This window comes from Anoplophora glabripennis, unplaced genomic scaffold, assembly GCF_000390285.2.
Source record: "Anoplophora glabripennis isolate ALB-LARVAE unplaced genomic scaffold, Agla_2.0 scaffold126, whole genome shotgun sequence".
In the NCBI taxonomy this organism is placed as follows: Eukaryota; Metazoa; Arthropoda; class Insecta; order Coleoptera; family Cerambycidae; genus Anoplophora; species Anoplophora glabripennis.
The window spans coordinates 133,440-205,528 of NW_019416477.1; the positions used below are offsets into that span (position 1 = coordinate 133,440).

Sequence of the window (72,089 nt, forward strand, 5' to 3'; positions counted from 1 at the left end):
ATTTTTTATTCAACCAATCAGCGATTGCATTACCTCGAGTGTAGACGTAATGATTGGTCACTGTAAACAAATCCAGTGGCACTAAAATTTAGGTATTTTTAGTTACAGTACTTGCCGCGCAATGTTGGTTGCCTAAAGGAAAATAAATTGATTACATTAAATGTTATTTCCTGCTCGATAATAATTTGGTTAACATTTAATCCTGTGTTGACAATATTTAGGGTACACTGATGTGATTAAAAAGCGATAAGTTAACTGACATTGAAAAATTTTAATATGTTTAAAAATAATTGATTATTTAAAATATAATTATTTATTCTGATAGATATATTAAGAAATATCACAGGCGATAAATATCTTTTAGGGGCAATTAGGCACAAAAATTCAAAAATCGAATAAATCTGCCATTTGCACATCATTCGTGTCTTCCTCTTCTTCTTCATCTTCAGAGCCTTCTTCTTCTTCTTCCTCTTCTTCCTCCTCCTCTTCGGCTTCTTCCTCCTGTTGCTGTACTTCTTCTTCTTTCGTTTCGGTTGCCTCAAAATCGACCTCTTCCTCTTCCTCATTAATGGAATCGCTGTAATCGTCAGGGAAGAATATCTGACATTCCCGTTTTCCTTCTTGCGCATTTGGAGACATATAAACCGGCCCGAGCTGGGCGAATTCGAAGACACACTCACTCCTTCTTTTAGTAACCTCGAGAACGAACTTCTCCTTGCTACAAAAGAAACGTTTTAGGTTAAGATACAGAAAAAGTCCCATTGAATGTTTTAATAATCAAACTTGGTATAAAAATGTATAAAAAGGTTTTGTTAGGTAGGTACAGTATCATCACGTGAAAATATTAGAGTCATTTATAACTTATTTGTCTTTGAAATGCAATATCTTGTTTTTAGACATAAGTCAGACTCTGATTATGGTTGTTAAGGGACATGGAATATATATATATATATTGAGATGAAATCATAGTATGGAGAGCAATTTAAAAAGTTAAATTAAAATTCTACTTGAATACAACACGGTAAAGAGAAAGGTTGAAATAGTTGTTATAAAACTGAGAAAAATATTTGATTAAAAAAAAAATTGTTAGTATTAAATAGGTATTATGAATCATTAGCAGAGAGTCGGATTACTAGAACAGAATAAATTTCGAAGATTTAAGTATGAAAAATATTATCATTTTGGTCAAATAGAGTACAGGCCAAAGGTGTTATTGGAAAAACATAATTAAAATTAATTAGAAATCGCACGTGACATATATCAAACGAAAGATAAAATGGCAGTCTTTTATTAAATAGTAGTAATAAGTTAGAAAAATAAGTTGCAAGAAATATTAAGGCCTAAAGTAAAATTTATATATCAATAAAATGTAAATGTCAGGTAAATGTCAAAATAAAGTTGGATCCACAAGTCATAAAATATTACATATAAAAGTCAAATACAAATATAGAAGTAAAGAATATTTTGAAACATAATTTAAAATTTTTTTAAAGAAACTAGAATAGGATTGTAAATTTGTAAAGTATAAAGTGAAGTGACGTGAAGTATAGAAAGAAAACGGCATTTAAAAAGAAAAGGCATATATGTGGAAAGGCCCTAACAAAGAAAAAAAAATCAAGAGAGTAGAAAAAAGAGAATTGGAAAAATTATTGATTAGTCACCAGAAGATTTTGTCAGAGAGAGGTGTTAAAGAAGTTAATTGGTAAAAAAAAACAGATTAAATAGAATTAGTTACCGAGAAATTTTGTCAGAGAGTGGTGTTAAAGAAGTTAAGGGGTAAAAACCAGATAAATAGAAATAGTTACCAAAAGTTTTTTTGTCAGAGAAGAATGTTAAAGGAAGTGAATTGGGAAGAACCAGACAAACAGAAATAAGTATATTGGAAAACAGTAAGAAAATTAAAGTTAGACAATCAATAGAAAGAAAGGTTAAAGTTGAGCCACGAAACGGCCTCAAAGAGTCCAGTTGCTTAAAGAGGACCGACCCCAAGAGGATTTCAGCAGCAGGTTCCGGAAATCCATTGAGGGCAGAAAGACGAGGATTCCAGCATCAGGTTCCGGAAATCCAGTGAAAGCAAAAAAGACGAGGATACCATCAGCAGGTTCCTGAAATCCAGTGAGAGCAGAAAGACGAGGATACCATCAGCAGAATCCGGATATTCAGTGAGAGCAGAAAACGAGGATACCTTCCGCAGGTTCCGGAAATCTAGTGAGAGCAGAAAGACGAGGATTCCAGAGCAATATCTAGTCCGAGTACACGTGGGAAGCCAGTCAACCATTGATATATCAACAAGACTTACAGAAAGGTACCTCTTTTGTGCACAAAGTAATCCAAAATCGAATACGAAACCGCTAGCTAGCAAACATAGATTGCAAAATACAATCAAAAAGGTCACAACACAAAATTTTCATATAATTAAATGTTCATATCAAATAAATTTGATTTAACCATTTGAATAATTATCAAAATTGGGCCATTTTAAAATTTAATAGATATTAATATTAGCAATAAGCTCAGTAACACATTGAATAAGAAATTATAAGATCGAAATTTAAATTTTATACTGTAGGCAACCAACAACACATAAAAATAAATCAAATTGAATACACCTAGATAAAATCTTTTTGAAAGTGTTACAAAAGTGTTGTAGGAGAATTCTAAATATTCCTTAATTGTATTTGACATTTCACAGTGGATATTTATTGATATATAAAAAAAATATAATAAATAAATTAATTTCTAAATAACATCTTTTGTTTAGTGTGGTATGTTGTGTGGTTTCTTGTTGAATTTGCACCTTCATTTGAACTCACTACTGAGAAGGGTCGAGAGCTAGCCAAGGAAAAATAGACAACCAACATTACAATATAAACATTTAAACAAACATATTAAGTACATACAAATTACATATCACTACTAATAAAAAGATTGGCGCATATACAATCACATATTCATAACCATAACAATACATATAATTCAAGAACACCCCAACCTCATTGCCTTCTAAAGTTTCACAACTCATTTTAACCAATAATGAATACAGTCAGCCATCATCTATTCGGCAGATATGTGTCACATTAATTAAAGATCTAAGGATCTAGGAAAAACAGAACATCATGTGATAAGCGTTGGAGATTTTATCGCAAGATTGAGGGAATCCAACTTAGATTTAAATGATATCCTAGTTATAGCAGAAGACAATGAGAATTTACTAAGCTTGGCACCAAATGGACCTTCTCCTTTAGGGATCAATTTCATGAACAAATGATACAATGGGTTCATCTTTATCCATAACTACAAGACACTCTTCTGGCTCCATGATATAACAACATAGAATTTATGAACCATATCACTGAGTCTAGACAACAGCTTCACCATAGAGATGGAAGAAAATGGTAGGTACCCTACTTTTCCTATACGTCCTTGTACGTTTACAGAAAGCGAACAAACAAGGAAATACATATCTGAAAGCAACTGACTCTCACTCAGTCTAGAAATAAGGTTAACAGAACGTTTGGTCTAGAAGTTATAGCATTTACAATCTGCTCTTAGAGCAAGGAGATATACAGGGTGATTTATTAACAATGGGAAAGTCGAGAGCTGAAGATACTACACGTGAAATGGTGACTATTGGCGCAAACATGCCTTATCCGAAAGTTGATAGGTTCGGAAATACAGAATGTTGGATGTTAAAATTTTAAATCGTTTTTTTGCGATTATTCTGAAAATATGTAGGTTAGGAACTTGAAAATTTGTGAAACTATATTTTTTTAGATTCAAAACCTGAAAGAGCAATCATTTTTCCATTAATTTTTTTCGAGAAAAATCGATTTAACGAATACTATGTTTTGATAATATGAGATTTAAAAGCGAAACAAACCAAGTGTCTTGTTATTACAACAATTAACAATAAAACAAATAAAATATGTAATTATGATTTAAAGTAATTGTTCGAAGAATCCACCGTTGACATTGATACACTTTACACGTTTTTTGAGAGATTTTCGAGTTTGAATCAACATATTGGGATTGTGTCTGACTTCGTTGGCAGCGATTTGTATTCTTTGCCACAACTCTTCACGCGAGCCAATAGATTCTTTGTAAACTATATCTTTCAATCGAGAGCAAATAGAAAAATCAAGAGGACGGAAGTCCCGACTTTTGGATGGCCAAGCAAAAATGCTTACATGGCCAATCCAGTGATTTGGAAAAACTGCATCTAAATATGCACGCACTGGCCAAGAAAAATGCGGTGGAGCTCTGTTGTGCATGAACTACATGTCTCTTCATAAATAAAGTGGAACTTCTTCAAGGTGTGGAAGCATTTTTACTTGGCCACCCAGAAGTCCGGACTTCAATCCTCTTCATTTTTCTATTTGGAAGAATCTATTGGTTCGTGTGAAGAGTTGTGGCAAAAAATACAAATCGCTGCCAACGAAGTCAAACGCAATCCCAATATGTTGTTTCAAACTCGAAGATCTCTCAGAAAACGTTGTGTAAAGTGTGTAAATGTCAACGGTGGATTCTTCGAACACTGACTTTAAATCATTATTACGAATTTCATTTGCTTTATTGTTAATTGTTGTAATAACACGAAGAAACACTTGGTTTGTTTCGCTTTTAATTTCTCGTATTATCAAATCATAGTGTTCGTTAAATCGATTTTTCTCGAAGACGGATCGAGATACCGAAATGAAACAAGAGTTTCATAATTAATGGAAAAATGATTGCTCCTTCAGGTTTTGAATCGAGTTTCATGTTAGACATAGAGGGTAAAAAGTTATTAACTAAATTTTCGGTAAAATTGGTCGTAAGTGGCGCCCTCTATGAGCAATGTTGAAATTACAACACGCATTTTATTCGTCGCCTAAAAAAATATAGTTTCACAAATTTTCAAGTTCCTAACCTACATATTTTCAGAATAATCGCAAAAAACGATTTAAAATTTTAACTTTCAGCACCCTGTATTTCCGAAACCATCAACTTTCGGATAAGGCATGTTTGCGCCAATGGTGACCATTTCCCGTGTAGTATCTTCAGCTTCCAATTTTCCCATTGTTAATGTATCACCCTGTATATGAGAGAAATATGGAACAAGCTAACAGAAGAATATCAGAACAAGGAAAAGGTGGAATATTTGGTAACCGAACAGACATGCTGCCTCTTAAGAATCCACAAAATTAATACGAGCTACAAAAACGATTTACTACAAAGCTACGGTTTATGTAGCATTCCATGCACATGAAGAAAAGTATATATTGGACAAGCGAGAAGATATGCCGGTACGAGGTGAAAGGAGTAAAAGATGATACAAGTATCACAACGTGCTATTGTGGAGCACAGGGACCTCACATTTATTGCGTTTGTCACTATTTAAATCTCAGTTATAATAAATAGCATCAGTTGGTAAAATTTGGTCTGGGTTTTTAGTGTACGTATTTTGTTTTAATTCAAGATTTTGCTTTGGTTTTAATCTATTTGAGTTTCATGTTATAGAATGACCGGTTAAAACTATTCTTACAGTTACATATGTCCTTATATTAGGAGTGTATTGATATTTTATAACCTGTTTTCACTCACAAAGTCCTGTTTTCGCAATGTTCGAGCCTTCGGGGTGTTTTGGCCACTAATTCAGCCTCCTCAGGCACCTCGCTAGTGAAATATCCGTATCGTAAAATTTCCTCTGGATACTTGTGAGCTATTTGAAGAGCGTTATTAGCTTTGGACATATCGAAGACCACGGCGAAATGATCGGGAACAGGTTCAGGCTCAGGAATGAGATAATCGGCTGTTATTTTATTGAAGAATAGTCTCTGAAATGTGGCTTTTACCAAATCGCTATGTGGCGTCCAGATTCCTAGTACTTCATGTGCTTTCCCATCTTCGTCGTCAATGGTACCTCTAAGAACCTGAGCGGGAGAATCTGGACTACCTGGTGATTTCTTCATCGGACCGTAGACTATGGTAAGAATTACATCGTCCATGTTGGCTACTTCTATTCCATGAGATGTATGTATGAGCAAACCAAGGCTGGGTCTTTCGAGGAGTTCTTTGATGGATGCCTCATCTATGTTATCTATTTCTTGCACAAAATAAAACAATTCATCTAGTATTTCTTCCGTAATGTTTATCTAACAAAAAAAAATGTCTGTTGAGTGTTGATACAATATTGAATAAAATGTGTAAATCACATTTTTGGCTGTTGAACTGGTTATTCAATACTTACTTCATTTTAAAAAACATATAATCAAATAGGAGCTCTTACATTTTTACTGTATTTTAAAGGTATAAAGCTAATTCAAACAAATTAAAAAAAATTTTTCTAAAAATTCTAATCAAATGAAATCAGTATTTTTCGATACAGAAATTTAGGTATGCAAAAGATATTTAACCATTTAGGCATAATTCCTAACTGCTGATTAACATTGAATACCCAGTAAACGAACATTTAAAAAACAACTACTACAAAATACTTAAGTAATTGGAAACAAAAAGATTTCGTTGTGGTGGACGTTTCTTACGTGTTCGTCTTTGACACATATGATGAGAGAACAAAAACAGAAAATACTTTGGTTATTATTAATTAATTTTAGTTTTTCTATTTGTTGTTAGTTGTAATTAAATTTACTGAATAATAATTCTGTTTAATCAATATGTATAAATATTTCTAATTATCTTAAAAAACTGAAAACAACGAAATTTTTTTTTATTACTTTTGCGCTGTGAATGAAGTAAACCTTGGCGACATATACGGGGGTTGGCTTTTATGTTTCGGGAATGGATGATCTTGGTGCTGCCATCTCACAACCGACGTTCCTATAACAAAATTCAACTTTTTGTCGGTATACATACAGATGCTATTTGCCGTAAATATTTCCATGCGATTATTTTTTTGCAATTTTCGACGTGGATTAACTCAACAACAGTGTATCGATGAACTTAATTCAACTTTTGGCGATGAAGCACCATCAATAAACCACTGGACATCGGTGGTACATGGAATTCAATCGTGGTCGTGGTTCACGCATTGACGAATTTCGTGAAGGTCATCCAAAATCGGTTGTTCTTCCAGAAAACGTTGATGATGTGTGTGAACTGATATTGCATGCTCCTCATATGTCTTATCGTAAGATTAAGGCATCCTTGGGCATTAGTGGGACCAGTATACATTCAATATTGCATGAACATTTGGCAATTTGTTCGCGTTGGATCTCACATAATTTGACAAACGCTCAAAAAAGGCTTGTGTCGATTGGTCGAAGGAAATGCTCAAAAAATATGATCGCAGTGCTTCAAAATACGTCTACGACATCGTAACAGGTGACTAATCATGGAACTATGTAGTAAGCAGTAGTAAACAGCAGTCGACTGTATGGGTCTTTCAAGATGAGCCAAATCCAACAGAAGTTGTGTTCTCCACCAGGCCAATGCGATATCTCACACATCGTCTCAAATAGGAGACTTTTGAGAATTGAAAAGTCGAATTGATGCTTCATTCGCCGTATAGTACATTTGGCACCAATTGACTTATTTTTATTCTCGCACATCAAAAATGAATTACGAGGTCAACGGTTTTTGACGCTTGAAGAAGCGGTTGATGTGTTCAAAATGCATGTTCTGGAGGTACTTCAATGGGAATGGAAAAAGTGCTTCGAAAATTGGTTCAAGCGCATTCAAAAGTGTATTGATCTTCATGGAGAATATTTTGAAAAACAATAAAGTCATATACGTCGACTAATTTCTTTTTTTTTTGTTGTTTAATTCCGAAATATAAAAGGCAATCCTCGTAGCTGTTTATTAGGTATTGTCGTGGTGTAATTAAATGCTAGTTGGGGTATATAGCTCACATATAGTACTTGTTTCCCACAATACGACTCTTGTTTGTGGGTTTAGATATGTTTTGCATACCTAGATTTCTGATACCGAAAAACATTGTTTAACTTCACTTGACAAGATATTTTAGAAAACACTTTTTGAATTTGTTTGAATTAGTCTAAAACATTTAAAATAGTTTCAATATTTATCCAGTAGTTTTAGTTACTTGTAACAGATAAAAACTGTCAATAGTTAAAACAAATAAGATTAAGGCCGTTTTCAGCAAATCAAACTCGCTCAGTGATCAAATATTTTATTGGTCAGCCTAGTCAGCTGATAGGAATATTGGGCAGGTTTTAAAATTTCAATACCGAGATACCAATATTGGTGTGCCAAATAATTTTGATGCAAGATCGCAATGACTTCTGATCTGGATAAATAACAAAAATTAATAAAAAAGCATGAAGTCTTTTAGGTTTAGGTTTTAAAACAATAGGAACAAAACAAATATTGAAATTGTGAGCGGGAAAGACTAAGCTGATAAATCTTTGAAAATCTGTTTAGCGAACTGAAGACTTAACCGAAGAAATTCCGACCGAGCAATAGTGTGGATTTAGTTCAACTATTTGGCACGTACGCAGAGGCATCATATTTCAAAATCAATTTCTTAAAGAATATAAGTACGTACCTATTATAAAAATATTATTTATTATTTGAATTATAAAAACAGTTCAAACACTATGAGCTGTATTTGGCATTAGATAATGTACTAATCCAACATACATTTTTAAATATAGACCGTAAAAACTCCTGATGAATAAATAAATGTATCCGAAACGTAATTAAACCGTCACAGGTGACAAGTCAGTGAACGTAGAATTAAAAATATTTCAATAATATACATTGTAAAAGACATTTTATTAAATATGAAAATATTGCTGAAAATACCTCATCAGAAAAAAAAAAAAATCAAAATATCTTGAATAGAAATTCAGAAAAACATTCGATAGGAAATATGACTTGCTGTGCAAAATTATTAAGTATGTATATGTTTCTGAAAACTTTATTTAGTTAATGGTGTTTTGCAAAGAACGACCCAATTTAGAATCCTGTAAACGCAGAAGTACAGGTCTAGAGTCAGTTTTTTAGAAATCTTAGAAAGGAATCTCATATAAAAGAGGTGATTTTTTAAATACATTTTAAAAACATTATTTGCTTGCTTCAAATAACGCTCTATCAATTGGATAGCATATAAATATCTAAATATTAATTATATTATTTCAGATCCAGAGAAATTGTGTGTTATATAAAGAATTAAATTTGGAGCAATAACCAAACTATTGTGCACTTCCTCGTTTAACCAAAAGTGAATCAAATCCTGTTCGAATAAAACGCCTTATAACGCGACACAAATATCATTCCAAACATTTATAGTGAAAATAATTTTATTACAAAAAATAAAGGTCTTTTTGTGTTATATTATTAAATAATTTACGTTTTGAATTAGTTTTATATTGTTTTTAATATAATAGGATATTATGTAACACTTAAAATGAAAGAAAAACATATATTAAAAATTAAATACAAAGCAAAAATAAAATACGTTTTTGTTCATGGCATTTGTATAAAATCAACGTTATTGACATTTCATACTTTGAATTGTTTAAAACTACATTATTTCTAAAAAGACGACGATTTGTAGGACACCTTATTAAAAATCGCAGAATTTAATTTACTTTCGGTTAAGGTATAGATGTAGGACAGCTTAATTACTGTCTTTCCATAGTGTTTATTTAAATGTGTAAAAAGTTAAAAAAATATATTAAAAACATGTATGGAAAGAGATAAGTAGCATTATTCTTATCAAGAAACAATTACAGTTACCAGTCTGATAAACAGTAAGCGAACACAAAAAAAATGTGAATGTACACAGCGCTATGAAAAGGCCATTAGGAGCGTTAAGTGACACACCCTGTATACATATATTTTTTTATAGTAAAGGGAAAATAATGGTATCTTTTTTCCGCAACAAGTCATTTTTCTGCAATTTAGGACTACATTTAATGAAGAGCATTTTCCGAAATAGTATTTTGTTGTACGAATCAAAATATATCTGAATACCATTTCATTTACAACAATTAATAATGAGTGTTCTACTAATCAGTATTAAGTTGAACGTATTAAAATATACCTCAATAACTTTAAATTTGTTTTATTCGCAAGGGCAAAAATTTGAACTAAAGTTTTGGGGTTAAGAGAATTTGACCAAATCAATATTGATCTGAAGGAGGACTGATTAAACAGAGTAGTTTTTGGGGGGAATGAACTATGTAAAGTTTACCACATGCTTTTTATTTTTCATTCAGTATTATGCCATCAAAACTGTTCGTTTGCGAACGAACGCCATTAATCTTTCGAGCCACAAGAAGAGCCAGCCGAAGTCTGAGATTTAAATCGTGCCTTTTTTTGCTCAAGGCCCGTATATTGTCAGAACCAATAAACACATACAGGGTAGTCATTTTTAAAGTGTACACCATTAGTATATCCTGAACTAAAATATTTAAAGGGTTGGTTAAATTACAAGAAAGTTGCCATTTCGGATTATGAAAATAAATTGGACATAACCGTTCCTAAAATAAGCTGAAAAAACTGAAATATTGGCTTTTCTTATTTCTTCCATATCTTTTTTATTGTTGAACATTAGTAATGAAAATCAGTATGCATACATAAGGCGATATGCACTAAAGTGATCACGTTGTAACGTTTATCTTGGTAGATTTTCAAAAGAAATACCACTTTTTTTATTTTAAACTGGTATCAGATAGAATCACCTTAATAACTAGATACCTTTTCCGTGTGTTGAATGGCCAAACTGGCTTCGCTTAGCAAATCAAGAAGTACCTCTTGATATTTATCTCTTGCATGAGGAAAAATCAAAATAACTCCCGTGTTGGGAAGATGGTGCAGTATATTCGTGCATTCTAATGTTTTTCTCTCGAGTAGTTCTTTCGCCTTTTTGGCTTCTTCTTTTTCCTTCGCCGCTCTGGCGATGTTCTCGGCAGCTTCGTGCCGGACCTGTTCCTCTTCTGCTAGGTCAGTGATCTTCATCACTGCAGATCGCTCTTGTTCGCCGTTTGCTGCCAAGGTTTGCAGTTTCAGTTCTTCTATTAGAAGACGCGTCAGTTTTGGAGCATCCGCTCCAAACATGAGATTGACCATCTTTTTATTCTGAAATATTCAAAAATACAAATATTTTCACAAAGGTAAATTCTTTTTACGGTAAATTTGCAATGACGTCACATTTAGTAATTAAGTGTAATCGATTGAAAGCGACTAAAAAGTTATTTTCACAACTAATAAATTTAACAGTGTGTTGCATTGACATGTTACCTTTATCGAGTGATGCTCAAGCAATGGCGGAGTTTTTAATATTTTAATATTTAATATATTTTGAACAGGAACGCGAAATTGGAGGGTCACTCTTGAACTGTGTATTAAATATTATTAACAATATTTAAATTTCATGTCAAAATTGTTAGATAAAATTGTTAGATATAAATAAAATTGTTTGATAAAATGGCGAATCATAATATTCTTTGCTCCGGAGAGTTGCAGAGGTCTTACATCTGAGTGTTTCTACAGTAAATTATGTTGTAGCTAAGCATAAAATAGATGAAACACCTAGAAGACTACAAAAGAAACGTCAACGGTAACAACGAGTTGTAGATGTTGATGATTTTAACAAAATTGCAATTTGGAATGTTATTTATGAAATGTATAGAGGCAGTTAATTATATTATTAATATGAATAATATAGTATTATTTTTATATGAAAGTTGATATTATTTTAGAGAAACATATTTCTTTGAAAACATTGCTAGAAAAACTTCAGGAACGAGATCTCTTCATAACATGGCTATGGAAGATTCAACCGATTTTAAATATCCACGTCGTGGACTAATAGAGCTATCCATCATTGCAATGAAGCATATACATTTTTTTACATCAATTCATTAGATTTAAAAAAGAAGACATATGCCAGTTCGTTTTCCTTGACGAATGGATCTTTAAAGGTGGTACTGTTGGACGTTCCTGGCAAGATTCCAGTTGTATTTTCTAGAAATAATAAAAACACTGGCTGAATTTGCATTTTAACCCCTTGAGCATATTTAGTCATAACTAAAAATTCCTATAGATCACGAGAACTTATTGCAGTAGAAGTGTTGTATTCTTTATTGCAGAATATTATAATCATCTTAGTACCATCGTGGACAAAAAAATGTTTAAGGCTTTACACAACGGCATTAATGAAACTGTTTTATAAATGACAATCGGTAGTTTCAGTTGGTGTATTGATGTTAGTTTCCAGAACAATGAATTAGTGGATATTGTGGAATCGTCGAATTCAAGGCTTCTGCCCTATCACTGCACGGAAAAATATTGAACGAATCAGTAGGGTGGGTAAAAAGGTATCCAAAAACTTGCATGCAATACATATATGTTCTTTATCTAGAACAGGATGTAGGTATAAAACACATTTTATAAAAATATTGTTTTTCTTAATAGAAAATTTAAAGATTTGTTTAGTAAATTTAACAGCGAAAAACATAACTACGCAGTGGTTCCATGCCAACCTTGATTATGTGCAGGATCAGTAAATAAACCAAAATATTGTGCAAGAATCAAAGTAAATATAGGTATGGCAAATAGGTATCACTGTAATAAAAAAAGAGATGAAGAGAAATATAATATACAGGGTGATTCACAGCTTATCCAAAAAAAATTGGGAATAGATGCGTCATGAATAATGGGGCCGATATCGGCCGAAATTTGTGTAAGATCCTTATAGTTTTTGAGAAAAAAATTATTGTAGTATTTTCAACTCTTACATCGCTGGGCTACTGTAGTATCTAGTGTCATTCCCGTTGTACGCTGTACGCAATGCGCTCTCTCTCCACGTGCCTCAGGCGATTCCGAATACTGAACTGAAATCCGATTTTAGTATTAACGGTTTTGCGATAGTGTTTACATTAGTTTTTCAAGTGTCAAAAATGGCTTACGTGTATAGCAACTCGAAGTTGATGGATATAGTTTTAATTTATGGTGAACCAAGACAACATTTGTGTTATGGTAAAGCATTTGTGTTATTGCGAAGCAAGACAACATTTGTGTTAGTTCGTAGACACTGGGTAAGACGGGCTCAAATGTCGGTGGATAAAATTTTGAAAAGTTGTTATAACATCAGATATGTCAAATTATTTTGATAATTAAAACCACAAATTAATTTTGTTAATTAATAATTACAATAGCGGAAAAAGCAGTTGATTTTTTTATTACACTTTGCCGCCGTACCGATCGTCAGTTTCCAGTGCCATGCAGAGGTGCATTTTTAAATCATTTTCGAACTGCCCTTTTTTTTTTACAAAATTTTACTTGTAAGTACATTTAAAAATTTCTTTTTAGATAAGGTGAATCACCCTGTATAGATTTACTAAATTTTTATATCTTTGAAGTGCAACATTCAATTGTCTTTTATGTATTGCTTTAAAATCGCAAGAAAATTTCCTAAAACTTTGGTATTTTCAGACACAAAGACAAACAGTTAAGAATATTCTCTGAATGACCTTGTACTAGAAATAAGTATGAGATTAAAGGAAATGAGTAAAGAAAAATATTACTTTTCCAGTACTACACTGTAATTTATTATTTAGACTAGAAGCTTTGCTTTTTGGGAGCATTGGAAAGGTTGGTTGAAAAGATGGTAAAGACTCGTCTCATAACAACGCGCTTGCTGTATTAGGCGAGCGGTGCACCACTACAAAGACCTACAAAAAAAACGAGTGCCCCATTTTCAATTTATGTTTTCTCGGATTGTACTGGAGCTTTTTTAATTTTTCTAGTTCGAGGTTACTCTCGAAAGTTATATTTTCATGTTATTTATTTTTCATCCCGGCGACTTTTTTTTTGTCAGATATTGAAGAAATATTGAAAGAAAGGTATTTTGCTGATATCAGGAGTAGTAGTTCTGAGATCATTCCACAATATCTGTTTCAAAATACAATGGTGTTCAGCAGCGAACTTTATTGTAACATCCAGTAAACGATGAATAAATTTTACTTTCCGAAAAAGGAATTCGAGCTCGTACTTACAGATATGAACATCCATGTCGGCTCACTTCTGTTTCTGAACCTTTTGAGATCTTCGATGTAGTCACTTTTGGCCTGGAATATAAAAGGTTTTTAAATATTTCAAGCTTGCTTTGAATTGAATTACTGTCGCTAAATGGAGCATGTCTCCACCGATTTCTAGTTTAATTTTTTTCAAATTGGCCGCCATTCCCTGACATGGGCCGCACCACTCCGAGTAAACATCGACAACTGGAAACAAAATAATTGGCACCTTAATGTCAGAACAACAATTAAAAACACATTATTTTATTTTTAATAATTATTATTCGTTCATTTTTTGTAATAAAAATTATTATTGTTGCATTAATATTACGGATACAGGAAACTTAGTTTTATTTAAAACAATAAGTTACTAATTGTTTTAACTACAGATCCTTCATAAATGATTACAAGCCACGTGACTACTAATTGTGTTCGAAAGAGTAATTTTATTGTCTGGCGTTGGTAATTAAATTTCGGTAAAATTAAAAATTATTAAAACAATAAGATCAAGATTACATTAAAACACAACATTCTATTTTATTCAATCAATCAGCGATTGTGTTACCTCCAGTGTAGACGTAACGGTATGTTATTGTTCATTCTAAACAAATCATTAAAATTTAGGGATTTTGCGTTACAAGTACCAGTCTTGCAATGTTGGTTGCTGGGCGATCGTGTGGCTTGTAAACATTTATGAAGGCTCTATATTTTAATATGTAAAAGTAATCTTAATCTTGATTAATTCACAACTGACATTCCTTCTTAATAAAATTCTTATCTAAAATATTCCCCGAAAGATAAATATCTCGTAAATGGAGACATATCCGAGTATGAAAATTGCAAAACGAAATAGCAATTTTTTGAGGATAAGTAAAATAAATGAGGTAAATATATTTTTCTACAAAATCGTTGTCAAATTTCATTTGCTTCTTTAATATTTGGGTGATTACATTGAGGCGCAAGGAGAAAGATTTCAAAAAGATATAACGAAATGAAGCGTCGGTACCAATGTTATTAAAACGAGATTTAGAATTAGACCAGGCGGTATCTGTTTTGGTTTGGGTGAATCGTATATCCACGGAGATTTTTGGCTTTTTGGCTTTCAAATATCACTAGAAATGCAAATTTTTCTATGCGCATAAAAAAAACGTGGGCTTAACTTTTGACGGCACAATATGTTAAAAAAATTGGAAAAATGTCATATTTTTCTTCCTATTTAATTATGTATCTTTTTAAGAGTTGATTTTAGGCGAAAATAGTAGAGGAAAAAAATGTTTGTAATTAAATTTTTTACAATACATGACTGGATACAAATCGAATGAATCATGATTATTATGGTAAAAATCGAAAAAATCACAAAAATGGGGTTAAAAAACAATACTTTTTAGGGAATTTTTTTGGTGTATTTAAATTGGGTGCAGGACCTTTATACTTGGCTCAAGAAAACTTCATGTTATGTTGAATCATTACACCAAATTTCATCAAAATCGGTTCGATAGATTTTGCATAATAATTTTGCAATCCAGATTAAAAAGAAAAATTGCAAATTTTCAAAATTTTGCACAGCAAAAACCAAGGCCCTTAGATACTTGAAAATTTAATCACATATAGAAGGGCTCTCAGGCTTTCAAACTTTTTTTGAAAAATTCGAATCCGTCAATTAGGAGAGCTCTGGCGCTTGTATAAACATTGGTCGAATTTTTATACTTATAAACAATTAGAACTTTGTGAATATTCAATCAAATCAAATTTTTTAAAGCAGGTTTTAAAAGTTCTTGGAAAGACTCTTCTTTTAAAAAAAAACAGATCGATTGATCAATTAGTTACGTAGTTATAGCCGTCATTTACACTAAATGTACTGGGACATCCGGGCTAATTTTTCGAAAAATACCTTTGGTATTCCGAGTATTTACCAGGTCTAAGATTACAATACTTTTCTTCATTGGCAACCTACTTTAAAACATGTTTAAAGTTATTTATGCAAGCGAGAAATTCAATAAAATCGTACGGGTGGTGGTGGTGGTGGGGGAAGCAGAGAGCGCTGCCGCTTCGGCCTGCTCGAAATTGAATCGTCTATAACTACGTAACTAATTGATCAATCGATCTGGTTCAGGACACTTGCATCAAAACCATTTTTCAAAATACATAGTTAAAAAATTACTAAAATCAGTTTTAGAATCATCAATCAATAGAGGCTGTTACAAATTCGCTTCTAACTACAGGGATCTCGGATACGGTTAGAAATACGAAGTAGCTTAAATGGGGGCAAAGTTGCGGAATCAGGAGACCAACATTATGCCTTTAAAAAATCAAGGCTAACATCATTAGTTTTCGAAATATTTGAAAAATTGGAAATCCGTTTTTGTTTAATTTCAGCCTTGTTTGAGGTGATATTGAAAAAAGAAGAGTACTTTTTCATGGCAACTTTTTGCCTTGGCATAATCAATTTTTATATGTAACGTTTGTCATCTCCAGGAACATTATCAACTTCATTTTTTTAAATACGACCCTGCAAATTTTATTACATTTTTTGCAAGCCTTCATGACCCCCAATACTGTACTGCCTCAGCTCGAACCAGATTGTCACGTTTTGTCTCTAAAAATTCATCTTCAATATATTCGTTCCAAATTTATTTATTTTTTTTAGATTTCTATGTTTCTTGAATTATCGTACACTCTAAGTGTCGTTAGACCCTGTGAAATCCACCTAGTTATTTAAACTATTACCATCACACGATACAATAATCCCGTACTCATAGTTATTTCTAGATTTCTCGAGTGCTCAAAATTCAAACAAATTCCTATCTATTTTTTTTCAGGATATTCATACAAATACATCTGACATGCTCTTTCACAGTTGCGGTTACAGGTATAATAAATTAAAATAATTAAAACTCTATTAATGTTTATGTTGAGTGACATTTTTTCATTAAATACAATTGGGAACCAAATGAACTTACGAGATATTTTTGAATTGTTTTTTAAAATAAATCCTGTAATTTGTAAATGAAGCGACTACGGATTAAGCTATATTTAGTACAATTATCATATTTTAGGCTTAAGATTATCAAGGCACCATTTGTACTTTTTCACAAATGCATCCTGTTGAAAGAGAAGTTGAAATATCAAAGAGCAGAATTATATTTTGTGTAGATACTAATCACTTTTATAAAGTTCATTTCATTTTTTCCATAGGTATAAAATTTGTTAAAATTACTTTTTAGCTGTTGTTTTTTTTTTTTCATTTTAACTACTCTACAATTGGCCTTATAGTTACTATTTAAAAGTTGTCACAATTAATTTTGTGATAACCTACCAGGAAAACATTGAAATAACGATATCGAAATTATCAATATAAAAAACATATCTTGTTTTTAGATTCAGAATCACAATGCATGTATTATGTTTATCTGTAAGTATTCCGGAAAATAAGGGGCTAGGCTTCCACCATTAATTAGTGATGATCTCACTTGTATAAATATAGGAGAGTTGGAACAATAGATAAAAATTTACGAATTGTAACAAGTTGCAAGTAGCAACATCTTTATATTGTTTTTTAGTTAAGTAAGGGATTTCCAAATTAATTATTAGTATTTAAATAAACACCAAGTTTTATTCATATTTGTTTATTAGTATAATTTTTTTACAGAAGTATAATACAAAATTTGCAATTTAAGTCACATGTATAAAAATATTGGACTATTAAAAATAAATATTTGATATGTAGGTATTTGTTTATTAACATTACTTTGTGGTTTATTTATTAAAAATATCTGGTATATTTTTCATGGAATACTTTCACATTTTCAGTACTTTACATTTTCAGATTTTTTTCTCTGTATCTGTGACAAATTTTTACTACACTGTCAGTATTTTTCTTAGGAATAAGTACATTATTTTTTGCCGGAACCAGTTATTTCTGTTTGCTATGTACAGTAATTTGTGAATTTGAGCCAACTGACCTCATAAGTTACTTTAATTATATTTTGTTTAATAATCTTATCACGTACACCAGAGTGAGAATTTAAGAATTATTTACCAATTAAAAACTATAAAAAGGATTATACAGGTATTAGGGAAGGTATGAAAATACACGATTTTATACAAAATCAAAAAGAAACTATAAACGCAACCTCATTCAGATTTTAGCTAACAACGATGTTGAATAGAAGAGGTTGGTACATTAAAAAATATTTATTTTAAAATTCCATAATTACAATAAGTTTTTTATGTGGGTAAGTATACAAAATATTTGAAAATACATTTTACTTTTAACATAATTCTTTAAGATTCCTTTAAAATTTAAAGGGCCTTAAAATTTTAAGTGTTGTTAAAATTATGTTCGTATTCTCTTTTTTTTTCTGCTAAAATTTTTTAAAGGATTCCTTTAAAATTTTCCTTTAAAAAGTAATTTTTGAAAGTATGTTCAAAGTTGACATTTAAATTGAAAAATTGCATTTTACAATATTTTTGGTGACATTTAGTTGAGGAAAATGAAGAGAGTTAAAGCATACATTTATTTAAAATTTTATAATTAGGTAATAAATACTTAATTATTTAATTTTAGGGCTCAACTCAGATTACAACAGAAAATTATTAGGGACGTGAATATTCCCTTTCATTTACCTAATAGATTGTTTAAAAGTATTTTCCGCTTTAACAAAGAAGTTGCAAAAATTATAATTGAGTGGTAAGTGAACACATGATTCAAGGGCATAGAAATACTGCTATACCCAGTACATTTAAAAATTCTTGCATATCTAAATTTTTTTGCAAGTTGGAGCTATCAGTTAGGTTGCGGTCAGGGAAAATATTTATAGCGAACATGATTATTAAAATTAATAGGAAATACTTACTTCTTTCCACTGCCTATACTCCGCGGTCAAAATTATAGAGAGTGATTCAGACATAATATAAAAACACTATTACCATAATGCGTATAAAATATAAAATGATTTTTATACGGTTCAATATTATTTATCTTTGTGCCGCTTGCTACGCACATCGATAGAATCTATAATCGTCTATAGACTGAGTTACACTGAACGTCGATCTATATTGTATCTCTGTCTTTTGCACTTGGTAGGGAATAGGGAAATGCTTTTTTAGTGGGTGTAAACGGACTTGATTTACCCGTCCTGAGAAACGTCATAGCATAAGCGTAGACGAGGGGTCTAATTCCATGGCTATAATAAATTTATAAATTAAAAAAACACAACTGGGACGTTTTAAAATGCTGTAATAATTAAAATGGATCAAAGTGCCGGTTATAGCAAACCGTAAAAAATATTAGATGTTATGTTTTATTATATTTTTTCAATATTTTCTATATCTTGTTGCCTTTTACGCGGACACGCCAATGGATTTTCGTTCCCGGCACACTTCATCCCCCTTACTAGTCCAAAAGCTAGCGATGAGTCACTCTCTATAATTTCTACCGCGGAGTATAACTGTTTTCTGGCCCTATTTTATTTAAGTGGGAAGTTAGCATTTTATTTTCTTCTAGAAAATTGTTCATAATTTTTTTGTAGTTCTGGGTGCCCGAGACATTTTAGAACAGTCAGAAATGACAATTATTAGTATTCAACAGTTAACTAAACTAGTAACAATAACTAGTTTTATAGGTTAGGTCAATCTGTATATCAAAATGTCAACAGGTCTGTGGAACTACTGTTAGCGTAGTAGTTCGAATAAACGTTGCCAAATATTTTGGGATAACATTTAAAGGATTCCTTTAAAAATAGTTCATTTTAAAGGGTCTTTATAACATAAGCATACAGAATACATTCCTCAGATTATTTTTAAAGGGCCGTTAAAATCATACCTTTTGAGAGGCCTTTAAATTTTAAAGGAAAATTTAAGAATAGACCCTTATAAATTTTGACCCAGTTGATTATATGTGGATACAGATAACTTATTGTTACATTTGTTTTGAAAATATATGTCAAATTAACAATATACAAGGTGTCCCTGAAAACGAGGGATAACGCTTGACCACAGGTTCCTTGGATGAAAATAAGACTATTTAACCTAACTTACCTATATAAAAAAGTGCACGCCTACTGAGATATAACCTTCTAAATATAGAACAGATAACCTAGTTTTTTTCAATTAATTTGAAAACTGTTTTTATTAGAAACTTCAAATTTCGTACACATATTTTTTATATAAGGGCAATGTAAATATAGAATTTAGTGAGAATTTATATATCTCTTTCTAGTACCTGTCCGCTTTTTTGTGTGTATGCCAGTAACGACAGAATTTATATTTTAAAAAATAAGCACTATTTTAGAATATTTTTTGCCTCTTACAAAATTTTGATATCGTTTATGGATTTCGAGTAAAATTAGCATTCTTTACACATTAAATAATATAAAATCAGTTTAAAATAATTGGATCAGTCTAGTATGGTGTCACATAACAAAGAAACAAATTCATAACAATAATTAAAAGCTTCAGTATCAAGTTAGGTGTCATTTAATTTTGGTTTACTTTGTTTTTTAATATCTTCTTTACTATGGTTGCAATTTATACTTTTGCTGAACAAACTGATAAGTTACTAGATTTGGGTTATTGTGAAGGAAATTAGGAAAGATTTCCTAATCGAAGAATTCCAAATCACTAAACATTTGCTAAAGTGGAGAGACACCTTCGGCAAACATACCGTCTTTTTACCTGTAACATTAAATCGTGGACAACATTCGACTAGAACTATTCAGCTGGAGGAACAAATTTTGGAAAGGGTCGAAAAATTTCTGCAAGGAAGTACAAGACGTTTAGCGGCAGAGGTTGGCTTTCAAAAAGTTCTGTTAATTAATTAAAAGACTCAAGAATCAAGTTCAAGAACTTTTACCTACCAATAGATCCTCCGTCACGTTTTGCTTTCAGTCAAAGTATTCAGGAACTCAGAAATAGAGACGATAATATTCACAAGAAAATCCTATTTACAGACGAAACTGCTTTTACTAGAAGGGGTATTTTTAATTCACATAATAAACTTGTTTGTTGTGATGAAAATCCATATGGAATCAGTAAAAGACGATTTCAACATGAATTAATGATTAACATTTACGCTAGTATTATTGGTAGTACATATTTTAATTGGTCCTGTTATATTACCTGCTACATTGAACCTATCTGTCTGAGGAGTTACCGATAACGCTACGAATGAATACTGTTTTCATGCATGAAGGGGCACTACCCATTTTGCCTTATCGGTAAGGCAATACCTAGATGAGCACTATCCTAACAGGGAAATAATGTCCCTTTAAAATGGCCACCTCGATCCCTGGACCTAAACTCATGTAACTTCCTTTGGGGAGTGTTGAGGACTACAGTTGATAGCGTTTCAGTAAATACAGAAAACGAATTATGGGAAAGAATACAAAATGAAATTAATGTTATGAGAGGTAGGTAATCGATAAAATTAATTTTAATTTCCTAAAAAGAATTAATGCTTGCGTTCAAGAACAAGGAAGTCACTTTGAGCATTTACTATAATATTATTTTAATGTGATTACAAAAATCAATTTAGATTTATTTAAAGTTTTTATGTTGACTTTCTTATATTATTAGTTGATATTGTTTATTTAAAATACTGTCGATTTTTTATTGTATTGATTGATAATACTAAGACTAAAAATGTGTAGTTAATTGTGTTTTTTTAATGTGAAGTTTTTTCATTATTATTCCCTGCTTTGAGGTTGCCAATTTTACTCGAAATCTATAAACGATATCAAACATTTTGTAAGAGGCAAAACATTTTCTAAAATAGTGCTTATTTTTAAAAATACAAATTCTGGCGTCATTGGCATACACACAAAAAAGTTTCGGGATTGCTAGTGGCACACAGGCATTAGAAAGAGAACATCCTGTATTTGTATTCTCACCAAATTTTATATTTACATTGCGCTTATATAAAAAAATATGTGTACCAAATTTGAAGTTACTAAGAAAAACGGTTTTCAAATTATTTGAAAAAAATTAGGTTATCTATTTTATATTTAGAAGGTTATATATCAGTAGGCGTGCACTCTTGTATATAGGTAAGTTAGGCTAAATAGTCTTATTTTCATCCAAGGAACCTGGGGTTGTCCATCCTTTTCAGGGACACCCTGTATATTTGCGTTAAGAGACCAAATTGTCGAAAACTTATGTACAATGTCTTACGTCTTCGAATTTAATAGGGTAAATAATTATTCTCGCATGTATTCTCTAGGTTATTTACAAATCCAAATTAATATTTCTATTTTTAACTCTGTCATTATTAAAAATTAACAGCACAATGTCTTAACAGATTGATGATAATTTTAACCAGACAGTTGTTGACATATGAGGCCAAATACTTTCTGCTTTACACTTTGTACTAAATCTTGTTATAAATAATTAAATAAAATTTTAAATCAACTTACGGATGAGCCCTTCTTTCTGTAAAAGTTTCTCCCATTCATCCTCATTCGTTACTTCAGTCTGCAACTGAACTTGGCCCTTTTTAGCCATTTTGACAGGACATTCAGCTATTCGATAAACTTAAGTTGCTATGTAAACGAATATTGATCCAATAGTCTCCATACTGGAAATTTTAACATTTATTTTTATGTACAACCTAACGTTAGACTATTAAATTTAATTGGCTGCTTTCTTCTTTGTAGAATATTTTAAATGGTAACTCTAGCTTCACTTTTTCTAAGTTGCCTTCTAACAAATGTAAAATATCATCTAGGTAGAGAGCTTCCCTCATTTCTTCCCTCAGTGCGGCGGTTATTTTGATTAATTGATTTACTCGGTTTTCTTCTTCCTGANCTTTGTTTTTCATTTTGTCCTTCATAAATATATAACTATTAATCCATAATGCATAAAGAAATTAATCAATTTATAAACCCCTTAAAACCGTACTACAATGGATCCCTTGACAGGCTATGATTTATTACTTTGCATCGAATGTGATCCTACTATAACTAAATCAGATAAGCCTTAATCGTAAGCAAGCTTTCTATAAAATTCAGAATGGGTGAAAATTCTTGCAATAGTAATTTAAGTTTCTTGAGATTGTCTAAAAACGTATAATTAATCTATATAATTTATATTATACAGGGTGTCTCAATATTCCGTGTACCAGAGTTTCCTGTTGCTTTTTATATATAATTGGATATTTCTGCCATACTGAAAAGAAAACGAATTTTTAAATAAATAATCTCTTACATTGAAAAGGGTTAACGAAAGAATTTGTTTTATATATTTATTTCTGAGTAGCGGAAATATCAAATTAAGCAAAGAAAGTAATAAAAAGTGCCTCAAGTAAATAATTATGGACAATATCTTAATCAAAGGCATAGGATGAGTATTAAAAAATAGGTAACATATTTTTTCTAAATTGCTAATTTGTTGTAAAACCGAGATATTGGTTAATTTTTTGCTTATGTTCATTTGCGGTTATAAGAGTCATCGTAAAAAAATGTATAAAAATACTTCTTTGGAAACCTTTTAAGGAAGCAATTTGGAAGCATACGTGGTCTGTTCATAAAATAACCGAACTTTTTTAACCATGCGTTAATGGAGATATTTAGTGATATGCAGTTGGCAGCATTGCGTTGCGCGTAACCTTCTTTGTAAACACATGTTCTTGGATTGTTGATGTCTCATTTAGTTTTCATGGTATTGTTATTTGAGTGCAACGTGTTTAAGTCTTAGTCACGATTTTTGAAATGTGCTATTTTCTGTAACAACTGTGCAATGTAAAATTTTGCGTGAAACTGGAGAAAACTTTAACGGAAATGTTTCAACTTCTGAACCAAGCTTACGGAGATGATCTTCTGGGTCGTAGGAATGGTTTTCACGATTTAAAAGTAGTAGTCAGTCAGTTGAAGATGATCCTCGACCAAGAAGGCCTTCGACTGCAACTGTTGACTTCCACGTTCAGAAAGTCAAAGATCTGGTGCGTGCAAACCTCCAATTGACTGTTAAAGATATTGCAGAAGAGGTTAGCATCTCAATTGGGTCGTGCATGAAATATTGACTGAAAAATTGAACATGCATCGAGTTGGAACAAAATTTGTTTCTCGTTTGATGGCCGAACAGCAGAAAGAAAATCATTTGGACGTTTGTCGGCAATTGCTTGAACAATCCAATGATGATGAAACATTCATTCAAAGGATCATAACGAGAGACGAAAGCTGGGTTTACGGTCACGACATTGAGACAAAAGTTCAATGGATTGTCAAAGAATCTCCACGCCCCAAGAAAGCATGTTAGTCGCTTATTTTCTCAAAAGACCTCGTATTCGTTTAATTGTTTTGTCCCGATCAGGAGAAGCTGTAATTAAATTTTTTACACCTAATTGTGAGACACCCCGTATAAGAAAATAATCTAAAATGGATGAAAAAAATTCTATAAAATATGAACGCAATAAGAATTAACCTTCGGAGAGTGTTGCATTATAGTTTTTGGCTTTTATCTATGCTCCTCAATTTCTTAATAATTGTATTTTTGTCCCGATCAGGAAAAGCTGTAATTAAATTTTTTACACCTAAGTGTGAGACACCCCGTATAAGAAAATATTCTAAAATGGATGAAAAAAATTCTATAAAATATGAATGCAATAAGAATTAACCTTCGGACAGTGTTGCATGATAGTTTTTGGCTTTTATCTATGCTCCTCAATTTCCAACACTTTATAGTGTTTAATGTCGATGTTTTAAAGGTTGTTGAGTAATTATACCAACAACTGAGGGTTACATTCAATCGTTGAACGTAGCCAGCCCTTAGGAATCCTTTTAGGAAAAAATATTACCATTGTTTTTTTGTTTGTTTTAAGAGGAATCAATCCAAAAAGTTGTCGCAATCACTATTACACCCTGTGTATTTAAAGGCTGTTTCTAGGATTAATCATAATCATTTGTATTGAGAGAGGAATGCATATTACAAATCCCTTTAAACGTTGAAGGATTTCAAAACAAACATGGTTTCCAGGATGAGTTTGCACCATTATTAATTTCTCGAAAATTAGCCCACAATCTATGCTGCTTTATCACATTTGAGGTAAGAGTATTATATCCGAGTATAAATAAAATAGAGCTAAAACAAATAAGTCGGTGTGCATTCAATATATTTCAACGTATTTTAGTTAGAATCGGACTTAATAATGATTACTTGAATCGTTTATACTTAAATTTGTATGCCTGATAAAAGATTTAAAAAGTGACGCACATTTGCATTAAGATTCGGATGAACACTTACCTGAAAGCTTTCTTTGATCTCAGCTGTTTGTAAACGCATTTCCAATGTCTCTTCGCATAAGCTCTGCAGGCTCTTCTGCTCGTCATCGAGGCCAATACTGCTTAAAATGCTGCATCTGTCGGACACATTGGAGTCACTGTTTCCAAAGGGACTCAATTCTCTATTGAAAAAAGTACTTGTAATGCCATTGCTCCGATCGCTAGTTTGTGAATCATTGGCTTTATTAATGTTGTTATCTATGTCAACGATGTCTTCTAGATTACAGCCTATATCGGCCAAAATTAGTTCCATCATCAGAGATAACATGTTTTCCTCGTTCGTAGCATAGTAGTGATGGATGTCTTTCAGTATCTCTTCCTTTATATTTTCCTGTTTGTCTTTAATTAAGTATTTGTAATTAGTGGTTTTAAAGTTGACTGTTTTGAATAATTCCGCAGAGGTCTCTTCTTTGATTAATGATTTATATTTTGCGAAGTATATGATGGACATTAGAGCTTTAGTTTCGATATTGCATGGGTTTATTAATTTTGCTAGTTCCTCTTTCGAAGGTACAGTGAATTGTACATTTTTTAACTCACTGGCTAGCTTCGAATTGTTTTTCTTTATTGGAGGACCCTCAATGTCCATCTTACAATTGATAACGTTCACTATAGGCTCTGTTTTGATATTTACTTGAACGTGTTTCACCACTATTGGTTTTTCTGGTTCCACTATGTCCACAGATTCCATGAAAGCGGCTTCCTTTTGTAACTGGACTAAATGGGATTTCGGGTTGTTCCTTATATTTACTTCCTTGCCATGAGAATGATTTTCATTTACTTCTTTGACGTTTTCATTTACCACAACTTCGTTAAGATTCCATCCGAACTCAGTGTCCCTTTGATTTTCTACAAATGTACCGTCGGTTTTATATATCCGCATTTCGAGTAATCTTCTAGTCTGCGTGGGCCTTATGCACACTCGGGATGTCGGTGTATAATTGATTTAAGTGGGATTAGGGATAATCTGTCGAAGAATCCCCTTGAACACACTTTACCAAGTTTCACTTGAGAATGCCTATAAACAAAACGAGCAATGTAATTTGACATGATATCTTTATCTTTATTTATCTATTAAGTCTTTAGATTGATAAATGCCGTCGTAGGCTATTTTGTTTGTATTTGATAAAAATTCATGTGATACGCTATATCACCACCCATTTTATAATTTTATTGAGAAACAATAAATCAAAAATTTGTATAATGCTGAGTAGTCCCGCAATAAAACTTGTGTAATGTTATAAACATTGTACTCATAGTTACAAAATTTGAACGAAATATAATTAAAATAATTATAAAATAGACTTAATTATATTTGCTAGGTAAATGATTTTACCTTAAAGAAACATTAGGTATACTTTAATATCGTTAATTGAGTACTACGTGATAGAAACTTGGTTTATGTGACATAATTGGATGGCACAGATAAATTAAAAACTGTCAATATTATCAGTAACAGCACAGCGATAAATTATACAGGGTGCCCGGAAGTGAATGACCTATACTTCAAAATTTAATTTGGATTAAGTTATCTACATTTTTTATTTTTTACCTTCTAAAAAAAGTTACAAGATCTCATTCTTCTATTTCGTAATTTTTAGAAAATCCACTTTTTAAGATATTTCGAGACTAGCAAACGGTACATGAAGTGAGATTAACGCGTGTGACTAGCGCGTGTGACTTCACTTTTTTATAGGTTAAGTTCTTTGACTTTGTTTTAGTATCCATTTATCATTTTTATCTGTATTTCTGTTATAGTGAAATGGTGCAAAAATGGTATTTTGTTTGTTATACAAAAATAAATAAATTAACCAGAAAATGTACCCCCTGAGGTACTTCTTCTTGACAAAACAGTTTTAAATATGTACCTAGTTTTAAGGATCATTTCATTTTATTTGTGACATTTCTACATACTTACAGGGTATTTGTAAATAAGTGGGAAATATTTTAGGGAGCGGTTGCTGAAGTTATTTTGTGAAAAAAGTATAGAAATATGCTTCGTTTCCGAGATCCAGAGTGTTTAAATTTTAATTTTCTATTTATTTTTATTAATTATTTCAAATATATTGACTGGAAATTTGAAAAACGCATTGGAGGGATAAATGTGCATTTTTTGGGGTGATCCGAATATTTCTACTTGCACCATTGGCACGTGCGAGAATGCCACAAACTTTTTTAATAAAAGGAAATGGTGCGCCACTGACATTATCCCATTTTGATATTTTTTTAGAAATCTGCCACCAATTCTGAATGAAATTGGTCTTCAATTTTTTTCGTAGGACGCAGCGTTTTTGAGGAAAAATATAAAACATATTTTATTGCAAGTTGTGTATTTTTAATTTCAATGCTGTCAATATTTCTAAATAAAATACAACCATCTAATTTTGAGTCAATGTCCTTAACTCTTTGAAATAATTAATAAAAATAAATAAAAAATTAAAATTTAAACACTGTGTATCTCGGAAATAGCTGTTTTACATTGACAATTTATTGACGAATGAATTCATGAAGTCGCTTCATCAAGAAATTGGACAAGTGTAATGCTTGGGGCATTACACTTGTCGAATTTCTTGTCTACTGTCAAATAACGTCATGAATTTATTCATCAAGTTCTTGACGAATTAGAACATGCTCTAATTTTCGTCAATTTCTTTGTGAAGTTCAGAAGTACCAACCCAACAGATTTCCTGCCTAAGATCAGTAATGAGGTTATGTTATTGGAATATGTAAATAATTGTGTGGCGTCGTACTAGTTTTACATTGTTTTTACTGATTTGTTACTTACAAAAACTAATGTTTACATGATATGTGTCAAAACGGTACCGCTGTTGTGTCACTACAATTATGAGTGGAAAGGTGACATTTTTGAAATTTATTTGCTTCTTTGATTTGTTGGTAAAACTGATTTATGCGTCAAAAAACTTGACAAAGTCTGTAGCAGTGTAAAACCACACTGTTTACCAATAAAATCGTGAATTAATTCATAAAGAACTTCGTTAATTTATTCATGGATAAATTGTCAATGTAAATCAGCTATTAGAACTTGTATAATCCTGGTCCTCATCCTCACTATCACCATACTCTTCAGAATGAATGCTAATATTGCTAAAATAAAAGAATAGTTATAAAAAATTAAATGTCAAAATTGAAATTGGCGCGATATTTAAAATTAAGTGTAAATTAACTTTAATTATAGTAAATTACGTAATTTACGTAAGTTACAAAAATTACATAAATTACAACCGTTATCTCGCGGTGCGTAATATTACGGTAATTGTACAGTAATTTATGTAAGTAACAATTTGTCATTTTACCATTTACATCACTACTCGGAAACGAAGCATATTTCGTTTATATGGACTTTTTTCATAAAATAACTTCGGCAACCACTCCCTAAAATATTTCGCAGTTATTTAAAAACACCCTGTATATGCTCGCAAAAATTAAAGTTTAGAAATAAGTGACCCAAAATTGTAAGCGTTTCGTTTTATTTTTATTTAATCGGTCAGACCTCAGCAAAATTTTATTTTGTTTGAAAACGTCCCAAAAATCATAGGCAAATCTGTATTTATCAAAGACCGAAAAAGGTTTGGTGCAGATAATAATATTTTATAATGTGTGTTTTTCGATATCTGATATTATTAATTCAGTTCTTAGTTCCTAGAACTGGAAGAATAATGTCGATGAGTAGGTTATATACATATAACAAACAAAAAATTAAAGTTAGGATGATATAATATACATATTCTGAATTTGATAGACTACATCAAAACAGTCCTTAAGAACGTTTCAAGACCGGCTAGTTTCTTATGAAACATTATAAATTGAACAAGAAATTATAATGTTTAAAAATAGTCTGTCAAGAAAAAATACTTCTCTAGTTTAAAAAAGAACAAAGCTCTCTTGAACATAACCAATGGCTTCATAACTTTCCCTGGCAGAACTAAAATACAATTTTTCCATAGAATATAAGCATTCTTTTGTTCAACAAAAAATAAAATTACAAGAATGAGTTTCAAATGAATTTCTGAATATCAAAATATACTTGCTTACATCTGTTTAGTATGGTGTAAACTTTAAATAAACATAAATTTTTAATAAAATTAACCATATCATGTCGGTGTTATCTATAGCTACCTAAGAGAACGAGAAATCTCATTGTAAATACATCTTAATTTATTATTATTTAGTTAGGTAATAAGAAGCCTCCGTTCATTGCCGGATATCCCAAAACATTAAATTGAAATGCAATAAAACATTTTTCTTTGAAGGTCCGTAATTTTTTAAGAAATCACATTACTATTGAGGTAAATTGATCCAACTCAGATAAATTTAAATATTACTGTATAATTTACTTAAAATGTAAATTCCTACTGAACAAATATTAAAATTCATATGCAATATTACTTTTATAAGATATAAGTAATGCTAATAACTAATGTGGTATAAGAATGTCAATCAAAATTTTTAATCAAATGCTAAAATCATTTTCATTGATATACACACACCATCTAGAATAATACCTTTTATTTTTTATTTTCTGAAAAATTTAGGAATACTCATCTTGGTAAGTCTGCTTTGGAAATGAGGGTACTCAGAAAATTTAAAATGGCATAGAAGGTAAAAAGGAATTTCCAAATGGTCTGCTAAATTAAGAGGATAATAACAGTTGTTGTGAACTAACGAGGGTGATGATTATTTAAACTTAAAGCTTTAGTCCTTCTTTCTTGAATATCTTAACCTACTGTAAGTACGTACGTACCTAATTTATCCATTAGTAGATCATTGTTTTGATATATCAAATGAGGAAACGAATATATGTTTTATGTTACACATGTGATTTCAATAAAACAAAATTGGGTGTAGGTGTATGATAAATATTGTGGTAAATTTTAATTACATATTTTTATGAATAGTGAACTTATTAGAATTACAGGTATTGAAATAATAGTCTATATAATTATTTATATTTTATATGATACCATTCACAGGTAGGTAGGAGTATCAGGTATAAGGCTTATTTTGTAGTCAGCCCTCATTAATGTAGGGTATTCATTTACTTTAGATTTATTCTGTCATTAATCTGTTCATCAATATTGAGGAAGTATTATCATTATTAGTAAGTTAAAATATATTTGCAACAGTTTTCAAATATATAACACTAAATGTCATTTAAAACAGTTATATAGAAATAAGGTTATAGGTAATAAGAAATCAGAGTTCTATGAGAAAAAAAATATATTCAGTTTCTTATTCATTTATTTTAATTAATGAGTATTTTAAGTTAATTTATTCTATAGGGTGTCCCAAAAGAAACGCAGGATATGAGGAAAAAATAATTTATTAATTAATTAATAAGTTGGCAAAGTTTTTACATGTTTTTAAAGGGTAGACATTGACATTTAATATAAAGGAGGATATCGGGCAAATGTCCTCCGCTCTCTTTTAGCATACTCGCTAAAGGTGAATTTCTCAACAAAATCACCGTCCATTTGTTGATTCTCCAACATCCAGTCAGTGAATGCCCGCTGCATTAAATGGTAGTCTGGTTTCAATTCTTGTGTTAGCTGAACTGCAGCAATATTTTCGGCAAAACGGTCAGTACGACGCGACGCAGTCCTGTTTTTTAATTTTCTGCAACTGAACCCATTTGTTCAAAGTTTACAGTTGTTTTATTCGATTCGCTCCTTCTACCGAAAGTTTCACGTAATTTGCGTACAGTCTCAGCTACACACTCTCTGTACTTGCAATGAATTTTCACAGTCTTTACTCGATCATATAGCAGCAATTTAAGTCCTGCGTTACTACAGTTGATTCATTTGAAGTTAATATTAACCTTTAATAAATCGAATGAATTAGCTCCAACAATTATTTTGCAGTTTTATGTTCATATCCTATTTGTTTTCTTGCAATTTTTGAATGAACTTTTACACATTGCGGAAAAACTGAAATAAGCTCCAATATCGACAGACTTACAACAGTTTGTATTTTTGAGCTTCGTTATCACCCATTTTACCTTTGTATTATGCTCCTTATCGCTTCCATCCGCAAGAGGTTGCATTCTATTTATATCGTTACGTAATCTTTGTATTAGTAAAAAACTTGATAACCGATAATCGCCCTAGACAAGGCCATTATAATCGTCTCAAGTATGTCATCTATATTTATTGATAACGGGTATATCGAAGTTAGATAACAATCTACGATTCGTTTTTATTGGGAATTAAAACAATAAATTGTCACTGGTAAATGGTCTCGAAATCCAAGTGTCGGAATTTCAAAATGTAGGCAAAATCTGTTTGGAATTCGAGACCACAATCAGTTAGTTACTTTTTGGACCTTATCAAAACGACATTTCCTACTTTTTTTCTGCAGGGCATGAATTTTGGAACTTATTAGGGTATTCCTATTGTTCTAAGCCTTATCTATCACTAAATAAATCTATTAAGAAATATTTTATATCTATTAAATTCATTTTACACAGCTATAATATACCGCCAAATTTAAAAACAACTGTATTTCTTAACGTTTACTAATTTGTTCCTGTATTTGATTGTCCTTAATTATTCCTTGATAACGAAGGCTATTAAATCAGTTGCATATTGAAAACCTCTGTAAGGAGAAAATTGTTTTCCATGATAATAAATAAAACTGATGACAAATGGTACTTAAAAATTGCATTTGGCTAGTGTTTTTAGATGTTACTGATTACATATATTTCCATACTTCAGTACTGTGCCAAATTGTCAATTTGGTCTGAGTGTCCTAAAGCTCCCACAATATTTATCAGTAAATAGTTAATAAGTCAAATCATTGTTTGAAACGGGCTATATAATATATTGCCGAAACTCATCTATTATGAAGGAAGTAAGCTATATGAAGGAATACCAAATTCTTAAACTGCAAAAGGGCCGCCAAGTGGGTTATTATTCTAGTTTGAAATGCGTAGGATAACTGCTACTAATTTTGTGCATAATTATCTCAACGGAGTAATAAAATTTACGTGATGATATTTATTTTTGTAAAAAGTATTAATGTTTATCGAAATCGTTATTTGTGAAAAATATTGTTAAACATCTTGGTTTTTGGGGGTGGGTCGATTTGGGCGGTTTTTGCCCCATTTTGTTTTTGCGATAAAAAATGTGAAAAAATTCCTGTAATATCTACTACCAAAAATGAGTCGATCTGACCCGAAACGGACCACCCACTCACCACCCAGTTTACCTGTAACACCCCCGCAAATACTGGAAATACCGTCACTAGATAACATCATTTTGGAGAAATTCGGCGCTGTAAAACTGAATAACACGCCTCGATCACCGTATCCTTGGGTTTTTGGGGTTGCTGATCACGAATCCGTGGTCCATTAGCCTCCACCAGATGTATTTCAAGGTCATTTGAAGGTTAAACTGAGAAAATGGTGATAACAAATATAAAATATATATACGTTGTTGGGGTCGACGGTTCCGAATCCAAGTAACGTTTACGTGTTGTTGTAACCAGGGCACCTCCTCGTGGTGATGGTGGGCAACGGAGTTGTCCCACTATCCGGCGAAGTCTCTGGGTTACGCGCTCATGCCGACATGGCAACAACACGATCTACAAAACGGGGATTCGGAGACCCGGACCACCAGATTGACCTCCAAATAACTTCGAAACTAATCTCACAGAGGTTAATGGAACCCGGATTCGTGATCAGCGACCCCGGAAACCCATAGATATATTTTTTATGTTTTTTATCAGCGTTTTCTCAGTTTGACCTTCAAATGACCTTGAAATAAATCTGGTGGAGGCTAATGGACCACGGATTCGTGATCAGCAACCCCAAAAACCCAAGGATACGGTGATCGAGGCGTGTTATCCAGTTTTACAGCGCCGAATTTCTCCAAAATGATGTTATCTAGTGACGGTATTTCCAGTATTTGCGGGGGTGTTACAGGTAAACTGGGTGGTGAGTGGGTGCTCCATTTCCGGTCAGATCGATTCATTTTTGGTAGTAGATATTACAGGAATTTTTTCACATTTTTTATCGCAAAAACAAAATGGGGCAAAAACCGCCCAAATCGACCCAGCCCCTTTAGAATTTAATAAAAGTTAGAATGCATGCAGATGGACTTTTTTAATTACAATTTAATACTTGTTATGCTATCTGAGATGACTAATTGACGTTGTTTATGGTGGTAAATATGGTGTCGTAATATTACTATCGAATTCGCCTATGTTTCGAATATCAACAACGTTTCGTCATTAGGTACCATCACAATCTCAAGCATAGAGAACAGTCCCGAAGATTTAATGCAAAACTCAGCAGACGGCGCGACCTCATCAGATCGCTCTGAAACAATCCATGTCGATGTATAGAAGCACACGAACGAGCGAAAAATCACCGATGTTTCGAAATCTCCACCGCCGAGCCATCCGGAAAATTAACGCCGATAGTCCTCCGTTCCTTCCATCTACGATAACAAATTGTGCCAGGAGCGAAAATTTTTCAACACACTTTCGAAAAATTTCCACATCCAGATGACCTCAAAATCACACCCCCACAAGACCTTAGAGGGTCGACATTAAAACCGTTAAGTTTCAGTCTATACTAAAGCGGATCGTACAATAGGTTACCTTGCGGAAACCACCTTGGCGATCGAACGTCAACCCGTGGCTTTTGCAGTTATTTAACCAGGACCCCGGTGCCTGGTCAGACAACAATGAATTCGCATTGAAACCGCTACATTTTCTGTATTGTACTAGCATAAAAAAGCATTAATAAATCACATATCTGAAAGCGCATTTCTGAGTTATAATTTCTCTAAAAAATTTCCTAAACCGAGCCAACGCTGCATTAATTTTCAAGCTTCTAAAAGCTTATCGTATACGGGTACCATACACAACAGTGGTTTTAAACAGTACAACGACTGTGATTTTCAGACACTGGGGTATCATATTTGTCAGTGCTATACAGGGTACTCAAAGAACCCGTACACAACAACTTTTTCAAGTCACATAGACTCTTACAGTGATCTCCAGATCTAGGGATTCTAGGGTATTAGACCCGACAGTGATATACAGGGTGAACTCAAAATTACAGTTTTTTGAGTTCATCAGAACATTTCCAAAGTAGGTAATATAAGTTTTAATAAAATTAAGTTATAATTTTCCAGTGCTTGTATCAATCACACAAATTGGAACGTCCACCACTATTTCACAATTGCGAAAGACTGTAAATCTAAGTTTCCGTTTTTGACGATCACAAAGTCCAGCGTCCGAACCGAGCAAAATCCACGCCATGGCTTCTAACGTGGGGTCACGACAGAAGAGCAACAAACATACTTCAATCCGTGACATGGCGTACAACGTGGGACCTATTTTAAAATACGACAATGGTTTCACAATACTAGGAAAACAAATTTTTGACATTTTATCTTCTGCAATTTTTTTCTGAACTCAGACAAGCACGGGAAAATTAAACAAAACTCATTGATCCAATGTCGTTGACGGAATGCTTATTCGTTTAATGCCCGTATCGCACTCTGCACATTAATGTGTGTCCAAATACAGAGCCTTCATAAATGATTGCAAGCCACATGACCAGTAATTTTGTTTGGATTTAATTAAAGGTCTAAGTGCCGTGGTGGAAGACAATTTCACCACCCCTCCGACATACATACATTCTATACACCTTCTTTTCGTTTTTTAATAGTACCTCGCTTATTGTTAGCGATCGACCCAACAAACACTACATGACTATAGTTCTACCCAAATATGTATAAATATAGAGGGTATTCCATTTAACTTAACAAAGTTAACATCCGCGGCCATTTTGTTTGGACTTTATTTGTTTTTTATTATCATTTTCGATAAATTCATAAAATATCGTGAAACTTTTATATTTCACATTTTTTTATAACTCTCAAAACAAAAAAGTTAAAGGGGGGTCGAAATATAGTGAATCACCCTGTACATTAAAAGATAGGAAAGTAGTGTTTGCAGGAGACCTGCATAACACTGCTTTTTAGTCATGTAATGTACAATATTTTATTTACGACCTACACTATGATATAAATTTAAGTTTGTTGAAATAAAATTTCTGACAAAAATATATTTATAAACAACAATAATTAGGGTTTCTGATTTCTCGGCCTACTTTTTTTCTCGGAACTCGAGAATTCTCGACTAGGAATTCCCGAGAATTCTCGAATTCTCGAGAAATTTCTAAAACTTAAAAAAGTCATAATTTTGGTATTGCAATGCGAAATATAAACATGCTATTATACTTAACAATCATCATTAACATTTAGTATTTATTCAATATTTTTATTAATTACTTATATGTTTCTACTTCTACTAACAAAACTAAATTAAACTTTGAGTATCTTCTTCTTAAAAACCTTTAATTTGTTTTTTTATTAAACACTTTCATTATACTTATGTTTATTTCAATGTTTTTGAATCGTAGCATTCTTCCAATAATTATTAATAATCATTAATCATGCAGTCTTTTAATTAAACAAATAGTAAATAAGGAATTTAACCGAAGAAATCTTAAAAAAAACAAGCTTTAATTTAAAGATACAGAAGCGTTCTTCCTATTAATTTATCGCTTATAATCACAATCTTTTAATTAACATAACAAAAATAAAATAATCAACTAAAGGAACAGGAACTTAATATTTTCAGTATCAACATCAACATTAGGTATCTGCTTATAATAAAATTTCTTTACAGACTTATAACAAGGTACATTAAAGAAATAAGAATCGTCAAAGTAAACTAAAACCTTAAAAACTTAAAATAAATAAATCATGAGCTAGTGGAGAAACCACTTTAACCGCTCAGTTATTTGCAACGAATTGAATGCATGAACGAAACGAACTCCAATCAAGAACTTAAAACGCGCATGATTTTTAATTCTCGACACATTTTTCTCGTCTCGAGTAAGCCCAGATTTCCCGGGAATTCTCGCTTCGAGAAGTCTCGACCAGAAACCCTAACAATAATTAACTATATAAATTATTTTATAATATTTAGGTTAAATGTACACAATTAATGTACAGAAACTCAGTTTCATAGTAACAAAAGCAAGGCGAACTTTTCCTCAAGCTTCGCAGTATCTTTTCACGAACAAGAATCAGAAACAAGAAAAACAGGGGCCGGTAAAACCTTTTATCGATGTCCATTTTCCATCTTGATGTCAAATTCTGGCGAAAAAATGTTCCAGAAAATTTATTATATCTTCTGGTGGATTGTAAAAAAATAATTTACCTGATTCCTTTGTCACAGTGATATTTAGAAGCGCTTCTAGCAACATCTACTGAAGAAAAAATTCCAATGGTTTCAGGACGACTAAGTTTTCGGGTATTATTCGAGCAATGCTTATCTAATTTTGATATAGCGATTCGAAATTTATTTGGACTCAACAAAAAAAGTCCAAATAAAATTTCTAGCTAATAAATATTCACAATTTTTTTTCAGTTGATTGCTTATAAAACTAGTGCAAATAAGACAATGTATACAGAATACCAAAAATAGTGTTTTGCATATTAATAATATTACATATATTTTTTTGCAAAATTGTCGTTTATAGTTACTTCAGAAGAAAATAAATAATTTTGTCTAGCTGTCAACGAGTCGTATTGTAAACTAATATTTAATATTTGTGACAATAATTTATTATATAACTAGTATTCTTAAGATAAATGAAACTCTTATTACTTGAAGTATATCGACTTCTGATTCAATGATTGCTATAGTTGAAATATATTTGTTGCCGTTATTCTGTGAGTTATGGAATCGCGCCATCATCATCCACCGTTGTACGTTCTCATAACGTTTTATAAAAAAGCTCATTTGTGTTCAGACCTGTTGATATTTAGTAGTTTAGTGGGCTGCTAATAATATGCAATTTTAGAAAGTTTGTATTACAGAATTATAATTGATATCTAAAGTAATTAGTACCTATTATTTACCAGTGACAATACATATTCTACAATGGAGGATTTATTGAGGAGCTACAATCTAGAGGAGTTGATTCCCGGTGTTTGCCGGTAGGTAGATTGTATAAAGTCAGCACTAGTTAAAACATAAGTAGTAATATCTAAAATATAAATGTTTTGGTATTTTTTGAAATCGTACGTAGATACGATAATAGTAAGGTTATAGGTTAAGTATATGTACTGCGTCCCATATTTTTGAAATAGTGTTTTCTACAAAGACAAATAATTTTGAACATTTAATAACTGAATAATCTAAGGCTTATCAAATAATAGAAACGTTGTGTCTCATGCAACCTGAGTATTTTCAAAGATGCCGAATTAAAAAGCAGAATTAGGTCAAACAAACAAGGTTTTAGGTAAAGAAATTTACGAAATATAGGTACTTCTTTAAATATAACTGCACTTTAAAGTTACTGTTTTATTTGAGCAAGGTATTGTTAAAATTCTCTGTCGGTAAGAGTTTTCCAGAAAAATGGATTTTAATACCTCGGCGCATGCTAAATCTCAAAACATGAAAAAAATTGGTAGTAGTTATTTGCTAATTATTTACGTAATATTTTTTTCTAATTACAAATTAAGGTTAAAAATAGTTTATTTCTAAAGTACATTTTAATTAATAAACAAATAATAGTGAAATTAAAATATGTATTTCTTGTATAAGTTTAAAACCAAAAAAGTTTCTCAAAAAATAATAATTTGAAGTTCTTTTTTTCACTTATTTTTTAGACGCTTGATCAAATCATAATAAATTCCCCGAGTGCATCAAGTAGCAGTACCACCAACGACGATCATCTTATTGTTCCAACTGAAAACAGAACATTATCGTTCTATGGTACTGAAGAATTATTAAATGTTAAGCAAGATCTGTATTTTATTTTTATGTACTCCAATATTTAAAAAAATTAAATTTCATTCACATGCATACTTTTTAATGTTTTATAAACCAAAAATTAAATTTATAGGATATCTCGGAAAGGGTTAGAAAAAATGAAACTATGGGACCTTAGGCAATCTTTAGGGAGGCAGGGTATAATAATTTTTTATCTGAGCTTCAACTTTTTTATTTTTTCCAAAATGATGCATTTATTGAAACGAATTTTTGTAGAAACTTAGAACTAATGCTAACCTGGATGACTTTTAATTGAATTATATAGTATTATTTCATTAGTTCTACGCTTCTGCCAGAATCGTTTTTCTATATGCTTCCATTTTTGAGAAAAATTTAAAGAACTTGATTTGTACTTCTACCTAAAAAGAGCTCTAACTTTTTAAATGGGTCTCTGATAAGAAAGCTTTATATGAAATAGCCTACTTAAAATTGCATAAAGGCGCCACATTTTCGTATTTTCCAGGTACATATTACCGGTATAGTAATTGATTTTAAAATTAAAAAATCTTATCGAGACAATTAATTCCTATAATTAAATAAATACAAGTTCTAATTGCATCGAGAACTTCATAAATGTGACAAAAAACGTATACATTTCATAATATTCTATACTGCAAACAATAAAGACCTATCATTAGAGTAATAGTTAAATGTATATGTTTCAAAAATATTACAACTTTTGTTCAAAATGTCTTATAATCGACTGAACGATAGTTTAATGCTAAAACAATAATTGTTAATAGGATAAAGAATAATAGTATTCCATTGAATCGTTAATGATTTTCAAAAGAAGCTTATAATTAAAACAATGAAATGTTAATTTTAATTTTAAATAACAAAGTTATGTTTGAACCGAACAAAGTTATGTCCGAGAAATACTGAGCATAGTGTGTCATTGGTTGCATAGGCATATAATTGGGAACAGGATAGCGTTTTTTCAATGTATACAAAGGATTGTATAATTTTGTTTTAGTTCATTAAAGTCTGCCAATACGTGTATAAAGACACTGCAATTTTCACATGAAGAAAAGCGAGATATGCTTCAAATTCAGTGAATAAAAATGAAGAACATGAAAATTGTATTTTAAATTATTTGAACCATGACATCGCCATTGAAAATTTAACTGAACTGTTAAAATTTCATTTAAAGTAATAGTTGGATGTTTTGTTTTCAACGTAACCTGTGTAAAAATGGATAATTTGGTGTTAAACCTTCATCGTAGGTAATTAGCAAAATGCGTTGAATTTCTCTCCGGCTATTTATACGTCATCAAATTTCGCAATTTTGTCCTAATTTGGCCTACCTTATTTCTTAAAATAACTGATTCCCAATGAGCCGATGGTGCGACTCGAAAAACTTTCACATATACACATATATACATCAGTGTTTATATACCAAAAAGATACCAAATATTAAAAAAAATATGAAATGGATAAATACAACGTTGTTAGTGACAATTTAAACAAATAATAGTACATAACCATAAAACTGTAAATATATATATTATCAGTATTATCATATTCAATAACGGCATCATTTAAATTCAATTAAACAACTGACTAATGCATTTCACATACATTTTTTGATTATTAATCCTTTTTAATTGCTTAGGACATGCGTTTTATTAAATAAAAAAGAAGTTGTGAAAAAAAAATGGCTAATAATAGTCTCGAACATTGCAGCTACTGTAATGACTATTCGCTATTTTCAATAGTAACTACAATAATGCACCTCTATGCTGCAAGCTATTATTGGCCTAATTTATCAGTTGCAATCAAAACTAAATAAATTTTCGTATGTTATCACTAATAATAAATAATTTGGAGTGCTTATATTCGTATCTGCATAGTCAACTAATCGTGACGTATCTAAGTTATAAGGAAAACAATTTGGTCAATTCAAAGTTAACCTATTAAACCATTTTCCATGCATTTTTCTATTTTAAAGGGGTTGGATAGCGTTGTATCCATTTTCAGATCAGTTATTCGTTCACAACAAAACTACTGAAATATTCGAAAGTTTAATTAAAATTAACGATATTGGTATACGAGTATATATTATAAACAGTACAACAATAGGTGATAGTGACAAATAGAAAATGAAGGAAACTGATAAGAAAAATACATATATGATTTCCTGAATGGCATATATGTGGGAGACAAATTGTATTAGAGCAGAAAGAAGAGACAATCAGAAATTGTGACTGCAAAAAAATTATTAATGCACTATTAAAATTTTGATAAATTGATGGAGGTGTCAATTAAATTATATCTATAACTTCTGCGTTTACGTCTGTCTGAGTCTGCATCTATCTGCGTCTGCATCTGTCTGCGTCTGTCTGAGTCTGTGTCTGTCTGTGTTTGCATCTGTCTGTGTTTGCGTCTGCCTGTGTGTACGTCTGTCTGTGTCTGCATCTGTCTGAGTCTGCTTCTGTCTGTGTATACGTCTGTCTGTATCCGTCTATATCTGTCTGTGATTTTTTTGTGTATTTCTTACCATTTTTAATTCTTTCATATAGATATATTTAACCTTTAATCAAACTTATTAATCAAACTCAATCAAATCAAATTTATCTGTTCAGATGTTCAGAAGTTCAGATGTTGTTGAGAAATCAAAAACAATACCGGTCCCAAAATTGTGGTCAGAGAATGCAAATCTCTTATAATCCAAACATTTAAGGTACGGGGATACTTGGGTGATTGCGAATCCTAGTTCAGATTTGGAATGTTCAAAAACTGTAGATCCAATGTAACAGTCAGATAGTATGACACTTTTCTAATCCGAACAATTTTTCAATGACCTTAAGTCTTCAACCTCAAGAACCTTCAGAAAACCGAAGAAAGAATATTGTGGCCTGTGATTCACATGCGATATTTGGTTTCTGGTCTATTTTTGCACCCTGAGCAAGATTCTGAGATCAAATGTGCTTTAATTACCTTAACTGTTCAACTAATAACTGAAGAAGCTTAAAACACTCATGAAAGAACATTGTGTTCTGTAATTCACATGCGATATGTATACACCTGTAGAACCATGGTGTTCTTTCTTCAGTTTACTGAAGCTTCTTCAGCGATTAGTTGAAGGTTTAAGGTAATTGAAGCACATTTGACCTCAGAATTGTGCTCAGTGTGCAAAAATAGACCGGAAACCACATATCGTATGTGAATAAAGGCCAAAATGTTCTTTTTTAGTTTTCTGAAGCTTCTTCAGCGATTTGCTGATACGTGCTAGAACAAAAATGATGAAGTATTCGTGTCCAGCGCTCAAAACCGGAAACCATGTATTGTATGTGTGGGTCTGATACTTTTTTTGGTGGTGTGATATAATGAGTGAATGCATCCCCTGACCTTTGGGGGTGATTTTGGGGGGTTGGAAGCGGTTTCCGGGTTTTGTGTCCATGAAAACTTTTGATCAGGATGCTTTGAAGAGTTCATTCCCAAAATTTCAGAGAGATCCACCGGGGATCCATTCCCATAAGGTTTGTGCGTGGTCCTTTGCTGAATATTTTTTAATTGCAGTCAAGCTTTTGTTAATTTTTGATAAATTTTTAAATTTTTTATTTTCTAAAATCAATTTAGAAAGAAATTATACAGGGTGTAACTAAATAAGTGTAAAAAATTTAAGGGGGTGATTCCTCATCGAAAAAAAGATAGGATCTTTCATATAAAGAAACTTCATTGGAGCATCCCTTGTTAAGATACAGCCCCTTAAAGGGGGTACATAAAATTTGTTTAACAATTTTTTTCACAAGCACTAAACAAGTTACAATATTGAAATTAACCTGACATTTTCTACTACCAAAAAGACACTTAGCCAGTAATTTATTTGGTTTACCCCATGGTTGTAAGGGGTGGAAAACGCAACCCCTAAAATTTATTTCCAACGTAATTTTTTGTCTTATTATTTTTTTACCATTTAAAAATTTATTTCCGATAGCCTGTTTCATTCTAAAAAAAAATGTCTCTTGAATTTTTTGCCCAAATTAAACCAGTTCGCAGCAAAAAATTATTTTACGAACAAGATACATATCGCCATAAAACGAAAATACGAAACTAATTTATCTAGTAGGCCGCCATTAGCGATACTGACAATTAAATTGGAATCAAGCTGTCAGTTTGTAAATTTTTGAAATTGAAGTAATACTAATTGTGTATTGTTCTGTTCTTAATTTGTTACTTTAATAATTCACTTGTTATTAAAATGGCATACACAAATGAGGAAATGGCTGATATGCATTACGTTTACGGTCTGTCGCAGGGGAATGGGTTAGAAGCTTCTACAAGATATGCTGAAATGTATCCTCAACGGCAGCATCCTTCACATAGAATATTTGTCTGACTTCATCAACGATTACGTGAATATGGTTCATTCAACAAAAGAACGCAGGATTGTGGTCGCCATCGAGAAGTAAGAACACCACAGCTTGAGGCAGCAGTACTTAATTTGATAGAAGAACAACCTACTACCAGTACTAGAAAGATTGCTTTCCAGCTAAATGTTGATCATATGACGGTATTTCGAATTTTAAAGGAACATCTCTTATACCCTTACCATCTGCAACGAGTACAGGCACTGTTACCGCGAGACTTTCCGAACCGTCTTGAATTTTGCAATTGGATGCTGGAAATGATTAGAAGAAATCGTGACTTTCTGAAGACGATCGAATTCACAGACGAATGTAGTTTTTCTCGGGACAAGATTATTAATTTTCATAATTACCACATATGGGCTGATGAAAACCATCACGCTATTGTCGAAACTAACCATCAAGAACAGTTTTCTCTTAAGGTGTGGGTCGGAGTTATTGGGGATTATTTAATTGGGCCTCATTTTCTACCTCCTCGATTAAATGGTGAGGCATACGTTCAATTTTTAAGAAAAGTGCATCCCCCCGTACTGCTGGAGGAAGTTCCTTTGGGCGTCAGAAGGGATATGGTTTTTATGCATGATGGGGCTCCCGCCCATTTTAGTCAAGTAGCACGTCAGCATTTAACTGAAACATATGCAAATCAGTGGATAGGTCGAGGAGGACCACAGAATTGGCCCGCTCGATCCCCGGATCTCAATCCTCTGGATTTGTCTACTTGGGGCCATTTGCAGCATTTGGTTTATCGTACTCCTGTTCGCGATGTAGAGGACTTAAGAAACCGCATTATCGATGCGTGCAGGGTAATTAGAGAGACTCCAGGAATATTTGAGCGAATACGTGGCTCAATGCGCCGACGTCTAGACGCATGCGTAATGTCTGAAGGTAGACATATTGAACATTTACTATGATTTCTACATGTTGTATGTTTTGTTATTATTAAATTAGTTTTGATTATTCCCCTTTAATCATTTAATGCAGGTAGTAACTACAAAATAACAGTAAATCCAGTCCGCATTTATGACGATGTATCTCTGTAGTTGTTCGTAAAATAATTTTTTACTGCGAACTGGTTTAATTTGGGCAAAAAATTCAAGAGACATTTTTTTTTAGAATGAAACAGGCTATCGGAAATAATTTTTTAAATGGTAAAAAAATAATAAGACAAAAAATTACGTTGGAAATAAATTTTAGGGGTTGCGTTTTCCACCCCTTACTACCATGGGGTAAACCAAATAAATTACTGGCTAAGTGTCTTTTTGGTAGTAGAAAATGTCAGGTTAATTTCAATATTGTAACTTGTTTAGTGCTTGTGAAAAAAATTGTTAAACAAATTTTATGTACCCCCTTTAAGGGGCTGTATCTTAACAAGGGATGCTCCAATGAAGTTTCTTTATATGAAAGATCCTATCTTTTTTTCGATGAGGAATCACCCCCTTAAATGTTTTACACTTATTTAGTTACACCCTGTATATTAATTATCTCTTACCTACTCGTACAATCGATGTCATTGCATCTATTTAACAATTTTGTGACCTAAAGATCAACGAAATGTTCTATTACTTTGGCTGTGTTCAGCGAATGGTCGGACTAGTTCGGTCAAACTTCTTTAGTCAAACAATTCGCTGAACGGGTTTATATTACCTGCCCAATATTCCCAATCAGCTGATTGGGCTGACCAACGAAATATTTGTCCGCTGAACGACATTGAGCGGTCCGACCATTCGCTGAACACAGCCTTTTTTAGGCCAATTAATAGAGCATTAAATCAGTGATTTTGTAATAAAAATACTAGTAGCAAATGGACTGTGCCATCATATAAAAGACAGTCTGTAGATATGCTTACATGTTTGTTACTCCAATTTACCATTAATTGATTATTTATAAACATTTTCATGCAAGAAACGCATTTTTTTAGTATTTTGCTTATAAAACCTAAACTAACAAAGCAATCTTAATGCTATGCAGAGACAATTTATAGAGAAACAAAATACGAATAAAACGAGATGTCGATTGATCCGATCGGATAATTAGAAATGAAGGAAATCCGGAAAAAATCGTAAAATTTAGAGTTTTTATAAAAATTCATTACTCCGCTATTTTTTAAGTTGTAGGATTGACCCTATGCACAAAGGTAGTGAATTATATGTATTTTAAGTGTGCACAAAGCAGGTGCTGTCAGACCATTAGTTTAGGTATAATTACAATTCGAATTTTTTGGTGGACTATTTTGCAAAATTTCTCGATGCTTTGGAGGTGGTCCGATTTTAATATTTCAGCCGGATTTTAAAAGTAGAAGTATAATACTGCAAAACGTATATTCTAATTTTCCGATAAAATGGTGCGAAATAGGTGACAAATCCTTTCGAATATGCTCAAGACGGACGAGCCCTCGTACGAGGTCGAATAGTGGGACAAGATCGGGGTATGAGGGGCAGCGGATATACGGGTGTATCAAAAATAACATTACAAACTTCGCCAGCAGATAGAAGATTTAAAATTAGTAGTAGGTACATATAACTATTGACTAAAGTCCTCCCTTGGTGAAATGCAGGGTGTTGAAGTTGAAAAAATACAACACAAAACCTCTATTGATTGGCTTATGTCAATAGTTGTTTTAATTTTAATGTCCATAATTTTATTTTTATTATTTGAACAGTAGTTAGAAATATATACGATGCCTTACACAGTTAAGTAAAGACAACAGTAACAGAAAACTTTTTCTGATGTTTCGGTTTTTATTTATGATTGTTTCATTATAACTGAATCGTGTTTATGGAAATTGGGAAATAAGAGAAAACATGTTATACTTCTTTTTGTGGAAATATAAATATTCGGTGGATTCGACAATGCTCTCAGATATTTTGGAGGTAATGATTACTTAAATTATAAATTAACAATGTTAAATTTGAGAAATCTGAGAAAAAGGATATACAACAGACGTATTGAAATAACATACTACCACAGTTTCAGTGACAACCGGCTTCAAACAAATGCACGGTCCTAGACGTAAGTGGAATTTTTTAGCTCTTCCGGGGAATTTATATAAGTGTCATTTAATGTATCAAATGGTTCAGTAAGTTTTGGCGTATAGAAGTATAACTAGTCTAAACAATAGCAATATACTTTAACTACAAAATCTTATGCACCTACACATATTTTACGTAAATAAGAAACTAAGACATTTCAATATTTACTAGGAGTATACACGGTAAATCATATTGTGTAGTCAAGCTTTAACAGTCGATAGAAGACTTTTTTCTAAGAAAAAAATTACTTACATAAACAACAGTGGTCTTAGAACTCTTCATTTTCGAGGTATATTGCTGCAATTTAAAAAAAAGGTCACGATTATACCTTAAGATATTTGACGTATATTGATTTAACCTGTGCTACCAATTTATGGAAAAAAAATTTTTGAGATACCCAAAATTGTGTATCAGTGGTAGAGATACTGAGGGGCACTGTCGTAAGGAATTTTAAAATTTGATACAACTAAGTATTTTGCAGTGCATTTAATTCCTGTTAGTATTTCTAACAAACATATTTCGCGTTTTATTCGAAAATTAACCATTTTTCAGTTAGAGATCATTTTTTGAACATAATAGTAAGATATTCTTGAATTAGTGTGGGGGAGATATAATTTACAAAGTATGTCACTTTTAGCTGCTTAATAGTAATACCAAACTATTCGTTTTGCAAAAAATGGATTTTTTTTGAAAGACAATTTTTAGCACATGTAACTATAATAGTTGGGATAGTGATTTTTAATGATAACACCCAGTACATTATCCTTTTCTTGTTGTCAAGTTTTTTTTAAGATTCCTTTTTGTATCAGATATTACAAATTGGCAGCTCCAGACTTAGGTACATGTTTAAATATTTTTTTTTGAAGATGACCAAACGTATTAAAGTTTTCTCATAGAAAATTATGTAACTAGTAATTTAATAATTTTTTAAAATTTGATTCAATTGTTTTAATTATACGTCAGTGATTTTATCTCACTAGTCAAGGTTGTGCTTGTTTTATGGTGTAAGTTCGAGCAATAACTTAATTGATAATTTTAAGATGTATTTTTTTATAATATGGAATATGTTTTAAGTATTGTTTTATTGATTTTCAAATTATGTTCTACATACATGTATTGTTATCAATTTAAATAATTTTGGATGTGGTTTAGTCAGAAAATCAATACCCATATTTCCTTGCTCTACTCCGATTATACAGTCTTATTACAGTATTTAAAGGGCACACAAATTATTTGATTATGGTTTCCTTTAAATAAAATATTTGCTATTAAAGTGTCCTCTTTACTTTTGTATATAAGTGTAACTGAAATTTTTTACCATAATTTAATGGTGGATACCACTTTACAAATTACCTGTATAAACACCCATCCGCAAATGATTCGTTTTTATAAACAGGGTGTTCAAAATTAATTAAACATTTGGTTGCAATAAACAATAGTACTTACACATAATAGTAAGTTAAACTTGAGGCAGCTCGAAAAAATATTAAAATTGGCAACGAAAATTATTATGACTATCTCTGGAATTAATTAAGTGTATAACAAACTTGTATGATGCCTATTTTTAAAAAATATATATTTTTCAAACTTCAACACCCTATTTCGAAAATGAAGCATTTCTTCTTCAATTCAATCCGTCGTTAAACTTTGGCCATTTCAGATACAGTACAGTGTTTGATAAAATCTCCAATATATTAGGCAGTAGAAGGGTAGTAGCTGGTTTACGTCCTTTAGTGTATAGCCCTTGTTAAGATCATGTCACGAACAAGGATAGTACGTAAAAGCAGAATTTTTTATTTTTATTTCTGCTTCAAACACGTTACGCTATTAGCTAGAGAGTTAAATTAATTGTAATACGTACATAGGTTGTCTAGAGCCATTAGGTATATATACAGGCTTATATTCTAAGAGATGTCCTACTTGATATATTTTAATAACTTAATATTATATAAATTGAATAAAAGAAAATTATAATAATCCCAGTATTTGTTATTCTATTCGTATTACATATCTGATCCAATTGCTAATAGCATGGCGTGACCCATATTGTATTAATTTATGATAAAACTTACTCTTTATAACACTTACTCTTCTCAAACAAGTTATACATATCACTTGTGCACTGAATCTGCACAGAGGTCAAATCATTTATCATCATTTAAACAAAACACTTTGATTTAAATGTAATTAATACTCTCATAACGTCTGCATGTGCCGACGATTTTCTGTAAATAAATATACATGTTTTCCAAATCCAATAGTAAAGGGGCTAGTTTACCCCTTCTGATGTAGATACCGCTGTTGAGGTTGTACACAGAGAGAAATGTATATCATATTTCGCTCCAAATGCGCACAATGATATTTAATTTATAAAAATAAATTAATATCGTGTAATTTTTTATCACAAACTTACCTAATTTGAATTTTTAATGAAATCGGAAAATTTTTGCTCAAAAATACAATTTTCTTGCACAAATAATTGTCCACTCTTTAAAACGAACTGTTGTAGGTAGTTTCAACAATTGATACGATATTTTAAATAATGCGTAAGACACTTTTAGATGAATTTATGAATTTGATATATCATTGTCGGGAAAAGAGTATCTCATTAGTGGCATAATTTTTAAATTAAATATTTATGCAAATTGCAGAATATTTTTTCTAAAATTGCAGTTGGAAGGGTTTGTATTAAAAAATAGCAATTTGCTTTGTTTTTATTATGTAAAAAATTGACTTTATATATTTTGTTTTTGTTTGCAATGATATAATTTCCAATACGTTTTCTTTGGTCAGTAACTTTCGTTAAGATAAATTATAAATTAATGAAATAAGGAAGATTATGTTTACTTACAACGAAAAGGTTTAAAATTCTTCTAGGAAGTACATGACTGTTAATTGTAACTGTAAACTCCGTCTGTATCATTTTCCTGTATGGTTTTTGGTATGTGCCATCTTTAGTCCATAGTCAATATGCAGTAATACACGAATATGTACAAATCGAATTCGAGAATATTGAAGAATAAGTTTTTTTTTTGTTTCTGTGGAATTGTAATTTCTGAGTAGGTTACTAAATGAAGGTTATCTTTCTGGGTTACAGTAATATGTATATTACACATGTGTGGCTGGTTGATATAGATTGATATTTAATAAATTAAATATTTGTGGACAAAAAAATACGTATTTTATGAAAACCTTAACTTATCTATAAATTGTATCATTATATTCTATAAGTAATTTGTGAAATTAAAAAGTGTATAACCGACGAAAGCGTAGGCCATCTTCAGCTTTTTTCTGTTTAAGAGAATTCAATTTCTAATAAAGAATTTAGAGTTGGAACGCGAAATTTGGAGTTCATACCTTGTACCTTTAGCCTTGTATCTCAAGATCAAAATTCATTTGAAATTGTCAATCACTGAATTTATTTTACTTTTTCCAAAACATCTTGTAGATCGCTTTCTATATTTTGTTTATATAAGTATATAATATTGTAAACAATAATAATTATTAAAAAAAGTTTTGGGTGGTCAACACCTTTACATGAAATTACTTATTATTACTTTAACTGTAAATTTATAGAAATACTTTATAATATACAGGATGCCTGATTTATTTTAGGACCTAAAGCTTTAATAAATGGCACCACTGTTTTTACTGGGTTTAAATCCATTAGTAGCAGGTAGGTACCGAAGTCTTCTACAAATATATAAATATATTATTTTATACCCTCCTATTTTAGAAGGCCTAGATCTAATTTCAAGCATTTGTTTCTACGTGGAATACACAACGAGATCTGTCTTATCATAAGTACCTAATATTTATTATGACCTCAATTTTATGGACTACTGCACCCATAAGGTTTTGCCAAATGTTATAAAATGGTGTAAAAATTTTTTATTTAATTGATGGCTTCATTGAATTATATGCATTCTTATTTGTTAATATATTAATTACATTCTGATAATTAAAACAAGATGTTTGATATAGTATGTACAACACCAAATTTTGAGTTTGAACACGAAACAAGTTCCAACATGAAATTTGAATTGAACTCGAATTTGGTAAAAAAAATATAAGTATATAGTAAAAACATATGACCTTTCTACGCTTTCTCACGATTCAGCCATAGCGTTTCGGACTAGTCGTTAAAAAAATGGTATTAAATATTCTCGGTCGACGTTGCGCAAGTTTTGCTCGAAGGAGTTCTCTGAGTGTAGTGAATATATCGGCTACGCCGGCGTCGGCATCGATTTTGTAAGGTTTATGCGCGGGCAACGCGTGCAAAATCACAAACTACAGATTCTTGTCGTTACTAACATCCTACACATATCTAGAGTAACTCCACACTCTCTGTACATATCAAGTGGTTTTTTCTAACTCTCAAAAAGCAAGTTTTCATTGTCATATCGGGAAAGTGTCCAGCAATACATACATTTCGATTGAATCGCGCGAATCCGGTGTGGTGCCAGTTTGAAAACATGAATATTCCGGTACGTTTTCAAGTGACTTAGTTTTTCAAAACTACCGTATCATGTTTGCGGGAAACGTGAATATTTAGTGATATGACGTTTATAAGCAGGGGGCCTGGACCCCCGTGGTTTTTCTTGATTTCCGCGTGTGTTCTTTTCAATTTCCTGCCCTTCATTGCCAATGCCGAGAAAAGTAAATATTGTAAGTCGACTTTTTTATTTCTTTGTATTTATTTTCTCACCTATGTTCGAGTTAACTGCACTTTTAAGAAACCTGGAAATTTCAATAAAATTCAGCACAATATATTGAAACTGTCACCATGTCCATACTATTTTTAGAATTTACCTCGACTTGATTCCTTATAAAACTTTCACGCATGGACTTGTACTCCTTTATTAAAAACTGTTTCATCTAATGAAGTTCCAACTTTCTAGCGTTCTGCATACATCCGGAAGTTAAATTAGCCCATTGCCAACGTTGAGATATACCGCGAATCACAAAAAAAAAGAAAGAAAGGGCAGAGTATTTTGAAGTGTGTAAAAATATTTTTATTCGTTTCAATAAACTGCTGTGTATTCAAAACACTAAAATTTATCGATAACTAAATGTTTGCTTTTATATAAAGTAATATCAGAGTGATATAAAAATAAATAAACATTCTGATATATATTTAAAAACATCATTAAAAGGTTCTACATATAGATACAACTAGCCGAAGCGACGGGGTTAAAGTGTACAATAATTGATAATAGTGTATTATACCTATTACATGATATTTTTTTAGTATTTTTTGAGTTGGTATCCGCTTTAGATTTTAAAATTTGCTTAAAAAGTATGTTTCTTTATTGGATTTTTTACTAGGACAACTCAAAAGATATAATATATGACATTTTTAAAAATAAAAATTGGAATGAAAACATATTGGAAGAAATATAGAATATACACAGTACTGTTTAAATAAAATATAGAATTTTAACAGTAAAAATAACATCTTTATTATTATTAATTTAATTTTTCAGTGAGGATTGGTAGTTCTTCGAAATGTATGTAATGTGAATCAAAACTGAAACTTATTAACTTTTAACCAATGTTTCAGGAAAAAGCTGCTAGAAAGCTGCTAATATTTAACAAATATGAAAAAATACATGCACGAAATCTAACCAGGTGTATATTTGAATATTGTATTAACATAAAAAAATGTATCTTTTGAATTCTGAAGTTACACATCATCCTTTTGTATTTCCTTTTCCGTGATGGAAAATGAATAAAATAAACACGATTAAAACCATTCTGGCTGTAATAAGGCTTTCGAAAACTTTATCAATAAAATTTACTTAAGTATTTCTTTAAGTAGATTAATTAATGAAGTGAGAAAATTCGGGCTGATGTTCTGAATTTAACAAAGAGAAAATATATTTGGGCAAAATTTCCATGAACAAAGTAAGTAGCATTTAATTTATTTAAGGGAAACTTTACAATAAGAGCGGATAATCAGTTCAAAATTTATTTGCTTTCAATGATTCAAGCTAGTCAACGAAACAGTATCTTTTTCGATTTTGATGGGTATTGTTTCATAACTGTTAGGTACATTTCTTTAGATGTATCACATATAACAAATGATATGTATCATTTAGCTTAAAAAAGTTGAGCTAAAACATATTTGCACAAAATTATTTACTTGGAAGAGAATAAACATTTCTTCAGAATTGTAGTAAAAATTGTATTGTGAGACTTAAAATTAAATTTTGATAATCAAGTGAAAATTTTTTTTTCAAAATCTAAAGATTTATTGGATATTTATGACATATCACCTAAATGGTGTCTTATATCCTAATTGTCACTGTATTCAATCTTTACTGGCAGACAGCGACCTGCTAATCTGTAGGTACTACGAACGAAATATTAATTTATTAGACAGCTAAGATCATTCTTAGCAGAATCACAAATCATAAATTGATTCCGAACTGTCGAATAAGTTCGAAACTGATCTATATTTGGTGGTTCTACTTATGAATGAACTTATCTGTTTGCTGGATATTCCGGGTGTAATTTAATGCTGGAAGGGATTTTAGGTCGCAGAGTAGTTGTTTTCCATAATACCATTGATTACGATGTCACAATATCACACTATATCATGTAGGTTGATAGCCATGCGATAGACCTGAATTTAGTTCAAGTGAATTTAATGTGCTTAAATATGGATAATTTAATGTATTTAAATATGGAAGCAATGAAACAAATTTATGCATATACATTCTGGTTTCAGTTTTGCTAATATGATAATTTGTTGGTACAAACCATAAGGTAAGTATACTCGTATTAATAATATATGTTTATGCACAGTTTATGACCAATGAAAATAGAAAATTACGGGAATAACAGTATGTTAAATGATGTTTTGTCTAAATCTTAAAAAGCACTATTACATAGAAAATGTAAAAGTTGGTGACAAAAATACTGTTTCGGATTGAAACAGAATATACTGAATTTTTATATTACAATTTTTAAGTTATTAAGCTAATTTAAACTGATTCTAGCTTTTCATAAACATTTTTTAAATGTCATATATCTATATTATATTATAGGTATGCTAAAGAAATATCTTTATATATAAGCAAATATTTACAAATTTTCTAAAATAAAAGTAAATATATCCAGACAGTCTTTTGAAAAATTCAGGAGTATGAGTCGTTATCGAGTTTGTTTCGACGCTTTCGACAAAAACCGGCTCGACTATTTGGGGATTTTCCAGAAAGCCATGCTAAATTATTAGATAATTACATATATAATATTTATTTTAATAACTATTACGATATGAAGAAATAATAATATTAACTAATAATTAATAATAGGTACGTATTATACCAACAAACAACAACGCCAAGCACTGCTCTCCACTGCACTGGCAAAACCAAGTGAACAGCGTTCGACACTAAACTAATTATAGAATACCATGCAAAAAATTATTTACGACCTAGTGGACCAATACAGGTTTGCTTTGACGACCAGGGTGCCGCCGTCGATTCTACAATAGGCGGATTGGTCTATCAATACCGGACTCACCCAATGGCTATTCGAGTGTAAATTACGAAACAGATAATGGCTACAGCACAGGTTCCAATTGATATCGTAACAAGTATACCTGATATGTCAAAATCATAAATGTAAAATTTCAAAGAAATATCCCTATTCTAATCACTCTGAGTTGAACAGTGTCTGCATTTTAGAGTAAATTTTGGCAATGCATAAGCGTCAGCTTATATATGATGATAAAAAATTATAATAAAAAGCCAATTATGCATGCTGATTCCATGTATAGCACAGAACCATGATTTGGAAAAATGTCAGAGTTAATGGTGTGTGACAGAACACCCCCTCAGTGGATGAGGAAAACTTCTCGAGATGGTGGAAAATCATTGTGAAATTGATTACGCGCTTAGCGACATAAGCTTTAAAACAAATTGTAAGGATTTTAGTCCAATACACTCACTTTTAGAACCGTCAGAATAGATAGTTGTCATCAGTAAGTTGAAAACAGAGAAATTCATTGAGCAAGTTAACAAACGTAAATCAAAATATACATATCTACATATAGTAATTGTCAGTTATATGTCCTTCTATTTATATAGTTTTAAAGAAAAAAGCCAATCGACGTATTATTTTAGACATGTAAAAAATATTTCTTGAGTTAAGAACAATACTTTTATATATGAGTAAAGAAATTTATCTTTTATGTTCACGTCGCATAATCTTGAATCTTGAAGTAAAATCTATTGCGTCAAGGAAATGTTAATTTAAGTAAAGAATTTTTTTTAATTCAAGATGAGCATCAATGGTATATTTCTTTGTGAGTATATTTGAACATATTTTTCTTGGTCTGACATTTTTTTAGCGTGCAAGCAAAATACTGGACAAATGGTATATTAAAAAATTGTGACATATAGTGAAAAATTTAGAATTATACGAATACAAAATGAAAAAGACAATGTTATTCATTAAAATCAAAATATTTATAAGTTTCTTACAGCGTTAAAATAGGTGTAACGGACGATAATATAATACCAATCAATAAGGATAAACATATTTTTATAAATATGTTTTAAATCGACAAAAGAACTGCGACTTTCAGCAAATCAACCATATTGAAAAAGAGTAAATTATTCTCTGTTCTGTGGGTCTATGAGCTCTTAAACTACAATTGAAGACGTAAGATTTTGAGAAATTATTCTTTTTATAGAAGGTGCTTCACAACTTGTTCAGAAAAAAATAGATTCAACAAACAGGATCCCACACGGAAAGGATTTTAAAAATATTTGTCCTACCATCGCCATCCACCGATTGGGTCTGTCAAGGTACAGATAATTTGATCCCCACATACTTAAAGACCGGATAGTTCATATTTGCCAAATATCATGTCTTTGAGGGGATTGGCACTTCCGTTAATTGATTAATCCTTTGAAATCGGAAAGACTTAGATTCCGGGAAAGATATTTTAGGAGAGCTTAAAATCCACAAGGGATTTGCCGACGGTTTGTTGTTGTTGTGTATATGTTAGCATAGATGAATAATATCCAAAAGAAACAAATGGGTCATTTATGGACATCGAATATTTTTTAAAATTATAAAAATACGGAAAACTGGACAAAGCGGATCCAGTAAAGGGAACAAATCTGAATATATGCTTTCAATCTAACAATTAAATCTAAAATTTACTAAAAAAATTTTCATTATTTAAGCTGATTACGGTATATTTTTTATTATTTAACATATTATATATTTTTAGAGCTTCTGTACGTATGTAACGAAATATTTGACCTCTTCGTGTGTGTGCCCCAGCAGGATAGAACCAGCAGCGATTTGGTCCACTAGACATCGGAAGCTTCACTGATCAAAACCGCCTCAGTCCACTGACGCTAATATCGATCAAGTGATCGACTACAGATTTGGTTCGTAGTGAGATTGATCCTTCAAAATTCTTTTACGTGTATGAGGTCCTAATAATGCCACACTGTAAAGAAGAAATAAAAAAAATATGTATCTAGTGGCCACCGGAATTTGGTCGACGAAAGGAATTTAATGAGAGTAAAATTATTTAATGTTGTCATGATTCCCTACTATTGTTAAATGTAATCATTAAATCTCAAACGGGTCAACCGAGACATGCGTGAGCCGCTGTCTCAGAATGCTTTTCACATTCACATCACGTTAGTATACGGTTGCCTTTGTTATCGTGCAGATGTTGCGTAATTAATTCCTATGCGTTGGTGTTTATGTTGGTGTATAGTAGACAATATAATTTGTTGCTTTTTAATAAATAATGCGTACGCTTATGTTTCGCAGCTCAGTTCTTACAGTTCTACTAATAATGTAATTAAAAAGTACCAAGTGATTTTAGAACTATTCAAAATTTTGTCCACCGACCCGTAAATATATGTATATGAGGCGTCTGATTCAGTTTTGAAGAACTAAGACAAACGTTTATTTTTCGCGCTGGTCTTGCGGTTGTAAATTGTAAACAGTAGCTGTAATACATTCACATAGATCATTAATATTTTAATTTCAGTACTACCAGTTTTTCTTGGTTAGTCCATTGAACTTCTTGAATTTTATTAAAGTCATCTCGAATATTTTGTCGAAAATGAAGGAATGCAATATCGTGTAAGAACCATATTCATTGCCAAACAGTCAAAAGCATATCGTGAAGAAACCCAGGCGAATCATTTTGTGGAAAATCCTGTTGAACTGCATCCGGAGTTTCAAGTTTCCAGATATGTGAATTGCGACCATTATTTATACTATTTCGTGTAAACACAGCGGCGTATGTAGTTAGGTAACACATCAGGTATAAATTGGGTTTTCAGAATTTTGTTGTATCAACCATTCACAAAATTTAACTCTACGGATAATCCACTACTAGGTAATAATGTTTAAACATACTATTTACGATATGCATGTATTTAAGCCTCATGTAATCATTTCAGACATTTGTTGAACGAATTGTCTTGTACTAAGGGGTTTTCTTCCATGATATTATTTGTTCTAAGGCTGCTACAATATAATGTGGAGGCCTGCAACCTCCATCTGATCCAAGAAAAATTTTTGCGTAGAAGGTACTTGCCCTACTATTAAGGTCTCCTGCCTTTGTTACTTCTATCGCGAACTCTATTCTTGATTTGCGCATTTTAATCATAGATTTAAGATAAAACATATACTACTACGCATGCCGTCAATTTCCTACTCCTACAACTCACCACCCGCTACATTATTTTGTAATTAAACAGTTGCGCAGGTCAGTTATACAAGATTAGTTTGTTCTAAAATAATAATTTCCCCACCTAAGGTGACTAATCGCGGAAAACGGTAGTCTTTCTACAGATAAATTGCAGTCTTTGTTACTTTCATCTCTTTCAATCTCTTTGATTTTAACAAACACATTACAGTCATTCAGCTTAGTGCTTTTAAATATACAGGGTGGTCCGAATTTTATGCAGGAAACTTCGAGGGCAGATAGATCTCTTTAAAATAATATATAAGGCAAACGCCTTATAAACATAGGTCTGGATTTTAGAGATACAGGGTGTTAAAGTTGTTAAAAAAAATGGATTTTTTGTTTATATATCAGGAATTTATTAATCGATTTCAATAAAATTTGGTACAGATAATCTATGACAGTAGGCCTTGTATTCCCTAAAATATGAGCTTTAAAGGTACAACCAGTGATGTACAACTGGGCAAGGCGGGTCATCTCTTTTTTTATAAAAAACCTTCGCCATTGCATTTTTTACAAGCTATTGTAACGAATTCATATTCTAATGCACAAAATACGTAAAAAAGGTAACTTGAATTTTTCCCCTAAGATTCGCCGTTTTCAAGTTATTCATAACAATACAATCCCCTTGTGCAGATATTTCTAACCATAATATTACAAGAATATTTATGTTTATGCTTAAAAGTAAGTGGAATCTGTAAGCACATCAACAAAATTCTTTACACTCGTTTTTACGCATTTTAGTTTCCCTTGGAAGCCTAACCCACTATCTTTGCAAATAAGAACAATTTACCAAAGGCGAGGGGTAGTGAATTTTCATAATCTGCAAATTTGGTCACAAGAAAACCCTCATGAAATTCGGACAAGATCTTTTCAACACAAATTTTCTGTGAACGTGTGGCTTGGAATAATTCGCAATAAAGTTTGTGGACCTTTCTTCTTGTCACCCCGTCTAAATTTCCAGTCATTTACAAACTTTCTAGAAAACCATTTATTTGAATTATTAGAGGATGTTCCTTTAAATATACGACAAAATAGGTGGATACAATGGATGGTGCTCCTGCGCATTCTGAGAGAATAATATAAGAATGGCTTAATGAAAATTATATGGAGCGATGGATAGGTAGAAGACCAAATGCCAATGTCAACCATAATGATGCAGAGGGTCCAGCAGCGCCTTGGCCAGTCGGATTGCCATATCTAAATCCCCTGGACTTCTATGTTTAGGGTTATCTGAAAAATAAAGACTATTCTACTCTAACAATACAAGACCACAACTGCTGCAACGAATAGAAGACAGGTGTAATGAATTAAAAGAAAACCACCACGTGATATTAGCTTCAATTCATTCCAATAATAGAAGATGTCAGAAATGTATTGATGTGGGTGGTTCACATTTTGAACAATTGTTGTAAATACGATTTGTTTCTTGTTTAGTTGTTTAGTTTAACACTACCTCACAGGTGGTGTAGGAAGGAGTGTAAATAATTTTGTTGATGTGCTTACAAATTGCACTTACTTTTAAGCATATATAAATATTCTCCTAATAGTATGGTTAGAAGTGTCTGCCACAAGGGAATTGTATTGGTATGAATAACTTGAGAACGGCGAATCTTAGGGAAAAAATTAAAGTAATCTTTTTTACGTATTTTGTGCATTGTGCAGTGGCGTAGGTTTTTTTGTAAAAAAGGGGTGACCTATGTCCAGTTGTTGAACCTTTAAAGCTCGTATTTTAAGGCCATAATATAAGGCCTACTTTCATAGATTATCTGTACCAAATTTTATTGAGATCGGTTAATAGATTCCGGAGATATAAACAAAAAACTATTTTTAACTACAACACCCTGTATCTCTAAAATGGGGCTGTTCCAGACCAATGTTTATAAGGCGAAAACATTTTAAAGAGATCTATCTGCCTTCGAAGTTTCCTGCATAAAATTTGGACCACCCTGTATAACAACTTAAAACATATCTTCTCTCGAAATCTGTAAAAACATCTTAATGCAACTTTTTTGGTGATATCCAATATATATTTAATGGCTTATGGAACAGTAGAATTCTTGTTCAGTTTTGGGGAAAAAGTTCCCAAGGATTTATTCTAAATTGCTTAGTTTTCGTTAGTGTTAAAGTTTTTGAAAAATTTCAGAAAAACTGGAACATCGCCAATTATATTTGGCGTAGATTAATGAGAACTGGGCTCGCGACATAACTTAATAAACGTAAAAATTTACTGAATATACAGGGTGTCTCACATTTAAATAGCAGGACTTCAGGAATCAGTAGATGACCTCATTTTGAGTCTAAAAGTTCCAATATAGATATATGGGTCCTAAAACGCTTCGTTTCTGAGATACAGGGCGTTCAATTTTATTTTTGTTTTATTTATTTATTTTTTAACTAAATAACCGCTGACAAAAAAAATCATCATGTTGCGGCGAAAGACTTAGTATTTGAGGGCAAATAATTTGACACAGAAAATCATCGCATATTAGTTCCAGTGGTGGAGATAGAGGGGTCTCTATGCATATTTTTATAAAAAAAAGTATAGCCGATTTGATATTTTGCAAATGTTTTCGAAAAATATGAAAGAGCATTCAATTTTACCCAGAAAAGGCCCTCTTGTCCAAAGTCGATAGGAGGTGGCGTTTTCAAGAAAAACCGAAAATACTGTTTAGAAGTCAAATTAAGAAAAACCGAAAATACTGTTTAGAAATCAAATCAGACTTGAAATGTCATTCTAATATTGACATTTGCGCTTATTTTATTATAGTTTCTAATTGTGTGTAGAGTATTAAAAAAAATTGCAACAAATTCAAAATGCCGTTTAAGTTTACGAACCAAGAATACGCAGATATTCACTTCATATACGGGTTTGCCAATGGGAACTCGGCAGAAGCTGCTAGGGAATATCGGAGACGATTTCCTAATAGAAGACAGCCGCATCCACACGTTTTTATTAATGTTCATCAACGTTTCGCTAATGACGGATTGAATCTGGTCCATAGGGATCGCAACATAATTAACGTTAATATTGGCAGAAATAGGAGGAATCAGCGAATCTTGCACGAATTTGACAGAGATCCCACGACGAGTACCAGAAAAATTTCCAGGATTATTGGTGTTTCCAGGTGCACTATTTCTAGAACATTAAGACGAGATCATAGACATCCCTACCACTTACAACCTGTTCAGGGTTTACGTCCGGGTGACGAGGAACATAGAATAGCTTTTTCTCGGTGGATTCTTAACTCAATTGAAAACGACGGAAATTTTTTATCACACATATTATGGACCGACGAGTCATGTTTTACTCGTCGAGGTGTGACAAATTTACACAATCAGCATGAGTGGGCACATGAAAACCCGCATGCAATCAGACCACGAAATTTTCAGCACGAATTTAGTGTTAATATTTGGCTCGGCGTTTATAACAATTGTCTTTTCGGCCCTTACATCTTACCTCAACGACTGAATTCTGCGAATTTCTTAGAGTTCTTAGAGACCGAGAGTGCCAACATGTGGGAGGAAATTCCTCTGAATTTAAGAATGCGAGCATGGTTTCAACTTGATGGCTGTCCAGCTCATTTTGGCCGAAATGTCAGGAACTGGTTGAACACCCACTTTCCCGAAAAATGGATTGGCCGCGGGGGTATCGTTGCATGGCCTCCCCGATCCCCTGATCTGACACCCCTAGATTTTTTCCTCTGGGGTTTTATTAAAGAGAGAGTTTATACCACTACTGTGGACACAAGGGATGAACTTATTCGTCGGATTCGGAACGCATGCAGTGAAATCAGAGACAATAACTTAATTCAAATGAGACGTTCTATTCAGCGTCGGTGTCAGTTATGTATCGAAGAAAATGGTTTACATTTCGAACATTTGCTTTGATGTAATATGGTTTTCGTTATTTATTTTTGTATTTATTTTCATTTAATTAATTAAAAACAATTTTAACCGAATTTTTGAACTACATATTTAATTTAGTTGTAACACAATGTTTAAAAATTATTATTTGACTTCTAAACAGTATTTTCGGTTTTTCTTGAAAACGCCACCTCCTATCGACTTTGGACAAGAGGGCCTTTTCTGGGTAAAATTGAATGCTCTTTCATATTTTTCGAAAACATTTGCAAAATATCAAATCGGCTATACTTTTTTTTATAAAAATATGCATAGAGACCCCTCTATCTCCACCACTGGAACTAATATGCGATGATTTTCTGTGTCAAATTATTTACCCTCAAATACTAAGTCTTTCGCCGCAACATGATGATTTTTTTTGTCAGCGGTTATTTAGTTAAAAAATAAATAAATAAAACAAAAATAAAATTGAACGCCCTGTATCTCAGAAACGAAGCGTTTTAGGACCCATATATATATAGGAACTTTTAAACTCAAAATGAGGCCTTCTACTAATTCCTGAAGTCCTGCTATTTAAATGTGAGACACCCTGTATATGCAATTATATGAACCTGTGGCGGAAATATCTGGCTATAATAACTGGAACTCGAGAATGATTCGTCATACGAATAAAATGCAAGAGAATTTTTCTCTTTAAAATATAATTATTGCAAATCAATTGAACTTATTGAACTTCCAAAATACTCAGTGACTTCGAAATTCTGGAGTTCTTTGTAATGGTTCGCTATCCGAAGAACATTTTTCAATTTTGATACCTACTGCTGTTATGAAATGGTTAAGTACTAAATTTCATTTAATGATATCTCCAAGAAAAAAAAATTGTTTTCCAATTTTGAAAACGGCATTTTGAAGGGTAAGAGTTCTATTTTTAGATGATATGACTCGTCAGAAAAAAAATTGCGATGTAATATAAGCTTAAATATAGCAAAAAAACGCATTTTTGCACTTTTAGGTTAAGATATCTTGGAAGCGTGACATGACGGAGCAATTCTGAGGTCGGATTCGGATTCTACACAAAAAATTACTTCGGAAATGACCCTCAGCTGCTCTAGAACAACCACAACCACTTTTTTGCAGACCTGTGTGATCTGTTTACAAGTTCTGTAAAATTTTATCTTTAATTAGCTAAATTGTCGGTCCAAATTTCACTACATTACGTTAAATTACCACCCTCTATCTAGAAAACTAGGCTTAGGAGAAATATTCATAGGAACTTTTCCCCAAAATTGAACAAAGATTACACCATTCTATTTTTGTTAAAGTTAAGTTATTTGGGTAAGTTGTTAATTACTCTCCCTGAATAGAGAATATAACCTTTAAAAATTAAAACCAGGAATAAGAAATAAGTGTTCCATATTCTAACCATGATGATTACTCAAGAAAGCAAAGATCTGTACGGTACTTTAAGTTTAAGATTTTTTAAACATTTGCTACTGTTCAAATGGAAAAATTAATGAAGCCATACATTTTCCAGAGTGATCTAAATAGTGGTCTAGTAAAACAGTAATGTTGTTGCATAAATCTCAAGTTGTTCGATATTTTGAAATAATGGCTTGCTATCGATAAATGGAACAGCCTGCCCAAAGTCGAGATTTGTCAGTTTTAAGGGGATCTTAGGGCACTATGCTCGTATCTGATTAAACAAGCACAACAAGGGTGAAGTGAGTTTTCCTATTAAATTACCTAGCTAACATTTCAAGACTTGTGACGCTGTCCCTAAAGTCAACATTGAGTAACTTGCTGCTACTTCTCTTACAATTCTAAACTTCAGAAACACACTTTATTCCAAACATCTTATCTCGAACAATATTATTCAAAACTGCGTTTTCACTCGTATCTCATTAATTGTTACTCTGAGGGCATAAATGCTCAGAACAGACGAGATTAAAATGTTTATGTATCCATCATTTTGTAAGTGACTGACTGTAATTTACTTACAAAAGCCTGGAGAAAATTATTGTCGCATTTATTGTGCTACCACTTGAGTTAAATTTTAAGTGATATAGTAGCTAATGGAAGGAGAAAATGAGTGGAATTTGATTTATGTGGTCTAATTTAAACGAGAGATATTAGATTCAGAAATTAATGGATAAGTTTAATAAATAAGAGCTATATATTCTTATCTAAATAATAGTTTGTATGATATGAAAAAATTAAAAGAATTACACTCAATAAAATTGACTTAGAATATGAACCAAAAATTTATTTTCTGAATATTGGGTGTGCCAAAATCCATACAAGATTTGAATTTTGCGCCATTTGTATGGTAAATTGTTGACAACGAAAAAAAAAAAGACAGCGTGACAGTTGAGAGAGTTTCGGTACAAAATATGGTCGGATTAGTGATTTAACTTCATCAACTGTGGAAAAATTAATTGGAAAATTCAGGGAGACTGGATAAATTACTGATCTTAAACCCTCAGGCCATCCTTCAACAAGTCGTTCAAACATCGAAGCAGTGCATGAGAGTGTTGCGGCACTACAGTCTAGAATTGGACATTTCTAGAAGCTCTACAGTTATTTCCACGAAAGATTTGCATCTTCATGCTTGCAAAGTTCAATTCTCAAGAACTGAAGCCTATACTGACCAGGTAGAGCGAAGAGAGCTCGTTGAATTAATTATCACAGCTGTGTTATGGAACAAGTGGATGCTGATTTTTCGAACATAATCATCTTTAACGATAAGGCTCATTTTGATGGCTTCGTTATTCGACAAAATTATCATATTTGGAGTTCAAAAGATCTATGAGTGATTGTTGGGGAACAAATGCATCCAACACGTACGGATTTTGAGCTGGAGTTATCGTCGGACCATTCTTCTTCGAAAATGTAGCTGGTGAGGCAATAACAGTTAATGGTGCTCGCTATCGCGACATGACAATCGAGTTTTTTGTGCGTAAATTGCAAGATGTAGACGACATGTAGTTTCAACAAGACAATACCATATGCCATACAGCCCGAGAAACAATTTAATTACTTATTAATTTTATTCCTGGTCGTGTAATTTCTCGTTTCGGTAATCATAATTTGCTATTTAACTCCGTTGAATATTTTTCTTAGGGGTTGTATGAAGTCTAATGTTTATGCCAATACGCCCACGACCATCCGCGCCTTGAAGGAGGAAATTGAGTGCTGCATCAACGAAAATGGTCATGTACGTATGTGCCAGCAAAGCTATGGGGGCCATTTAGCCGATTTATTCCATACATAATCCTATACTGTATACTTTCTGAATCAATAAAAAATTTACAATTTTAATTAAAAACTTGTGTTTTCTATCAAATTTACTTGCGTGAATTTTGGGACACCCTTTATAACCGTAAAAAATTGCTAAGGATAATTCAGTACTTGTGTAATTACGTCATTTAGTATTTTATGTTATAGGGTTTTCATGGAAATAGCGTATTGTTCTCATGCAATAATAGCGCGCAAGTTTCAGATAAGTTTGTTGCAAGATTTGTGAAGATTTGAAAGTGATAAAAGCCAAATATAGACTATTATCTGCCAGTCTGACCGTGCTGAGGACATAGGTATTGAGTAACGGTGACCATTTATAGATGAAGCACCTCTTTAGATCTTACATAATTGTACTCTATACATACTCTATGTATATACTCTGTTATAGAGCAAAAATATTAACATATTTTATATAAATTTATTACCATGTTTTTCTTTATTTATTTGGGTAAGAAAATCTGAACTCAAAATAATGCTATAAGCAGCTTGATTAGGTAACTTACAATTTTTTTTGTATATATGATTATGATATAGCTTTACTATACTATAATTCATAATTATAACCATTTTCTAAAGCCATTAATTTCAAGTTCAAAATTATCGAAAGATAAATGTAAAGAAAAGAGTATATGAGTATAACAGTTAAGTGAAGAAATTTTTTGAGAAAAAGATGATTAGAGTTTGTTACTATCATACGAGAACTTTGTGAAGGAGGTTTTTCAAATATTTAAAATTTATGTAACTTTTGAAATTATTAAATCTTAAAAGTTTAATAAGTTGTTAATTTCTATTTCAAGAATAATACTTCTTTATATCCATATTATTTAAACTATTGTTCAGTTCTTCCAATTCAGTCAAATTGCCATTCCAAAGAATTTATATCAACATCGTAAAGTAAAGGTGCTAATAAATTATTATCTACTCCAATATCATCAGTTTGTTTAAAAATTTTATTACTAAAAATTAAAATAAAGGTTTATACGGTATTAAAAAGGACAATTTTCTCCATAACATATTTTTCAAGTCAACATTGAAAAAACACATCGGTTTTATATAATTTGCAATCATTTATCATCTGAAAGTGTTGAAAACGGTAAATAAAAAATTTGTAAAAATTATATGGTATATGATGAGATAAACAATTTTTAATGTTTTGTTTATTTAATATAGGTACTTGTTAAATGAATTATATGTTAGAATATGTTTTTTTTGCAATAAGATTTGTTTTTATAATTCGTCTCATGGTTCTCGACACAGTGGTTAAATCAATATGGTCACCATTGATGTCAACATTTACTATATTAATACACCTACTTTGTGAGGACTATTTACCAAAAAATGTTAGTTGAATTTATGGAAAGAATAAATTTATTAAATGCGATGTCATAATTAATAAGGCGACAGGTATGACAAATATTATCATCAAGCGTTACAAGATTTTAAAACGAAATTGATTAAGCTCCCAAAATCGAATCTTGAGGAACAGCCGTGTTATCTGCTAATACGTCGGAATATTTACCATTAATATTAACTCTTTGTTACCTTTTAGTACCACTTAATTTATGAAAACCAAAACAATGCAGAATAACTGAAAGTAGTAGATTTAGCCTGTTTGTAACACAGTAAAACTAAAACTGTAAGTTTGTCAGTTGATTCAATGATATCAACGCCAACGGTTACTTCTGTCGCATTATCTAAGTCTATATTGTCTACACCTACACTATTACGGTTAATTGACTGTAATGCAGCAGACTCATCATCAGCAGTTGATAACTTGAAATTGCAACAAACGATATTAGCTTTAATATTTCTATAAAATTACATAGATTTCTTTTCCACCATAAAGCTAAGGCGTAATTAATAAAATGTCTAAAATATCTTTTAATGGTATTATAATCGCCGAGATTATTAGGAATTGTAATAGTAGGTTTTTTACAATAAACATTTATCATTTTCTACCCACATATTTATTCTCAATTTGTGGTCAATATAACTTTTTTATCTTTTTTAACTGCTACAATTAAGTGATTTATTGATTGTTTGTAGTAATTCCAATGTATAGATAATTCAGTTTTATTAAAGGGTATAGCCGATTAAGTATATGAACACGGCATCAGCGTCTAATAAAGAGTTCTTACCTTGTATTTATTGTTCTTCATCTAAAACATCTTGACACTTAATTTCAGATGGCAACCCTTAACGTTAAATTTCATTTTTTTCAAAACTACCCGAAATATCTTAATGAGGTTGACTCTATTTATAAATGTCTACGAATTACATATTACAGATTTTTCCAGAATTTTCGCTCGATTACAAACGGTAGAAAACGAGAACTATATTTTTAGGGGGTGATTTTTTATACCAACCCCCCGAAGTGACACCTACCAGAAAACGTTGGTGCAGTTTTCATATGCTTAATCAGCTCTAACCGTTTTGTAAGGCGTTAATTCAATCATTGGATGCAATGTATCAATCGTCCAATGAGCTTTTATTCTATATATTGCAACAGTTTTTATAGGTGCATGAATGCCATATAGACTGATAATAAAATTTTAGTAGTAAAACTTATATTTGTTTCTTACTTTAACTACGTGCTATAGGCCTCTCAACCGCTGGTATCATTACCTTCTTAACGACACTACACAGTTGCCGTAAGTCTAATAATTTGATGTGTACACCACTTGAACATATCGCAATTCCGCCGTCGTAACGGCGCTGCACCTTACTTAGCCATATGTGTGCTGGCCTAAGGGTCGACAATTGTGGGCAATCAACTTTTTACTCAATAATTTCGTTTGCTAGCAAGGACCCCATTCTTAGAAGCTATTATCCGTGTAAGCACACAGTGTTTTTTTGCCTTTAAGGAGGAAATTCCAGTTGTACATCTGCTGCGTTGTCACATAAAGCAAGCAACAAAGAAATTTAATACAATGCATACAAGCTGCCGAGAAAGTTTTGCCTTAGCGATGTCTTTCACAACTCCTGTCTTGGAAGATCAAAGGGCTTCTCTTAACTAACATCTTAAGAATGCCCTTCCTAGCAGCGCAGAAATATTCGTAAGGGTTTAACTTCAAAATTATGGTGATCTCAAATTTTATTCTATCAGTATAGCTGCCTATCGAGTGAATTAGAAATCGAATTATTATATTAAGGATTTACTTCCATTTTAAAAATACAACGATGTGTAAAATTACACTTCAATAATATTATAGTTATGGCTTTTACACTGTAAATAAATCGGTCTGTGTAAAAACAAAAAGGTCCTGAGATCCATTGAGATAAATTATTAAGAATATTTTCAGTCAATAGGTATTAGGCATTTTGATAATTTTACACATTCTTGATAATATTTGAACTAAAACGGATAGTTTCACTCAAAAAATTTTAGTTGTACTCATACTAATATAGGAAAATTTCACTCAATTGCGTGTGGACAGAAATTGATATACAGGGTGTCTGGTAAGTATATGGCATACCCTCGGGAGTGTATACGGGAGGTCAAAATAACCCTAATTTGTTATAAGAAAACAATTCCTTTAACGGAGGCGGAGGTACAAAGTCCAGCGATTTACCATATCGGCTCTAACATTTGAACCGACTTATTTAATGATATTTTAATATTTTATGTAGACCATGAAGGCTTATAAAACCGGACTATAGTAGATATTTTACATTATCAGGGAAATCAGGAACGGACTTGCAACCACACTCGATGGGACAAAATTTTAACAGTTTATAGATCTGAGAACTGAATTTTTAAATACTTTGATCATTACTCTTTAAAAAAGGTACTCTACCTTTTTTTTTTTTTCGATAAAATTAGCTCTGAAACTGGAGATCTACTAATTTCGTCACTATTTATATTTGATGTGGTTACTGATCCATGACGTTCCGGTGGGTGACCTCGTACGCGTTGTTGACGTTCCAGTGGGTTGCTTTCACGGATGACTCTTCCATATACTTGGCCGATTCACGCCACCATTCCTGTTGAAATTGTTCTGATTTTTGTAAATTTCTAATGCTTCTCTGTATATGCGGGGCCAAAATCTTCTCTCTCTCACCACCATGTTGGCTTCACTTAGATCCACTGTGTGTCCTGTGTCCAACCTATGCTCTACTACTGCCGATTTTTCCCAGTTGTCATTTTTGGACAAACAGGAAGGCACAACAACAAGAGGTTAAAAGAACACAAAAGTTACCAGTTTCTGAGTAACTTTTGAAGAAGAGAGCGATATGTCTCTCGAAACGTCAAGAGTTGTAAATCAACGACGTGGCAACCAGCCCGAAAATCATTCAATCATTCAAGCACCAACAAAAGTTCATGGTTAACATATGGGTGGAGATTATTGGAAATCATCTCATTAGACCGTTCTTTTTTGAAGATAGATTAAATCCTGCCATGTATTTGAAATTCTTGCAACAAAGCTTAAACGGTTTATTAGATAGAAAATGTGTCCTTAGAAATTAGAAATCAGATGTAGGTAGTTTATGCATGATGGTGCACCTCCCCATTTTAGCAATTTAGTTCGTCAGCACTTATCAAATACGTTTGGTTATCAATGGATAGGTCGAGGTGAGCCTATTTTATGGCCACCGAGGTCGCCCGACATGACTCCAGTGGATTTCTTTTTATGGGGAAATTTATTGAGCTTGTCTATTCGACACCAGTTCACACCAGGGAAGACCTGTTAGAAAGAATAACACACCATTGCAACGAAATTCTGGAATGTTTCAAGTACAACGAGAAAATGTCCATAGGATAAGGAAATGTTTAGATGTACAGGACGTCCATTTCGAAAATCTGCTTAAGTAAACAAGAAGCAGCAAAGCTTTCGAATTTTTAACATCCTTGCGTTTAAATGATTTGGAAATGTATCTGAATAAATTCTTCTTGCCTCCACACTTGTCCATAAGTTAGATACATGTCAGCATTACATTACAGATGTAATAATAACAAATTTTATTAAAATTAAATTACTTATTGTGTTTAAATAGCTTATGTTAATAAATTTCGAAAGTCAATGTTTAAACGTGTTATACATAAACTTAATGTTTTCGAAAAAGGCTAATTTTATCAAAACAAATGTAGAGTACCTTTTTTAAAGAAGAATTACCAAAGTATTTAAAAATTCAGTTTTCAGAACTCTAAAATGTCATCTGTCAAAATTTTGGCCCAGCGAGTGTGGTTGCTAGTCCGTTGCTGACTTCACTGACAGTGTAAAACGTTTACTGTAGTATAGTTTTATGAGCCTTTATGGTCTACATAAAATATTCAAATTTCATTAAATTATACATGTCGGTTCAAAAGTTAGAGCCGAAAAAGTAAATCGCTGGATACCCTTTTGGGGTGGGATTTTTTTATGACAATCTAGGGTTAATTTGACTTCCCCTATAAACTCCCGAGAGTATGCCATATACTTACCAGACACATTGTGTTATCTAGTGAAATTGAGTGAAAATAAGTCCAATTTTTCTTACACTGTACGTATTCATTATATGCTTAATTACGTGCTAGGCTGTTATTTTGTAAAAATCACATTACTTTGAGGTACTTTAATTGAAAAAATAATGCTCTAGGGTGTTACGAATATTCATAATGCTCTAGGGGAAATTTAGTTTATTTAGTTCGTTTCTATATTGGTGTCAAAATCTATAAAGTATTTATACAAGTCAAATACAATAGAATAGTACACGAAGTCATAGATAAAACAATGAAAACATTAGCAAATATAAATAACTACAAAGTCAAACAACTTAAACAAAAAAACACATAGTTAAAATACAAAAATAATAAAATAGTAATAAATTATTCGTCAGCGTCACAAAAAAAATGGACTGGGCCGTTGATAAGACCAGTATATTCCTATATTCATTTGACCCGCTCATTTTGATTCTAAAATCAGAATTTTAGTATCGGTTTGTGTTTGGACATTGGCATTAAGAGGTGTCTTAATGTTATAGCCAAAACAAGAACTGACTGTCAAGATTTCAAAGAAACTTGACTAGTTAGTGATTGGAAAAACAATCGAGTTTATGATTTCATTGCACCCCATACCCCCCATGTTTTCCAATAAATTACATGTGTATGTAATCCTCCTATAAAGTCACTATCAAATGATTGATAATAACACAGTTTCACAAAAAAAAAATCGTGAGAAATCATATGTTTTCGGGCTCGCTGAATCCAAATTCGGGGTCCATTTAACTCCATCACGTCAGGATTTTTCATAACCTGAAAAAATAGGCCCAAAGACGCAATAAATCCTCTATTCATTCATCACTCAATCCCAATAACCCCATAACCTCAAAATGCCATAACCCTAGAATTCTAGAACCCGGTAAGAAAGAGACTTATGCGCTTTGAAGCCCTGAAACACAGTACGTTCGAGCCATGCATGCTTCTTGAGCCTTAAACCCACATTCTTCCATAACCCTACAACTCCGAAACCCTATAACCCGGTGAGAACGAGACTTTCGTTGGGAGAACCTATGTTTTGCCGAACCCAGGAACAACGACGAGGACGTAGTAGGCTTTTGTTCCATTGGGGGTGCATTACTAACGTGTGTTCCCCTTGCCTCACACTTTTCGGGGTCCTTTATTAAAATGAGGTCCCCCTACCCTCTCACTTTTCGGGGTGCTTTTTGAAAGTGTGTTCCACTTGCCCCACACGAATAGCAAAAATAAAATAATAAGAAGATAAATTGATTATAATGTAAAAGAACGATTAAATTATAAAAAATGAAACTCAATGAAGATACTACCTTTATTCATCATCTGTAGACCTCTTATGGTAATGCACTTCTTTACTTTCAAAAGATCTGCGGAGTGAATGCGGTTTATGGTTTTTAACTATATCTCTTTTCAAACTTCAGTAATAGTCTGCCATCATAGTCTCACCCCATATTACCTCATAACGCATTTTGAGGTTATGGGGTTATGGGGTTATTGGGATAGAGTGGTCAATGGATAGAGGATTTATTGGGTTTTTGGGCCTAGTTTTTGAGGTTATGAAAAATCGTGACGTGATGGGGTTAAATGGATTCCGAATTTGGATTCAGTGATCTCGAAAACATATGACAGACATAGTCAGACTGCAGGGGTAATCTTCTAGATTTTTTTTGTGGAGCTGTGTAATGAAGAACAAACATAACTCTACTGATAAAAATTGTATTACTATTACTATTCTTGAATTTGTGTATTGCTTTAACTGGAATTGGCGCAAAATAATATATTCTTTATATGAATAATTTATTAGTTTTAATAAAATATCAGATACTAATTATGTACCCACTATTCGTTTTATAGATATATCTTTAATCGAACCTTAATAACATAATTAAATTGCTGTACTTAGACCTTCGATATAAAGACATTAATTTCCAATCAAAATGAACCTAATAATTATTGTTTTAAATTTAATCAATGGTAGACAATTTAGATAAGTTTATTTAACATACCATAATAATGGAGTTAATTTTTTTAACTGTAAAGGTTTTTTGAACAGACGAAATCATAAAATGAATAAATAGTTCAAATTATACAGGATGTTTACAAATTCGTATAAGATAAATCGAGGTGCGAAAATTCGGATTCGGCACAAAGATTTGTTACAAATCAAATATATTTTTTCAGTACCTTACTTACCACAATAATACGAAGAAATATTTTTGGAACAGCTGACTCCTTCTACAGCTGGATGTGTTTACAATTTACAACATCGAGTTTTTGGATGTAATATGCATAATAGTATTATTTTTTAACATTAAATTACATATTATATTTTAAAACAGGTAAGTCGATTCTCATTAAAATAAACTTTATACATAAAAAATATATCATTTCCTGAATTTTTTTACATAAAAATATTGTTTTTTAAGAAAATTCTTTATTGGTACTATTGTGAATAATTATTTCTCGAAAGAATGCGAAAAAATTTTTTTATACGAAATTAATAGTTTATAACAAATTAATAATTAACTATTGTAAAATAGACCGTGCAGTTGTTATTATTTTCATGCGCTACCCCAGATTAAAAAAAAACGTTAAAATTGGTTCACAATTACCGGAGATATCGCAAAATTTTCGGGCAGTTAAGATTTCAAGTTTCGGAACGTTTCTGTCTTATTTCCCCCACTACATTCCAGGTGTAAAAATGTATTCGAAGACGTTTTTTAAAGGGTTAAAAATTACAATAAAATGCATTTTTTTCGATATCTTTAAAGGTTATTATGAAGTTTAAGGGTTAATTGATTTATTTCCGAAATTTCAAGTCTTAATGTTTATAAATAAACAAGTTATGAATTAAAAAAAAAAAACGCTATCTCGGTTAAAAATGGCCCTAAAACATTTTTTTTTAATTCGTGAAAAATTACCAGGATTACGAATATCAAAGCAGCTTTAAAAAATATTCATTCTTCGCAAAGTTATTAACGAAAAACCTTATAAACAAATTTCACTATTAATTTATACGCCATTTTGAGGAGGTTAGCCTATGAAATTACCATTTCCAATTGCATATCTTGAAAATATAAGTCAAGACGAAACAAATGAGCCCTCATAAGGCCCTTTATTATAACGCTAACAAGTGCGTTTTTTACCAAATTTTCAGGGTTTCTTAAGCGTAACAAAATACAACTTTTATTGCAGTTTAGAGACGATT

At 31.8% G+C, this 72,089-nt stretch overlaps 3 protein-coding genes across 3 annotated transcripts in view; 1 reads left to right on the forward strand and 2 right to left on the reverse strand.

Annotated features, from left to right (window-relative positions):
* Positions 1–321: 321 nt before the first annotated feature.
* On the reverse strand, positions 322–22,507 carry LOC108906187 (thioredoxin domain-containing protein 3 homolog). The gene is made up of 6 exons (XM_023454656.1): positions 22,397–22,507; positions 14,089–14,192; positions 13,965–14,036; positions 10,663–11,043; positions 5,581–6,131; positions 322–718 (listed from the first exon to the last, which is right to left on the reverse strand). The coding sequence occupies exons 1-6, from the start codon at positions 22,482–22,484 to the stop codon at positions 385–387; spliced, it is 1,530 nt and encodes a 509-aa protein (XP_023310424.1). The 5' UTR covers positions 22,485–22,507; the 3' UTR covers positions 322–384.
* A 65-nt stretch (positions 22,508–22,572) lies between these two features.
* LOC108906171 lies at positions 22,573–26,240 on the reverse strand. Its single transcript, XM_023454657.1, has 2 exons — positions 25,221–26,240; positions 22,573–22,782 (listed from the first exon to the last, which is right to left on the reverse strand). Exons 1-2 carry the CDS (start codon positions 26,139–26,141, stop codon positions 22,597–22,599), a joined length of 1,107 nt encoding a protein of 368 aa, XP_023310425.1. The 5' UTR covers positions 26,142–26,240; the 3' UTR covers positions 22,573–22,596.
* A 23,598-nt stretch (positions 26,241–49,838) lies between these two features.
* LOC111691584 overlaps positions 49,839–72,089 on the forward strand; it is a 270,222-nt gene continuing 247,971 nt past the window's right edge. The window contains exon 1 of the mRNA XM_023454655.1: positions 49,839–50,201. Within this exon, the coding sequence (XP_023310423.1) occupies positions 50,093–50,201 (109 nt within the window). The 5' untranslated portion in view covers positions 49,839–50,092. The remainder of the gene's footprint in view (positions 50,202–72,089) is intronic.

Coding starts and splice junctions, on each gene's coding strand:
- LOC108906187 (XM_023454656.1), bottom strand. CDS start 22,484: ATGGCTAAAAAGGGCCAAGTTCAGTTGCAGACTGAAGTAACGAATGAG. Junction 6,132..10,662: donor CCATTCAACACACGGAAAAG/GTATCTAGTTAT, acceptor TTTTTTTGTTAG/ATAAACATTACGGAAGAAAT. Junction 719..5,580: donor CATTGCGAAAACAGGACTTT/GTGAGTGAAAAC, acceptor TTTCTTTTGTAG/CAAGGAGAAGTTCGTTCTCG.
- LOC108906171 (XM_023454657.1), bottom strand. CDS start 26,141: ATGCGGATATATAAAACCGACGGTACATTTGTAGAAAATCAAAGGGAC.